This window comes from Tachypleus tridentatus, chromosome 10, assembly GCF_004210375.1.
Source record: "Tachypleus tridentatus isolate NWPU-2018 chromosome 10, ASM421037v1, whole genome shotgun sequence".
NCBI lineage: Eukaryota > Metazoa > Arthropoda > Merostomata > Xiphosura > Limulidae > Tachypleus > Tachypleus tridentatus.
The window spans coordinates 5,057,527-5,127,578 of record NC_134834.1 but is presented as its reverse complement, the minus strand read 5'-3'; the positions used below and the strand labels follow the sequence as shown (position 1 = coordinate 5,127,578).

Genomic DNA, 70,052 nt, shown 5'->3' with positions numbered 1-70,052 from the left:
ACGACCCTACCATGTAATTCTGAATACACTTACACCAGTGAACAGTTGACCACTGGAAAATAACTTATACGTTATATAAAGAAACGTTATTGTTTGTTTTTAAGATTAAATAACACTGTCCTAAAATTAAATCACAATCTCAAATTATGTAAATAAATATATAATTTTAATAACATATATAGTTTTCCACTAACAGCTTTATAAAGTGTGTGTTTTCTTATAACAAAGCCACATCGGGCTATTTGCTGAGCCTACCGAGGGGAATTGAACATACCGCTGTACTAGCGGAGAATACTTGATAAAGAATTTTAGTGTTTGGCAACATGTTAAAACCAGTTTGTCAAACTTTTACGTTACTCACAATAAATTATCACATAATTCTACATTTAAAATTATTACCATAAGTTCCTCAAATTAATCACTGGACACCTGTATTATTTATCAATACTAAACTTAAATCTCTTCATTTGTAGGAAATTTTAATCTAATTATAAAGAACACCACGAACCTAGTTATACGATAAATTTAATAAACTTACCGAAATCTTCAGCTACCAAACTCTCAACTTACAAGGACTCTTCTCTCCTTCTAATAATTATTTTTATAAACAGATAGACGGAGTAGCTATGTGCTCTCCGCTGTAACCAACACTGTTTAACCTATCCCTCGGTTACCATGAATGAAACTGAATGGTCAACTACCCTTTAAACTTCAAGTTTATCTCTACAGAAAGAATATGACACTTTCCTTGTTTTTCGGTATAAAGACAAAATCCACGTTTTCTTGACTGTCTTAAATCACGACACCCTTCTATACATTTAACTCACGAAACTGAAACTAATAGTTTCATATCTCTATACATTTAACTCACAAAACTGAAACTAATAACTTTATATCTCTACACATTTAACTCACGAAACTGAAACTAATAACTTTATATCTCTGTACATTTAACTCACGAAACTGAAACTAATGACTTCATATCTCTGTACATTTAACTCACGAAACTGAAACTAATAGTTTCATATCTCTATACATTTAACTCACAAAACTGAAACTAATAACTTTATATCTCTACACATTTAACTCACGAAACTGAAACTAATAACTTCATATCTCTATACAGTTAACTCACGAAACTGAAACTAATGACTTCATATCTCTATACAGTTAACTCACAAAACTGAAACTAATAACTTTATATCTCTACACATTTAACTCACAAAACTGAAACTAATAACTTCATATCTCTATACAGTTAACTCACGAAACTGAAACTAATGACTTCATATCTCTGTACATTTAACTCACGAAACTGAAACTAATAACTTCATATCTCTATACATTTAACTCACGAAACTGAAACTAATAACTTCATATCTCTGTACAGTTAACTCACAAAACTGAAACTAATAACTTTATATCTCTACACATTTAACTCACAAAACTGAAACTAATAACTTCATATCTCTATACAGTTAACTCACGAAACTGAAACTAATGACTTCATATCTCTGTACATTTAACTCACGAAACTGAAACTAATAACTTCATATCTCTATACATTTAACTCACGAAACTGAAACTAATAACTTCATATCTCTGTACATTTAACTCACGAAACTGAAACTAATAGTTTCATATCTCTATACATTTAACTCACAAAACTGAAACTAATAGTTTCATATGGCTATACATTTAACTCACGAAACTGAAACTAATAACTTCATGTGTCTATAAATTTAACTCACGAAACTGAAATTAATAGTTTCATATCTCTACGCATTAACTCATGAAACTGAAACTAATAACTCTACACATTTAAGTTACGAAACTGAAACTAATAACTTTATATCTCTACACATTTAACTCACGAAACTGAAATTAATAACTTCATATCTCTATACATTTAACTCACGAAACTGAAACTAACGATTCACATCTCTATTCGTTTTATTCATAAAACTGAATTGTTTGTTTGTTTTGGAATTTCGCACAAAGCTACTCGAGGGCTATCTGTGCTTGCCGTCCTTAATTTAGCAGTGTAAGACTAGAGGGAAGGCAGCTAGTCATCACCACCCACCGCCAACTCTTGGGCTACTCTTTTACCGACGAATAGTGGGATTGACCGTCGCATTATACACCCCCACGGCTGGGAGGGCGAGCATGTTCAGCCCTTATAAAACTGAAACTAATGACTTCATATCTCTATACGTTTTATTTATAAAACTGAAACTATTGACTTCATATCTCTATACGTTTTATTTATAGCACTGAAACTAATGACTTCATATATCTATACGTTTTAGTCATAAAACTGAAGCTAATAACTTCTTACCTCTATACGTTTTATTTATAACACTGAAACTAATAATTCTGTTTCTTTTTTGGATGTTGTATTGAAAATTGTGTACAACCTCCTTGTACTTTACTAATTGGATCGACAAACGTGTCTTGTCTTACCAGCCTCTTTTACAAAGAATTATTTATGTATACAAAGCATCATTTCTCGAAACTATACGTTTTATTTATAACACTGAAACTAATAATTCTGTTTCTTTTTTGGATGTTGTATTGAAAATTGTGTACAACCTCCTTGTACTTTACTAATTGGATCGACAAACGTGTCTTGTCTTACCAGCCTCTTTTACAAAGAATTATTTATGTATACAAAGCATCATTTCTCGAAATGTGTGCTCTAAGTACGTTAGAGTAAACAACTTTTTAATATGATTGCCAAGCCATCTAAATTACCTACTGTACCCAAACTGTATTTATTTATCTTATCATAGAAAACACTCAATTGTATTTATTTATCTTATCTTAGAAAACACTCAATAACTGTGATCAACTGAAGAGACTCTATCTGTTACTATCCTTAAGTAGATATGACAGTTATTGTTAAACCTAATTTCGCATTGCAATACCGAGTGTCCATTGTTCATTTCTTGTCTATTTTTGTAAGTGCGGAGTATGTTTGGCCTGTTATATTGGTAAAACTAAGCATTACCTTAAAGTAGGAGTTCTTGTATTTTTGGATAACCCAAGAAAGATTGGTACAAACGATACAACCCAACAGTACAGAACCTCCGATTTTTATCTCAAACGTTAAATGCTCTCAACTGGGCCTGGCATGGCCAAGCGCGTTAAGGCGTGCGACTCGTAATCTGAGGGTCGGGGGTTCGCATCCCCATCGAGCCAAACATGCTCGCCCTTTCAGCCGTTGGGGCGTTATAATGTGACGGTCAATCCACTATTCGTTGGTAAAAGAGTAGCCCAAGAGTTGGCGGTGGATGGTGATGACTAGCTGCCTTCCCTCTAGTCTTACACTGCTAAATTAGGGACGGCTAGCACAGATAGCCCTCGAGTAGCTTTGTGCGAAATTCAAAAACAAACAAACAAAGCTCTCAACTGCTTAGTACAAAATTAATTGAACTTCTGATAAAAAGTAACATCTCTTCCTGCCTCATGTTTAATAAATAATATTTACCTCTTATTTCCTATAGTTAAATTGTTTACCATAATTATAAGTTAAGAAACTGTCTATGTGTATCCAGTTTATGATATAAATTTAGCTCACACAAACATTGATATTAAAATGAATATATAATAGCAAATCCCTCACACTTTATATCACATTTTTGATCTCCCCCTATGCGGTAGGTCTGCAGACTTAAACAATAAAATTTGGGTTTTGATACCCGTGGTAGGCAGAGAACAGATAGCCCATTGTGTAGCTTTGTGCTTAATTCAAAACAACAACAACAATTGTAATATAATTACGACTATGTGTCTGTAACCTTCTGTAGACTGAAGATTATTAAACGCTTCATATAATTATCTTGTTAAGTTCGTGCTGTTACTCAGAATTAAATATAAACATATTTTCCAATGTCAAACTGTAGTTTGAATATTTCAGTTCAGAAAAGTGAAATCCTTTACAAATCAACAATTTGCATGTAACATTGAAAGATATAACTTTTTGTTTTTACAAAGCAGTTTAATTTGTCATCTGTACAGATATTTAAGATTCTCCAAGATGTCGAGAAAGAAACTGAGCAAATTAGTCGCGGGAAATAATAGTATTGTATAACAAATTGCTCATCTAATTTTATGGAGAAGAACACTTAGACTGGTGAACAAGAGTTTAGATTAACATAGCGTTTAGTCGTGTGTAAGAAGAACACTTAGACTGGTGAACAAGAGTCTAGATTAACATAGCGTTTAGTCGTGTGTAAGAAGAACACTTAGACTGGTGAACAAGAGTCTAGATTAACATAGCGTTTCGTCGTGTGTAAGAAGAACACTTAGACTGGTGAACAAGAGTCTAGATTAACATAGTGTTTAGTCGTGTTTAAGAAGAACACTTACACTGGTGAACAAGAGTCTAGATTAACATAGGGTTTAGTCGTGTGTAAGAAGAACACTTAGACTGGTGAACAAGAGTCTAGATTAACATAGTGTTTAGTCGTGTGTAAGAAGAACACTTAGACTGGTGAACAAGAGCCTAGATTAACATAGTGTTCGTCGTGTGTAAGAAGAACACTTAGACTGGTGAACAAGAGTCTAGATTAACATAGTGTTTAGTCGTGTGTAAGAAGAACACTTACACTGGTGAACAAGAGTTTAGATTAACATAGCGTTTAGTCGTGTGTAAGAAAAACACTTAGACTGGTGAACAAGAGTCTAGATTAACATAGCGTTTAGTCGTGTGTAAGAAGAACACTTAGACTGGTGAACAAGAGTCTAGATTAACATAGCGTTTCGTCGTGTGTAAGAAGAACACTTAGACTGGTGAACAAGAGTCTAGATTAACATAGTGTTTAGTCGTGTGTAAGAAGAACACTTACACTGGTGAACAGGAGTCTAGATTAACATAGCGTTTAGTCGTGTGTAAGAAGAACACTTAGACTGGTGAACAAGAGTCTAGATTAACATAGCGTTTAGTCGTGTGTAAGAAGAACACTTAGACTGGTGAACAAGAGTCTAGATTAACATAGCGTTTCGTCGTGTGTAACCAAAAAGAAAAATTAAGCTACAGATAGTATCAACAGCACAACATTTACTGGTATGTGTTGAAATGACTTGGTGGGTCTCGGGAGTGAAAATATGTTCATAATACTGCCTAGCACAAAAATATATTTAAAATCAATGTGTTATTGTCTTTAGAAGTTTTAGAATGATAGCCAGAGAAGGGAGTAGGGTTGGAAAAAAAGATTAATAACTTTCATATTTGTGATATGTGCAAAACACATACTGTTTGTGAGCAGTTAGAATGGTTTATAATAAATATAAACTTGTGTTGTTAAAGTATGTTTTGTCCTTTTCTACGTGAAGAACAATTTATAAACATTTAGATAAAAAATGAGGGATATTTAAAGTTAGAAATACGAAGTTTGAATTCCAAATTGTTTTATATCAGAATAGAACTAATTCAGTTTGTTTGAGTAATATAAAAACGTACCAAAAAGCCACTATTTGTTTTAGTAGGACCATAAAGACCATCAGTTATTAAATATAAGAATGTACAATACAACTTAGAATATGTTTTCATTTGTTTTACTGTAAAGCAGGAAACATGTAGCTTGAATCAAGGTGGAGAAGTTTACTGTAGAGCATGAAACATGTAGCTTGACTCAAGGTGGAGAGGTTTACTGGAGAGCAGGTAATATGTAGCTTGACTCAAGGTGGAGAAGTTTACTGTAGAGCAGTATTCGTGTAGCTTGACTCAAGGTGGAAAGATTTACTGGAGAGCAGGTAATACGTAGTTTGACTCAAGGTGGAGAGGTTTACTGGAGAGCAGGAAACATGTAGTTTGACTCAAGCTGGAGAAGATTACTGTAGAGCATGAAACATGTAGATTGACTCAAGGTGGAGAGGTTTACTGGAGAGCAGGTAACATGTAGCTTGACTCAAGGTGGAGAGGTTTACTGGAGAGCAGGTAATATGTAGCTTGATTCAAGGTGGAGAAGTTTACTGTAGACCAGTATTCGTGTAGCTTGACTCAAGGTGGAAAGATTTACTGGAGAACAGGTAATATGTAGTTTGACTCAAGATGGAGAGGTTTACTGGAGAGCAGGTAATATGTGGCTTGACTCAAGGTGGAGAAGTTTACTGTAGAGCAGGAAACATGTAGCTTGATTCAAGGTGGAGAAGTTTACTGGAGAGCAGAAAACATGTGGCTTGACTCAAGGTGGAGAAGTTTACTAGAGAGCAGGAAACATGTAGCTTGACTCATGTTGGAGATGTTTACTAGAGAGCAGGAAACATGGAGCTTGATTCAAGGTGGAGAAGTTTACTAGAGAGCAGAAAACATGTAGCTTGATTCAAGGTGGAGAAGTTTACTGGAGAGCAGAAAACATGTAGCTTGACTCAAGGTGGAGAAGTTTACTAGAGAGCAGGAAACATGTAGCTTGACTCATGTTGGAGCTGTTTACTAGAGAGCAGGAAACATGTAGCTTGATTCAAGGTGGAGAAGTTTACTGTGAAGCAGGAAACATGGAGCTTGACTCATGTTGGAGATGTTTACTAGAGAGCAGGGAACATGTAGCTTGATTCAAGGTGGAGAAGTTTACTGTGAAGCAGGAAACATGGAGCTTGACTCATGTTGAAGAGGTTTATGGGAGAGCAGAAAACATGTAGCTTGACTCATGTTGGAGATGTTTACTAGAGAGCAGGAAACATGTAGCTTGATTCAAGGTGGAGAAGTTTACTGTGAAGCAGGAAATATGTAGCTTGATTTAAGGTAAAGAGGTTTACTGGAGAGCAGAAAACATGTAGTTTGACTCAAGCTGGAGAAGTTTACTGGAGAGCAGGAAACATGTAGCTTGACTTAAGCTGGAGAAGTTTACTGTAGAGCAGGAAACATATAGCTTGATTCAAGGTGTAAAAGTTTATTGTGAAGCAGGAAACATGTAGCTTGACTGAAGGTGGAGAGGTTTACTGGAGAGCAGGAAATATGTAGCTGGACTCAAGGTGGAGAAGTTTATTGGAGAGCATGTAATATCTAGCTTGACTCAAGGTGGAGAGGTTTACTTTAGAGCAGGAAACATGGAGTTGACTCAAGGTGAAGAAGTTTACTAGAGAGCAGGAAACATGTAGCTTGATTCAAGGTGGAGAGGTTTGCCGAAGAGCAGGAAATATGTAGCTTGACTCAAGGTGGGGAGGTTTATTGTGAAGCAGGAAACATCTAGCTTGACTCAAGGTGGAGAAGTTAACTGTAGAGCAGAAACATGTAGCTTGACTCACGGTGGAGAGGTTTATGGGAGATCAGGAAACATGGAGCTTGACTCACGGTGGAAATGTTTACTGTAAAGCAGGAAACATGTAGCTTGACTCACGGTGGAAATGTTTACTGTAGAGCAGGAAACATGTAGCTTGACTCATGTTGGAGAAGTTTACTGTAGAGCAGGAAACATGTTGCTTGATTCAAGGTAGAGAAGTTTACTAGAGAGCAGGAAACTTGTAGCTTGAGTCAAGGTGAAGATGTTTACTGAAGAGCAAGAAATATGTAGCTTGAATAATCTGGATAAATCTATTGTAGAGCATGCTATAAATTGTGTATTTTTTTCAAATACTTGACACAAGGAAATATGTTTACTGTGTGTGGAACTGAACTGGTTGAAACTGTCAACTCTTGCTCCAACATTCGTCAAACAATTTAGATGAATCATCGACATTCAGTTACAACAGAAATTGTTGATTATCGTAACCTAGTACATTCTTCATAAGAAAACGCTGTGCACATAGCTATCTGTGCTTTGTTTACTACGAGAATCTAACCCTGACTTATAGTGTCATATGTGCTTAAAGTTGGCAGTAGGTGAGATAGTATGAACAAACGTAAAAGAAATATTTGTGAAAAGTAAAAAGATGTCAGTGAGACTCAGATGTTACTCTGGCACCCCAGTCATGATCTCCAACCTTTAGTTAACTCAGTGTGTAGGACTGTTGCAAACAACAGTTGATACTGTTTTCGAAGAGCAGATGAGAAGTGAAAATAAGTCAAGGTAATCACAAGGTTTCTTTGGACACTAAATAGGAATTTTGTTATTATAGAAACACATTTATCAAAGAATGAAAGGATATTTTCCCTGGTTATATAGCAGTTCGAAACCATCTAAACCAGATATTGGCCACCAGTAAAGCAAGTAAAATGTAATGAGTTCTCTGAAGGAAGAACTGGAATCAAAATAATGGAGGAAAACGCATTTAATTTAAACACAAAATTTTAAATTTAATGAAGTTATTAGTCGTGAATATATGGAACAATTTTACTTACAATTTCATGAGGTTCTAAAGAATGAAACGTTTGAAATGTTCACAACTCAGGTGGAGAGGCTCTGAAATAGCTGAATCGTTGTCCACATCTCAGGTGGAAAAGTTCCCAAATATACAAAATTATCCGTTCTAAAAAGAAAGTGGATGAGCTGGGCCCGGCATGGCCAGGTGGTTAAGGCACTCTACTCGTAATCTGAGGGCTGCTGGTTCGAATCCCTGTCATACCAAACATGCTTGCCCTTTACGCCGTGGTGGCATTATAATGTACGATCAATGCCACTATTCGTTGGTAAAAGAGTAGCCTAATAGTTGGCGGTGGGTGGTGAAGACCAGCTACTTTCCCTCTGCTGAATTAGGGACGGCTAGCGCATATATCCTTCATGTAGCTTTGCGCGAGATTCAAAACAAACATGTTTGATGCAAGTTATGAAATAATTTTAAACAAAGCAATAGAGTTATCACGAGTTAGGGCTCAGCGAATAAAGTAACTAACAAGAAATACTACAAGAAAATTCAATCAAAACAGTGGCAAGCTTTACTTTTTGATACATATCAGTTGTAAAACAGTGTATTCACTGCTCTAGCTTTGCAAACAATCAGTAACAAAAATGAAATAGACTGTCATTTGAAGTTATGATTATCTGCTTGTCTTAAACAGCAAGTATTAAATTTGTTATTTCAAACATTCTTGGATCATATGACTGAGAGTAGCTCTACCTTTATGTTTTGTGAACACAGTTAGCTGGCAAAGTAAGATTATAATTAATTACATTTGTTATATGATATGTGCACACATATGATTATTACCACATTTTAATAACATAGATATACAAAACAAAAAATCCATTTAGTCTGTCTCTGTGCAGTTTTGCCTTAAACATATTTCCAGAAACCCCATTGTAACTGTTTCTTTCTGGTTGTCTTCATGTATACATTAATTTATAGAAGATAACATTTACTTTAACTATGGAAATCATGCTACAACTTTATCCTTCGTGTGTGTCAAAACAGACTGTTGACAGCAATGCCTTTTGCTGTTTCAGGGGATGTTATGTGGATGTTATTGCTGCGGCAACAAACAGTTAGGTAGACCCGGGTGAATAAATAGAACATTATGACTTACTTTTGCGCATGCTCTCGCTAAGATTGTTTACCTTAAGGATAAAAGTAAGTGTAACATAGGGAAAAATTTGTTTACAAGATATTAACTGTGTGTGTTGAACAGAAACAACTGTTTAAAATAACTGTAAACGGATCAGATCTTTGGTGTGTGTACTCAAGTATGTATATTTCACTTTTTCATTAAATTTTAAAATGAAAATTTACAGATTGTTGTTGTTTATTTTGTCACTTCACAGCTAATATCATAGTTTTCTCAATTTTTCTTTGTTATCAAAACAAAACTAGGGGAAGCCAGTGTAATAGATTAAATGCATGAAGGCCATTTCCTTCCCGAAGTGAGTCATCCATCTTTCCTAGTATTATTAATTAAGATATATATACATACATATATAAGTAGTGTTAGGCCTATTTAGTACTAAGGCTAAAGTTTTGCAATTGCAAGTTTTTCAACTCTTCATAACTATTCCACTGATGTTTAACTTGTGAATTGTGACATGATCGTTGCGTGTGCTTAATTAGGAACTTTAAGAATTATATGATTAATTTGTTGTTTTTACATTTATATTTTTACTGGTACAGTGCAAACAATGATTCAGTAGTTTGTAATTAACTTATTAAGCCTAAGTAAGGTCACTGAAACTTAGGTAAATACTAAGATAATTTATTCTATAAGTTCCAGACTTTAATTATTATTATTATATAAGGAAGATATCTTCTGTACTACTGAAAGATGTGGTTTAACTTAAATTGAATGATCCTAAACAAGATATAGATCAAGGTCAATCCAGTTTTTCATACTCCTGAGTACTGACGTTCAATCATATTCATCACTATAGGCACAGAGTTGTATTTATTTGATGTAGCTTAAATGTATGGTATCATAATTACTTTATGATAATGTAACTGCAACATTAAAGTAATGTAGATTAATAGTTGCATAGTGATTAGGTTGCTATTCAACAGCTCAGTAAGGTGTCATGTAATATTACAGTTTTAAATGTTCAGAAAAATGAAGATTTTCCAGGAAACTATTTTGTGGGAAAGTTAATAAATTAAGTCAGTAATTTAGTAAAACTAGTGATGCTGTAATATTTGTTTTGTATATTATTAATAATGTACATTTCTAGAGAGAAATACAATTTTTACCTTGGTGAATAAGAAAATGTGCCATTTTTGGTTTTCAAGGCTAAAATTAAATGGTTAAAAAAATAGTGAAATCCTAAGAAAGGAAATACAGTTGTACTAAATAAATCTGTTTGCTTTTTTTTTCCTGGTTGATATTTGTAGTTTTAAGGAATTTTGTTTTTTCTAGTGTTACTTGAAGTATTTTGAAAGAGTTTTCTTTCTTTTATTAAACAGTACAGTTATTGAAGGTAAACAAGTTTCATAGTTTGGAAATATTACTGCTAGTTTCTGTGTTTCTTTGTGAATACTTACAGATTCAAAGATTTGTCTATCAAGAGTGTATTGCCAAACATTTTCAGGTAAAAATGGAGACAAAAGTAGCTACTTGCCGGTCACCTCCCACAGTAGCAGAAGAGCCTCTGAGCCGCAAATCTCAGCTTATTTCTTCAGTTAAAAGTGGTCTGTTTATCCTTGGGACAGCACTCATTGTATTTGTGGCATTTCGGAATACCTTGACTTGGTGAGTCTTCATTGTTTTCCCACCATCCTCTTTGTTGAGTATGAATAAGGATGTGTTGAAGGTATCATTTCACTTAAACACCTCGGTCAGATTGCTGCTAATTCTTCTTTGTACACGATTTTTAACTGTCCTTGTCTTGTATTATAACCTTTCCATCCCGAGGATGATCCCCTAGTTATCCTCTGAACCCTTTCCAATAATTCAGTATCCTTCCTAAGATAAGGATCCCAAAAGAGAACACACTATTCGAAATGTGGTCTAACCAATAACCTATACAATAACATCGTACCACACATTTTTAGACTTGAATTTAATATTTCTGTAGATAAACCTAAAATCTTATTTGACCTACCACTAGAATGCTGCTTGGATGACTTTAGAGACTATGAAAATCAAATATTCGTTTGTTCCTTAACATTCCTATTTCCATCAAAAATGTACTATATTTCAAATTATAACCCTCATGTGCTACTTTGCATTTATTGTAATTAAACGTTATCTTCCACTTATTGCCTCACTTGCTAAATCTTTTTGTAAAGCAGCAATATCCTTATAGCCAGCAACACCTGAAACCTTCAGCAAACTTAAGTAACATAATGATCATTCCTTCTTCTACCTACTGATGTAAATCAGATAGAACAAAAATCTTAACACAGTCTTGAAATACCTCGATCTGTTACATTAGTCCAGTCTGATTGGACTCCATTTATAACAACCCTCTGCTTTCTTCTGTCTAGTCAGTTTTCTAGCCAACTTATATTTCACATCTATAGAAAAAAATTTAACGGACCTTTTGTGTGACATCTTCCTAAATAATTTAGGAAAGTCCAGAAATACAGATCCATACCCTTTCTTCCATTTGTATTAGCAGTCACCTCTTTGAAGAAAGTCAAAAGATTTGTAACACAATATTTTACCATAGGGAAACATATTGGCAATCCAACAAAACTTTAAATGTGTAAAAACACTTTGCAAAGCATCTTTTAATCAGACTTTTCCCACTAATGATGTAAGACTAATAAGCCTATAATTACTGGGACAATTTTTATCAGGATATAGACAAAGATTTGCCAGATAATGTCTCATGCAAATATTTTTAATATAGTCTAACTTTTAGTTATTGTTTTATTACTTTTCTTGGAGACGTTGAAAATTTATGTCTGCAATTTTAGATTTGTTTGTTTCAAAGTGAGAATTAAATTAGGTCGGTAGTTTGTTAATTATAATCTAATTAGGTAGGTAGTTTGTTAATTGTAATCTAATTAGGTAGGTAGTTTGTTAATTATAATCTAATTAGGTAGGTAGTTTGTTAATTGTAATCTAATTAGGTAGGTATTTTGTTAATTATAATCACATTAGTAGGTAGTTTGTTAATTGTAATCTAATTAGATAGGTAGTTTGTTAATTACAGCTTGTATTTTTCAAGAAGAGAAATTACACAAAGTTGCAAAAATTTCCATACTTTGTTACATAAAACTAGTGTCTCATTAGAAAGAAATTGTTCTACATGAATAAAACAATCATCAAACATACTTTTCAGTCAAATACAAGAAACTGAAAATTGTTAAAAAATGATAAAATACAAAAGACAAAAAATGAATTTTTTGTCTGAACATAAAACAACAAATGATGATTTAATTTATATAAAGAGAAACTTAGAGTAATTGAGACATTGTTCAAAAACTTCTTGAACATTTATAAAAATTAGAGAAAAATATACATGTAAAAATAGCTTATTTGGGTTAAGAAAATTTTTATGTAGAGGAGCGAACAATATTTCTACCTTCTTCGGTCATTGTCAGGTTCACAAAGAAAGAAAGAGGTAACTGACCGATAGCTGACCACATGTTTGAAGGGGGTTGTGTAACTGAGTGTAGAAATGTAGAGGGTTTCCATAGATGTTTGATTATATTTATTAATATAGGTATAGATGTGTTCTTATGTATTGGTTTATTTTGGGCTTGAGTTGCTGTATACGTAAGGCTTATTTAATTTTGCATTTATTTACATTTGTTTCTTTATTTAGTATTTGGGTGTTTTCTATGGTTATGTTGTGTTTATTTGATTTGCAGTGTTTTAAAACATGTGAAGGTGACTTTTGTGTTGTTTAAATCTGGTTTCCATTTTTCTACCTGTTCCTCCAATATACAAGTAGTGGCAATTGTCAGATTGTATTTTATAAATAATGCTGGTGTGGTGTTTGTCAGTGTAGTTTTTACATAGTATAGACTGTAGTTTTGTGCCTGGTTTTTGAATAAATTTGGTATTAACTGGAATGTCGTATTTTGTTATTAGTTTTTGCCAAATGTTGGTTATTTTTCTACTGATGTCGGGAATATAAGTTATGCAGCAGTATATGGTTTCATGATTTTTCAATTCGTGGGATATATTTACTTTTGAAACAGAAAGAAGACAACTTCAACAATTTTATTGATATCCAACAGCCAAACTTCCCAGAAAACATTTAAAATTTGTATTTTCCATAAACACCTAAAAACATCTTAAATGATTTTTTCAAAGAATTTTCTCACAAAACCATCAACATAATTTCACAAAACAGAAATTAAAAACAATCTTACTAAAAGAGACATTAATTCCATTAAAAACCTAAAACAAAACAAAAACATAAAAATTCTAAAAGCAGATAAAGGAAACGCTATAGTCATAATGAACATGAATGAATACATCCACGAAATGACAACATCCTATCAGACACAAACAAATTTTAACCAATACACACAAATCCAACAAAGACACACAAAACACAACTAAACAAACTACTAAAAATGAAAAAAGCCAACACAATTTCATAAACACTTTATTCCTACCTACACAAGGCCAACTAATGTACACCACAAACATATGGTATTCCCAAACCTCACAAACCAGATTGTCCATTACGACCAATAATGTTCACCACATATGAATTGTTTAATTACAATCTTGGTAAATACATAGCATGGGCATTCTCCAAATGTGTAACATTAGCCAGCTCATTCATCAAAGACTCTTTTAATTTCAAGTATAATATTAATCATAAAGCCTTAATGGCCAGTTTCAATGTTATAACCCTCTTTACAGAAGTTCCAACCACTGAAGCCTCCAAGATAACCTCAGAACTCTATATCCGAGACCCTAACCCATCTATAGACATCCCCAGCAACCCTCATAGAATTCACCACGATGAAGACAAACTTCTCTGGCCCGGCATGGCCAAGCGCGTAAGGCGCGTACTCGTAATCCGAGGGTCGCGGGTTCGCACCTGCGTCGCGCTAAACATGCTCGCCCTCCCAGTCGTGGGGGCGTTATAATGTGACGGTCAATCCCACTTTTCCTTGGTAAAAGAGTAGCCCAAGAGTTGGCGGTGGGTGGTGATGACTAGCTGCCTTCCCTCTAGTCTTACACTGCTTAATTAGGGACGGCTAGCACAGATAGCCCTCGAGTAGCTTTGTGCGAAATTCCAAAAACAAACAGACAAACTTCATGTTCAACAACCACAACTATGTACAAACAAATGGCCTAAGCATGGGCAACCCAGTATCACCAGTTCTAGGCAATATTTTTATGACACAAGTTGAAAAACACAAGCAATTAACACAGCAATTACATCCACCACTATACTGGTACTGGTATGTAGACGACACTATTGCGGGATTCACGTCTACAGAACACAAACTTAACTTTTTCAATCACATTAACTCTATACATCCCAACATTAACTTCACATATGAACAGGAAGAAAGCAATCAAATATCATTTCTTAACTTCAAAATTACAAGAACCGACACACAGTTTAAAACAGAAATCCACCGAAAAATCACCCATACTGGACTATACATTCCTTGGGACTCAGCACATGAAACAAAACAAAAACTCAACATACTAAGAAACCAAATAAACACAGCCATAAAACTATGCTCACTAGATAAAATTAACGACGAATTAGTCAAAATAAAACAATACTTCATCAACATCAATAAGTAGAAAACAGTATTTGCTGTAGAAAACATTATACGCACACGCCTAGACAGAAAACAAAATCAACCAACAAAAGTAAATATATCTCACGAATCAAAAAATCATGAAACCATATACTGCTGCATTCCATATATCCCCAACATCAGCAGAAAAATAACCAAAATTTGGCAAAAACTAGTAACAAAATATGACATTCCAGTGCAAACAAGTGGAAAAATGGAAACCAGATTCAAAGAACACAAAAAGTCGCCTTCACACGTTTTCAAACACTGCAAATCAAATAAACACAACATAACCATAGAAAACACCCAAATACTAAATAAAGAAACAAACATAAACAAATGCAAAATTAAAGAAGCCTTATTGATACAACAACTCAAACATGTGGTCAGCTATCGGTCAGTTACCTCTTTCTTTCTTTGTGAACCTGACAATGACTGAAGAAGGTTGAAACATTGTTTGGTCCTCTACATAAAAGTTTTATCAACCCAAACCAGCCATTTTTACATATATATGTTTTTCTCTACAAGTGGGTTTTCTCATTATCACTGAAAAATGTTAATGGTTTACTTCATTTGATTAAACATTCAAGTCATATAATGTTTCATAAAGTATGCATCTTATGCTTTATCAAAGTAATGTCAAATTTTTGAATGCAGTTTCAAAGGTTAGTTTGTTTTAAAATAAGAGTCAGTAATTGTGAAGATAAGACATTGCCCTAGATCAATGTTTATTACCTCCCTTGAAAATAAAATAAAAAACCAGTTTTCAATCTCCTCATATACCAAATGGCTCACATATCAAATCCTTAACCTTCTTCAGAACCCTCGGTTACTATTACGTGGCCCAAGAGATTCATCATTATTTATAGTTCCTCAGTTTTTCTTAACGGTAATCTGATAATCATGTTTGATCTTAGTCCCATATAGCAACAGGTTACAGTGAGAAATACTGCTAAACTCATCATCAGTGGAAACTCTAAAATAGAATTTAATAACATCTCGTAACCATCACCCATAAGACGTCCTTTAAACATCTTCTTTCTATCCTAACAGTTTTCTTACCATTAGTGCATTAAAAATTCTTATTGTTAATTTCAGTCACTCTGTGACTGACTTTTTTGTTGTTCTATATTTGTCATAAGTCATAGCAGTCCATTTAAACTTCTATTATATTTTTTAACTTTATCGCATGTGTACCTTGTGAGCCAGTTTTTTAACTTTATCGCATGTATACCTTGTGAGCCAGTTTTTTAACTTTATCGCATGTATACCTTGTGAGCCAGTTTTTTAACTTTATCGCATGTATACCTTATGAGCCAGTTTTGTAACTTTATCGCATGTATACCTTGTGAGCCAGTTTTTTAACTTTATCGCATGTATACCTTGTGAGCCAGTTTTTTAACTTTATCGCATGTATACCTTGTGAGCCAGTTTTTTAACTTTATCGCATGTATACCTTATGAGCCAGTTTTGTAACTTTATCGCATGTATACCTTGTGAGCCAGTTTTTTAACTTTATCGCATGTATACCTTATGAGCCAGTTTTGTAACTTTATCGCAGGTATACCTTGTGAGCCAATTTTTTAACTTTATCGCAGGTATACCTTGTGAGCCAGTTTTTTAACTTTATCACGTATTCGTTGCTAGACAGTTTTTTAACTTTATCACGTATTTGTTGTGAGACAGTTTTTTAACTTTATCACGTATTTGTTGTGAGACAGTTTTTTTAACTTTATCACGTATTCGTTGTGAGACAGTTTTTTTAACTTTATCACGTATTCGTTGTGAGACAGTTTTTTAACTTTATCACGTATTCGTTGTGAGACAGTTTTTTAACTTTATCGCGTATTCGTTGTGAGACAGTTTTTTAACTTTATCGCGTGATTCGTTGTGAGACAGTTTTTTAACTTTATCGCGTGATTCGTTGTGAGACAGTTTTTTAACTTTATCGCGTATTCGTTGTGAGACAGTTTTTTAACTTTATCGCGTATTCGTTGTGAGACAGTTTTTAACTTTATCACGGATTCGTTGTGAGACAGTTTTTAACTTTATCACGTATTCGTTGTGAGACAGTTTTTAACTTTATCGCGTATTCGTTGTGAGACAGTTTTTTAACTTTATCACGTATTCGTTGTGAGACAGTTTTTAACTTTATCGCGTATTCGTTGTGAGACAGTTTTTTAACTTTATCGCGTATTCGTTGTGAGACAGTTTTTTAACTTTATCACGTATTCGTTGTGAGACAGTTTTTTAACTTTATCACGTATTCGTTGTGAGACAGTTTTTTAACTTTATCACGTATTCGTTGTGAGACAGTTTTTTAACTTTATCACGTATTCGTTGTGAGACAGTTTTTTAACTTTATCACGTATTCGTTGTGAGACAGTTTTTTAACTTTATCACGTATTCGTTGTGAGACAGTTTTTTAACTTTATCATGATTCGTTGTGAGACAGTTTTTTTAACTTTATCACGGATTCGTTGTGAGACAGTTTTTTTAACTTTATCACGGATTCGTTGTGAGACAGTTTTTTTAACTTTATCACGGATTCGTTGTGAGACAGTTTTTTTAACTTTATCACTTATTCGTTGTGAGACAGTTTTTTTAACTTTATCACTTATTCGTTGTGAGACAGTTTTTTTAACTTTATCACGGATTCGTTGTGAGACAGTTTTTTTAACTTTATCACGTATTCGTTGTGAGACAGTTTTTTAACTTTATCACGTATTCGTTGTGAGACAGTTTTTTTAACTTTATCACGTATTCGTTGTGAGACAGTTTTTTTAACTTTATCACGTATTCGTTGTGAGACAGTTTTTTTAACTTTATCACGTATTCGTTGTGAGACAGTTTTTTTAACTTTATCAATGTATTCGTTGTGAGACAGTTTTTTAACTTTATCACGTATTCGTTGTGAGACAGTTTTTTTAACTTTATCACGTATTCGTTGTGAGACAGTTTTTTTAACTTTATCACGTATTTGTTGTGAACCAGCCTGTTTCATTTTACTTGCAGTTACCTTTTTGTCTGTTTTGAATGTTTAACAATTTATTTTTAAAATTGTTTCACATTTGATCAGTATCTTGTTTGAAGTTTTACATACCCTTTATCACCTTACCAAGTACAGTCCAATGCACACTAACCCTTCTACATTTCTCAAGTTCTATCATAATGTATTACACATTCCACAGAGGTTCCCCTCTTTTGATCTTTGGATCTAAATTTCTCATTGTATCCTTTGGGGTTATTCTTTCATTTCCTCTCACTGGCTCATCTTCCTTCTCAATGTTCACTAATTTTGTGAGAAGAGGTAAGCACTACAGTGGAAGTTGTAATTTTCCTATATTGAATATGTATTTTCAATAGATACTTCCCTTCTCTTGCACTTCTCACCTTTCCTGCTCATTTCTCTGGTGTTTGCATTTACCACACTTCAAAGTGAAGATTCGGTAGAGGAATGTAGGAGTCACATACCTCACGTGAACATATTGTGCTACTATTGGTTAAAAGGTATTGCACAAGAGATGTGTTGGAACATAGTTTTATGCCCCAAGATGTAATCTGTGCCACACACGTGGTGGGGAGGGATATCCATGCCAGTTCAAGGATCACTGGCTTATGAAGTACTAAACCCCTTTCACCATTGGTCTGAGGTAACTTGGGTTCCCTCCATATTTCAAAACTAGTTGCATGAGTTGATAATTTCTTGCTATATTTATGTATTATAACCAGTGTTCTCTAGGTGGTGTTGGATTTCTCAGTCACATATAATGAACAAGAACATTCCTGTTCCTTGAAATAATATTTCATGTATAAATACTGTGTATATTTTATGCAGAAATGTAATTACAACAATAAAATAGCAAAAAAAAATCCCAATATCAGTTTTAAGGTTTTAAGTTCTAAAGAAAGTATCTATATATTTATTGTTGTAGTCAAGTTGCTGAGATGAATTATATTTCAGGTGATACTTACTTGTTTATGACAAAAGAAAATCTAGATATCAGTTTTAATAGGCTGTATGTATTAATGCTACAGTTAATGTTTGGTACTGGACTTAATTTGTATCTTGCTGTTTTTGTTGGGTTTTTTTTTTACATCTCTTATTATTAGTTTTATAATTAGTGACGTTTGTTAGTTTTGAGTGTTTTTACATAGTAATTTTTCAAATGAGATTTCTACTTTCAAACAACTTTTGGTATTGTCTTATTGTTAACATGTTTATGTGATAATTCTTTTCCTTCAGGCACCTGCAACGTTTCTGGGGAGCTTCTGGGGATTTCTGGCAGAGTCAGTGGGTGAAAGTGTATCAGTTCTTTGATGGTGATGAATACTGTATGAATGTGTGGGGTATGTTTTGGGATAATTCTACTGTAGATTTTAATGTATTTACATGATTAAAGAATCTAAATATGAACAGTTAGTTTCTAAAGTGTACATTCACTGTACAAGTTTTTATTTTTCTGTGGGTAAACAACCTTAGAGTGTGTACCCTGCTTTAAGAAATGTTTTGTTTATGAAAAATATATTTGTATATGAATAATCAGATAGTATTAAATTCTTTAGGATGCAAATAATTCATATTACCAACAGTAATTATAAAGTTGAATTTAGGTGGTGGCTGTTGATTGTAGGCATAGCTTTATTTATATGAACTTGTTTGGTAAACAGAATTTTATCATTTTATAATGACATACTTAATGCTTAAGCAGAATGAAAGAATAGGACATGCTACTTAGTTTACAGCAATATTTGAACAAAATCTACATATTTCCATGTTTATAGATTAATTATATTTGAATGTTTCTGTTATTTAAAAAATATGATAACATCATTTAGGTGTATGATACTGATAACATTAGTTTCACTTTTACTACGTGTGAACCATGATAACATCATCTAGTTGTATGATACTGGTAACATTAGTTTCACTTTACTACGTGTGAACCATGATAACATCATCTAGTTGTATGACGCTGGTAACATTAGTTTCACTTTTACTACGTGTGAACCATGATAACATCATCTAGTTGTATGACACTGGTAACATTAGTTTCACTTTTACTAGTGTGAACCATGATAACATCATCTAGTTGTATGACACTGGTAACATTAGTTTCACTTTTACTACGTGTGAACCATGATAACATCATCTAGTTGTATGACACTGGTAACATTAGTTTCACTTTTACTCGTGTGAACCATGATAACATCATCTAGTTGTATGACACTGGTAACATTAGTTTCACTTTTACTACGTGTGAACCATGATAACATCATCTAGTTGTATGACACTGGTAACATTAGTTTCACTTTTACTACGTGTGAACCATGATAACATCATCTAGTTGTATGACACTGGTAACATTAGTTTCACTTTTACTGCGTGTGAACCATGATAACATCATCTAGTTGTATGACACTGGTAACATTAGTTTCACTTTTACTACGTGTGAACCATGATAACATCATCTAGTTGTATGACACTGGTAACATTAGTTTCACTTTTACTACGTGTGAACCATGATAACATCATCTAGTTGTATGACACTGGTAACATTAGTTTCACTTTTACTCATGTGAACCATGATAACATCATCTAGTTGTATGACACTGGTAACATTAGTTTCACTTTTACTAGTGTGAACCATGATAACATCATCTAGTTGTATGACACTGGTAACATTAGTTTCACTTTACTACATGTGAACCATGATAACATCATCTAGTTGTATGACACTGGTAACATTAGTTTCACTTTACTTCGTGTGAACCATGATAACATCATATAGTTGTATGAACCATGATAACATCATCATAGTTGTATGACACTGGTAACATTAGTTTCACTTTTACTAGTGTGAACCATGATAACATCATCTAGTTGTATGACACTGGTAACATTAGTTTCACTTTTACTAGTGTGAACCATGATAACATTATCTAGTTGTATGATACTGGTAACATTAGTTTCACTTTTACTACGTGTGAACCATGATAACATCATCTAGTTGTATGACACTGGTAACATTAGTTTCACTTTACTACGTGTGAACCATGATAACATCATCTAGTTGTATGACACTGGTAACATTAGTTTCACTTTTACTACGTGTGAACCATGATAACATCATCTAGTTGTATGACACTGGTAACATTAGTTTCACTTTACTACGTGTGAACCATGATAACATCATCTAGTTGTATGACACTGGTAACATTAGTTTCACTTTTACTAGTGTGAACCATGATAACATTATCTAGTTGTATGATACTGGTAACATTAGTTTCACTTTTACTAGTGTGAACCATGATAACATCATCTAGTTGTATGATACTGGTAACATTAGTTTCACTTTTACTACGTGTGAACCATGATAACATCATCTAGTTGTATAATACTGGTAACATTAGTTTCACTTTTACTACGTGTGAACCATGATAACATCATCTAGTTGTATGACACTGGTAACATTAGTTTCACTTTTACTAGTGTGAACCATGATAACATCATCTAGTTGTATGACACTGGTAACATTAGTTTCACTTTACTACATGTGAACCATGATAACATCATCTAGTTGTATGACACTGGTAACATTAGTTTCACTTTACTACGTGTGAACCATGATAACATCATATAGTTGTATGACACTGGTAATATTAGTTTCACTTTTACTAGTGTGAACCATGATAACATCATCTAGTTGTATGACACTGGTAATATAAGTTTCACTTTTACTAGTGTGAACCATGATAACATCATCTAGTTGTATGACACTGGTAATATAAGTTTCACTTTTACTAGTGTGAACCATAATAACATCATCTAGTTGTATGACACTGGTAACATTAGTTTCACTTTTACTACGTGTGAACCATGATAACATCATCTAGTTGTATGACACTGGTAACATTAGTTTCACTTTACTACGTGTGAACCATGATAACATCATCTAGTTGTATGACACTGGTAACATTAGTTTCACTTTTACTACGTGTGAACCATGATAACATCATCTAGTTGTATGACACTGGTAACATTAGTTTCACTTTACTACGTGTGAACCATGATAACATCATCTAGTTGTATGACACTGGTAACATTAGTTTCACTTTTACTAGTGTGAACCATGATAACATTATCTAGTTGTATGATACTGGTAACATTAGTTTCACTTTTACTAGTGTGAACCATGATAACATCATCTAGTTGTATGATACTGGTAACATTAGTTTCACTTTTACTGTGTGTGAACCATGATAACATCATCTAGTTGTATGACACTGGTAACATTAGTTTCACTTTTACTAGTGTGAACCATGATAACATCATCTAGTTGTATGACACTGGTAACATTAGTTTCACTTTTACTAGTGTGAACCATGATAACATCATCTAGTTGTATGACACTGGTAACATTAGTTTCACTTTACTACGTGTGAACTATTTTTCAGTTTGAGCCATTCACCCTGTCCAATGTACGGTACTGCAGTAGAATTTAATAAAAATGTATTTCTAATTGTCTAATTAGTGAAGTAAACAACATGACAGATTTTGTAAAGGGAATCTTCATTTTGAGGAGGTTTTACTGTAGTCTAATTAGCAAAGTAACCAACGTGACAGTTGCTATAAATCAAGCCTCTGTTGTGTGGAGGTTTTACTGTAGTCTAATTAGCAAAGTAACCAACGTGACATTTGCTATAAATCAAGCCTCCGTTTTGTGGAGGTTTTACTGTAGTCTAATTAGCAAAGTAACCAACGTGACAGTTGCTATAAATCAAGCCTTTCTTTTGTGGAGGTTTTACTGTAGTCTAATTAGCAAAGTAACCAACGTGACAGTTTCTATAAACCAAGTATTTGTTTTGTGGAGGTTTTACTCTAGTCTAATTAGCAAAGTAACCAACGTGACAGTTGCTATAAATCAAGCCTTTGTTTTGTGGAGGTTTTACTGTAGTCTAATTAGCAAAGTAACCAATGTGACAGTTGCTATAAACCAAGTATTTGTTTTGTTGAAGTTCTACTGTTGTTTAATTAGCAAAGTAACCAACGTGACAGTTGCTATGAACCAAGTATTTGTTTTGTGGAGGTTTTACTGTTGTTTAATTAGGGAAGTAACCAATGTGACAGTTGCTATAAATCAAGTATTTTGTTTTGTGGAGGTTCTACTGTTGTTTAATTAGCAGAGTAACCAACGTGACAGTTGCTATAAATCAAGCCTCTGTTGTGTGGAGGTTTTACTGTAGTCTAATTAGCAAAGTAACCAACGTGACAGTTGCTATAAATCAAGCCTCCGTTTTGTGGAGGTTTTACTGTAGTCTAATTAGCAAAGTAACCAACGTGACAGTTGCTATAAATCAAGCCTCCGTTTTGTGGAGGTTTTACTGTAGTCTAATTAGCAAAGTAACCAATGTGACAGTTGCTATAAACCAAGTATTTGTTTTGTTGAAGTTCTACTGTTGTTTAATTAGGGAAGTAACCAACGTGACAGTTGCTATAAATCAAGCCTTTGTTTTGTGGAGGTTTTACTGTTGTCTAATTAGCAAAGTAACCAATGTGACAGTTGCTATAAACCAAGTATTTGTTTTGTTGAAGTTCTACTGTTGTTTAATTAGGGAAGTAACCAACGTGACAGTTGCTATAAACCAAGTATTTGTTTTGTTGAAGTTCTACTGTTGTTTAATTAGGGAAGTAACCAATGTGACAGTTGCTATAAACCAAGTATTTGTTTTGTTGAAGTTCTACTGTTGTTTAGTTAGGGAAGTAACCAACGTGACAGTTGCTATAAACCAAGTATTTGTTTTGTGGAGGTTTTACTGTTGTTTAATTAGGGAAGTAACCAATGTGACAGTTGCTATAAATCAAGTATTTGTTTTGTGGAGGTTTTACTGTTGTTTAATTAGGGAAGTAACCAACATGATGATGCTGTGAATGGATCCTTTGTTTTGTGGAGATTTTACTGTTGTCTAATTAACTAAGTAGACAATGTGACAGTTGATGTAAATTGATACTTAATAAAATAACTTTCAATCAGAATGAGTTATATAATTAGGTCAAAATTAAAACTCAATCTGTCTGTCATTATAGCTAATAAAATATATCCTTGTTTTAGTCTGTACTTATGAAGATTGAATGTGTTATCAATTCATTTCTGTTAAGAGAACTTTCAGCCTGGTCTTTCTCTAGGTGGTCCTGCTACCTAGTTTGATCCATATTTCTTTGGCTTTGTATAAGGAATATCCTTACTTTGGAATTATAAGTCCTGATTTTAACACCTTTATGATATGAATGTGTGAATATTTTTTGCGATGTCTTCCAAAGAGCAATAAATTTTTGGTATCACACCATCTACAAAATGCTGAACCATCTCTAAATATAGTACTTGTATATTCCATTCTACTATGACTTTATAACAACTGTGGTTATCATATGACTTGCCAATTTACATATTAAAATTCATTCCCACAAACATTTGTAGAAAGTTCCTTCAGTTAATACTTTATATACAATGTTGTTGATTCTTCCAAAAGACTGTAAAAGTTACTGTTTTAAATATTGTGTTTAATCTCTGACAATTCCTTTCTCTCAATTTAATAGGCACATTTTTAGTAACTTTTGCTGTTTACTGGGGTGTTGGAGGACTGTACACTGTTATGGACTTGACTGGAAAGCCTGCCTTTCTTCTGAGATATAAGATCCAGGAAAATGTGCCTTATCCTGTAAGTGTTGAGGTTTTGTTTTTCTGTTGTGTTTCCATTAAATTAAATATCCTTCTTTAGACACAGTATGTTGTTTTCCTTACAAACTGCTACTTGCATCACGTTTTCTGTTACACTGAATTGTGTTTTATAAACATGTTTAGGTGTTGTTTCTCTCTATGTGTTTTTAACTGTAAAGAAAAAGGTTACATGTATGTAAAAAATATCAAACACCTTGGAGTTCCTAATACTGTGAACCATTTTCATTGTTGCCCATAAGAAATCATAACTGAGGGTATAGTTCAGATCATTAATGCTACTATGTCTGATGGTCACTAGTAACTATAGTATAAAACCTGGAGTGATTGACACTTACTGTTTGTCTTCCAAGTAAAGCTTCTGATCAGCCATACAAACAAGCTAATTGATAATCTGATTAAAGTATTGTGATCGTAAATTGTGAAGATATGAAAACCAAACTAATAAGATGTGGTCAGTTAAATCACCTGCTTGAAATTGAAAGTTATGAGATTAAGATCTCTGTACAGAATCCATTAGCTTAGCTGTTGTTTACTTATATGAGACCAGTTTTTAATATATACTTGTATCTAAAATGTGCCTGAAGACTTTAGGTGTTTTGATGTCAACAAATCATTAACATTGTTAGGTCATTAAGATAACTGAATTTGTTTCTCATGCTTGAAATAAAGTGTGAATCATAATTCCCATGTGAATATTTCTGTGTAAACCAGGAAATCTGTGAGTACAATTCTTCTGGTTTCGTGACGCCATTTTGGATCGAAAGTGAAACAATTTGTAAGTAGGTAAAATGCATGTATGGTGCTGACATCTAGCGTTGAAGTTAGGTATTATTGAGAACGAATTAACTCAACTGTGGCACAGTGTTACCGATCGGCTTGGATGAGTTATCTCGTCTACAGCACTGAACAGGTTAACTGGAGAGCTCCATCTTCTAACATGCTTAGTTCTACACTTGATACTTTTATCTAATGTTCATGGTTTATTCTATTTAGATCATTTTGTTAGTGAGTATACCATGCTTCTTATAGCTAAACATATTCTGTTTACTTCCACAAGTACTTACTGTTTATGATTTAAAAACTGTGAACCTTTTGTTTCTCTGAACATCTGGTATGTCTACGCTGTACATACATTTAGAAACAATCAACAGATTGAAATAAGCATTCATAACTAAAATGGATCTGAAAAGGATTGTGTTCAGAAAATCTAATGTGGATTATTTAATTTATTGTACTACTTTACAAACATTTAACCTGGAGACGTATCAAGATAACTTGGACGTAGTGAAACAGAGAATGCTATCTTTGTCATATAAGTAAAATACAAAAGTAATTCTAGGATAATGAATTCAAAATGTTCTCAGAACATTATGATATAAAAAAAAATTATTTATCATAAGAAAACCAAATGAAGAACTTGGATTGTGTGAAACTAATTCTCCAAGGAGTTGAACTTCTGTGTAAATATATATATATATAAAATAGCCATCAGATATATAGGTAAACCACTATATTTAATATTTTAGGTAATATTACATCCAGTGAGTAAACTAGGTTCTGTGTAACCAACATGTTTACATTTTTTGTTAGGTTAAACACACAAAGGTTTTAATAGGTAATATTACATCGAGTGAGTAAACTAGGTTCTTTATAGCTAACGTGTACGTTTTTTGTTGGGTTAAACACACGAAGGTTCTAATAGGTAATATTACATTCATTGAGTGAGTAAACTAGGTTCTGTGTAGCTAATCTGTTTGTTTTTTGTTAGGTTAAACACACACAGGTCTTAAGAGTCATCAAGCAGGTCTTAGTAAATCAGATCATAATGGGGATACCTTTTTTGATCATCGGCCATTATTTCATGAATCTAAGAGGATACTCAACTGGCAAGGAGCTTCCTACTTTTCAGTGGGTTCTGCTAGAGCTTAGTGTCTTTATATTAGTGGAAGAAGTGGCCTTTTATTATTCACACAGGTAAAGAATGTTATAAATGTTTATGTGGAATACTTGTTTATAGTTATTGACATGAAGATAATAAATCAGCCAGTAAGATGTATCATAAAGGTTAGGAAATGGGTGTTGGGATATGTCATAAGAAAACTGTCTACTGATATGTAGTGCATTATGTGTTTTTTTATGTTCCTTCTGAAAAATCAGTTATTAGAAAATATATTATTCCTATCAGTATCTAAAACAGAGATTCATTACTGTCTTTCTGCAAGTCAAAACAACTTAGTGTAATGAGTTGCAAGTTATTGTAGTTGTTTAAAAAAGCCAAATGCTAAAGTATAATTTTTATAAATAACTTTCCTGTTTTATCACAGATCACCTCTCAATATGTGTTATTTCTAGAATTATTACTTGGTTGTCATAAGTACAACACATCTATTTATCCAGAACATAGTGAAAGAGTAACTTTTTGTAATACTATGAGATTAACCCATTGTACAGTTTAATAAATTACATGTGAAAACAAACTACTGAATAAAACCTTTACAATTATTAGATATCTTCTACAAATAACATATTAACATTAAAGATTATATGAATCAGTAATGTGTGATTTTAAACTACTGATTCTTGTGTTTTCCTACATTATTTTGTAACTTACCTATAAAGTTTCTTTTATAAAACTAACTTCATCCTTTTATATTTCAAAAGAATGTGTTAATACCTGCATTTTGCTTGTTGTCACTACCATTATAATAAACAACTTTTTACCCAAATTATAAAAAAAACTTTATTTGATTTTTGTTAATTGTTGACAAGAAGGCTTTGTTTATTGTTTAAAATAAGTTTTCACACCTTATAAAGAAAACAAATCTACTATACACTTTATCTACAAGTTCAAAGATACATTTTGACCACTTGGGACACAACATAAACCTTATCATCAAAGAACATAACAATTCCCTATTATACATTTATGAACATCCAATTACCATTAACAACTTTAAAATATTATCCAGTGAGAACAACATTAATAGAAGAAATATAAAATGAGTATTAATTTTTCATAACTAAGTTAGTTTAAATCAAAACACAGGTGTTACCCTGTATATTTTCTAAATTCAAACAAAATTCTCATGTAGTATTTTGCACAATAGAAACAATTAGCTAGTGACTTTAACCCTTAAACAGTGGGAATGTTGTAGGTAGCAGCATCAGTTGATGATGGCTGTTATTTAAAGGTTACTAACTAAAAGTTTCAAACCAGTTTTACACCCAGTTACATATATTTTTTTCTTTTTACATTTCAGTGATTTCTGTGCCCATTTGAACAATTTCTTAAGCTGTAAGAAAAATGGAAGATTTGTACATTAAGAATGTTAAGTTATTTATATTAGTTTTTTTTCATTATTCCACAAGAATGTTTTTCTGTTGTCACAGTTGAAATAAATTATAAAACAATGAAGTTCGTTTCAACAATAATGATGTGGTTATTGTACAGGAAATGGTTAATGAACACCTTTTCTTTTAGCAACATATGGCCAAACTGAGCTTGTCACTTTGATTTCTGAATTCCTTCTGTACTGAAAGCCTTTTTGGATTTTACAGTGAAGCAACATTCGAACTTTCATGGTGTGTTTTGACCGCCAGCCGATACTGAGGTTGAGAAACAGTGATTGGTTAAAAACACTAAGAGAACGTTTTTATTGAGAAACAGTGATTGGTTAAAAACACTGAGAGAACAATTTTATTGAGGTTAGAAGGTCAAGTTATTGTTATTTTTCTCCAATCTATTATGACGACTTGCATCATATACAGGTGCCATATTGAGCTCAGAAAATATTCTGGAAGTTATCAAACTCTTTGATTTTGTTGAGGGCACATTAAAGTCAACTGAAAATCACAAATTGTGATTTTATTACTTATTACACACAAAACTTTTTGATATAAATTACAACTCTGAAGTATTTGTCTAAAGGGGTAAAACTAAGTTGGTTTCCAGAATGTTTTTTCATTGAATGATTCAGTCTTGCCCTTGAAGTGGACTATACGCATCTAGTTTGGAAAGAGCTGTAACTGGTGGTTAGTTATGGTCACAGTGTGTTTCATGAACAGGTACAGGTTCAACTTTTATTAAAACAAGTATAATAGTGTTGTACAGATCAGAGAAAATAGAAATAAAGAGAGCTGATTTAATGAACCTGACTAAGTAAGATTTTGAAAAGTTTATTAAATAACAAAAAGGTATGAAGATTATTAAACATTTGTGTATACTGATATTTACCATAGATGTACAGTTAAAATTGTGTATTCTGATATTTACCAAAGATGTACAGTTAAAATTGTGTATTCTGATATTTACCATAGATGTACAGTTAAAATTGTGTATACCGATATTTGCCGTAGATGTACAGTTAAAATTGTGTATACCGATATTTAACATAGATGTACAGTTAAAATTGTGTATACCGATATTTACCATAGATGTACTGTTAAAATTGTGTATATTGATATTTGCCGTAGATGTACTGTTAAAATTGTGTATATTGATATTTGCCGTAGATGTACTGTTAAAATTGTGTATACAGATATTTGTATACCCGCAGATGTACTGTTAAAATTGTGTATACCGATATTTACCATAGATGTACTGTTAAAGTTGTGTATACCGATATTTGCCGTAGATGTACGGTCGAAATTGCGTATACCGATATTTGCCGTAGATGTACGGTCGAAATTGTGTATACCGATATTTGCCGTAGATGTACGGTCGAAATTGTGTATACCGATATTTGCAGTAGATGTACGGTCAAAGTATCATAACATTTAATTTATCCCTACGAACACTGTTTGTGTATTTAATAAAGGGTGCTTCACCATCCTCGCTTCTACAAATACATTCATAAACAACATCATGAGTGGGCAGCTCCAATTGCAATAACTGCAATCTATTGTCACCCACTGGAACATATCTTTTCGAATGTTTTGCCACCATTCCTTGGAGTTCTCTTCATGGGAAGTCACACTGCCACCTGCTGGTTGTGGTTTACAATCGCCATTCTTTCAACACTGAACGCCCATTCAGGTTATCATTTTCCTTTTTTCCCATCACCTGAAGCTCATGATTTCCACCATTTAAAGTAAGTTGTAGATCTGTATGCTTTCAGTTTCAACTATTAAATTATAAAGATAAATAACCTTCAAAATAGATATGAAGAACAAACGTAGTTTGATAAAAAATTGTTTGATATCAAGAATATTGTAGCTAACACTGGAACTAACAACTTCTGACCGTCTTCGGAGTTTATCCAGAAAGTATCAATATTTTCTTCCGTGTTGTTGTTTTTTGTGTGCATTTGAACTTCCTTACGCTATACAAATTTACCACAATCTTTATTATGTTGCTGTACAACCAATATACTTTTCAGGTTTCAGAAACTACTTTTCAGAGGTTTGATATTATATAATGTTGACCACTACTGCTGGTGTGTACAACTTTTATTATGTAACATTGTTCAGTATTGTTAACACTGTCTATACATAATTATATAATGCTGTCTAGTATCCTTGAGGCTCTTTGTACATTATTGTGTAATATTTGTCAGTATTTTAAATATGTTGGAAGCTCTCTGTAAAAGATTGTGGTGTGTTAATTACGGTAGATGTATTGTAGATTGTTGGTGTGTTATGGTAGAAATGCCATTAGATATTTGAGATGTCATTAAATAATCTGTTTTGCTTTTTCTTGTGCTTATACATAATTTTGATGTAGAATTTCAATCACATTTCTGTGTTGAACGTGAATCTTCTGTATAATCTAATGAAAACCTAAGTTTATTTGTTTCCACTATACACACTATACTAGTTTGAAATAGGTACTAATTACACTATGTAACACACATTTTTTTCCTGTATAGTATGTGTTATTTCTTATTTGTTTTTGTTGGCCATTATTTCATTCAAACTTTGCTTTTGTGACCTGGATAATGAAATTTAGAAATTAACCTATTTTCTGCGTAAAAATGGGCAAATTTGCACATTTTCATTTACATTACAGTCGCAAATCTTGAAAAACTACTCACTTCTAAACATGTTTTTGTTATACGCTCCTTGGTAGCGGCATTCAAAGTCCAGTATATCTTGATGGAAGCACTCACCTTGCTCCTCTGAGTATGCTCCCATGTTCTCCTTGAATTTATCAAGATGAGCGTCAAGGATATGGGCTTTCAGGGACATCCTGCAGTCCATTTTGACATAGTTCTTCACCAGAGCCTCAACCAGTTCCACATAATTTTCAGCCTTATGATTGTCCAAGAAGCCCCAAACCACTGTGACAAAGCTGTCTCAAGTTTTTTTTTTCTTCCTTCCCACTGATCTTCTTGAGGATCTTCTTTATTTGTGGTCCAACGAAGACACCAGTTTTGACCTTTACCTCAGACAGCTTAGGACAGAAGTCTCAAAGGTTCTTGAAGGCTGCAAACTCCTTTTCAAGAGCTGTGACAAATTGTTTCATGAGACCCAGTTCTATGTACCATGCTGGGAACAACACCTTCTAGAGGTCTACTAATGGCTTACACTTAACATTGTGCCTCCCCACAGGGAACTTGGACCGTTGTGGCCAGTGCTTCCTGTTGTAGTGCACTGCTGTGTTCCTGCTGTCTCAAAGGCAAAGATAACAGTGAAACTTGGTAAAGCCTCCTTGGAAACCCATCAGGAATGCCACCATTTTGAAGTCTTCGATAACCTCCCAGCCATACTCATCATACTTCAAGACTTCTAGCAAGGTCTTGATGTTGTTGTATTCCTCTTTGAGATGCACCTATGAACCAGGGGAAAAGATGGATACTTATTCCCATTATGGAGCAGCACAGCTCTGAGGCTTCTACAACATAGAAAGTTCTTGTAAGTTCGAGAAAATTCTCTATCAGCTACTCAGCACTGAATCTACCATTGAATATTATGGAAAATAGGTGAATTTGAAAATTTCTTTACCCAGGTTACAAAAGCAAAGTTTGAAGAGAAAAGTAGGTGTTTTCCATTTACTTTAGGCATAAGCAATTGGGAAATAACACTTTCTGTCCAGGAACGAGAAAAAGTAAAAACATTTTTACATAGTGTTATAATTCCACTGTTTTACTCAAATATTGTCTTGAGTGCTTTAAAAATAACATTAATATTAGAATTAATGTAGAAATAGTGAAAATTTAGTCTTTGTTTTCCCACAGGTTCAACCAGAATTACGGAGTTTTAGGTGTGTTGGACCGGTTTCATGGAACAGATACACTGTTCCGTAACAGTGTGATCTATGATCGACACATCATGCTTCTGAGCTTGGTTCCTCTCAAACAGCTGTACCCTGATAATCCAAAACAGAAATCAATGTAGAAACACTTAGTTGTACTGTCAGATCTAACTGACTATAAGTGTTCTTTTGCACACTTGGTTGATGAAGTCATATAAAGACTTAAGATATATCTAAGTATGTTATTACAAATCATTAGAGGAATGTTAATTACTAAACATTTGTTGTGATGCTTACGTAGATGTTTATTATTACTAATATAATGAAGCCAATATTTCATTTTCTTTAATTTTATATCAACAAAACTGCTTACAGCATGGTGTAAGTTATGCTTCTAGCCTTTTAAAAATAATGAATTGTATTTCTGAGGTTTGTAATTGGTTATGTTTCTAGTTTTGATTTTTAAATTCTTTTATTGTGTCATGCAGAATGATTTAACTACATCACTTTTAGTAAGGATTAAATTGGCTAAACTTGTATAGTTTTTAAATTTCTATAAATGTTTCTTGGAGGTGAAATTATTACAAATCATTAGAGGAATGTTAATTACTAAACATTTGTTGTGATGCTTACGTAGATGTTTATTATTACTAATATAATGAAGCCAATATTTCATTTTCTTTAATTTTATATCAACAAAACTGCTTACAGCATGGTGTAAGTTATGCTTCTAGCCTTTTAAAAATAATGAATTGTATTTCTGAGGTTTGTAATTGGTTATGTTTCTAGTTTTGATTTTTAAATTCTTTTATTGTGTCATGCAGAATGATTTAACTACATCACTTTTAGTAAGGATTAAATTGGCTAAACTTGTATAGTTTTTAAATTTCTATAAATGTTTCTTGGAGGTGAAATTATTACAAATCATTAGAGGAATGTTAATTACTAAACATTTGTTGTGATGCTTACTTAGATGTTTATTATTACTAATGTAATGAAGCCAATATTTCATTTTCTTTAATTTTATATCAACAAAACTGCTTACAGCATGGTGTAAGTTATGCTTCTAGCCTTTTAAAAATAATGAATTGTATTTCTGAGGTTTGTAATTGCTTATGTTTCTAGTTTTGATTTTTAAATTCTTTTATTGTGTCATGCAGAATGATTTAACTACATCACTTTTAGTAAGGATTAAATTGGCTAAACTTGTATAGTTTTTAAATTTCTATAAATGTTTCTTGGAGGTGAGTAAATAACTATTAAACTTTATATATACAAGAACTGCTTTTACATGTTTACATTAGAAAACTGATATTTACAATAGTCTCTCTTACAAGTAGCACTATATTACCTGAAAATATTAAACATTATTTTTCTGAATACACCAATAGTAAATTTATATTTGGTTTCACAAATATATGGAAACATCAGAGGTGTGTTTCAAACACTAAATTAATATGGACATTGGGTAGCAGCTAGTTATATTCTGTTGTTAAGAACACTTCCTTTCAAGTATGTTGGCTGTTTTAAGCAGCACTAGAAGGATCTGGACTTATCCAGTTGTAATATGTTATAAAACACCTTAGTTTACTTGCTCTCAAACTGTAGAATTCCACATGACAAACACAACGGTAATCTGGACTTTATACATTGTTACTTGTTATACTGCTTTGTTATTTTTCTTAAGCTTGTCAATACCATAAGCATTATACTTTGTTTTGACTTCTCTAAATCCATCACACACTGTTAACTTTGCTATGAATATTTAAAAACTCCATTATTACATTTTAATACAATATACAAACAATCTTATAAAATGTGTTAGTTTTCATTAATTGAGTGCTCAGTGTTTCACTTTACAGGTTAACAACTGTTCTACTGTGAAGTGAAAGTTTTATAAGTTTGTTTGTTTATACTATTAAAGTGTCTTCTTTACATCAATATCCACTACAGAAATTAAATATTGACTCTTAACATATCTGATGACATGTAACAATACCTAGAAACTCTGTAATGTTATGGGCCTAAGATTCACAAAAACATCTGAATAAAATTAAAATCCAACATATGATTTGATTGTAAGTAGTAGTATTTCATATATGTTTTAAAAATTATGAAACAGTTTCCTCATCTTAGTTGTTAATTTGGTAATAATGTGTTGTTTGGGTTGACATTGTATGGTGCTGGTGATAACAGTTGTGGTGAAGGTTTGTGTCCTGTCATTAATCTAAGCTGTTTGTTCAGTAGAAGTATGCAACACAGTCTAACACTATTTGGTGTCAGTAACAAACATGTTCTATTGATTACTTTGTAATGAAATCTCATGTTTCATGCTATTTACCTGCATGAGTTTGACATCAAAATTCATATGTCTTTTATTTTATGGTGTGATGTAGAAATGTGACCTTCATATATTCCAAGGGAATGCATATAATTAAGCAGTGAAGCACTTGGTACTGTTAATAAATAAGTAAAATTACTTACTTTGTTGAATTGCATAGCTAGAATTGTGTAAAGAAAGAGAAACAGCGAGTTCCCACTACATAACATGGAAACTAGAAATATTTAGTAAAACTACTTACTATGTTGAATTGTGTAAAGAAAGAGTAACACCAAGTTACCACTACATAACGTAGAAACTAGAAATATTTAGTAAAACTACTTACTATGTTGAATTGTGTAAAGAAAGAGAAACACCAAGTTCCCACTACATAACATGGAAACTAGAAATATTTAGTAAAACTACTTACTATGTTGAATTGTGTAAAGAAAGAGAAACACCAAGTTCCCACTACATAACGTGGAAACTAGAAATATTTAGTAAAACTACTTACTATGTTGAATTGTGTAAAGAAAGAGAAACACCAAGTTCCCACTACATAACATGGAAACTAGAAATATTTAGTAAAACTACTTACTATGTTGAATTGTGTAAAGAAAGAGTAACACCAAGTTCCCACTACATAACATGGAAACTAGAAATATTTAGTAAAACTACTTACTATGTTGAATTGTGTAAAGAAAGAGTAACATCAAGTTCCCACTACATAACGTGGAAACTAGAAATATTTAGTAAAACTACTTACTATGTTGAATTGTGTAAAGAAAGAGAAACACCAAGTTCCCACTACATAACATGGAAACTAGAAATATTTAGTAAAACTACTTACTATGTTGAATTGTGTAAAGAAAGAGTAACACCAAGTTCCCACTACATAACATGGAAACTAGAAATATTTAGTAAAACTACTTACTATGTTGAATTGTGTAAAGAAAGAGAAACACCAAGTTCCCACTACATAACATGGAAACTAGAAATATTTAGTAAAACTACTTACTATGTTGAATTGTGTAAAGAAAGAGTAACACCAAGTTCCCACTACATAACGTGGAAACTAGAAATATTTAGTAAAACTACTTACTATGTTGAATTGTGTAAAGAAAGAGTAACACGAAGTTCCCACTACATAACATTGAAACTAGAAATATTTAGTAAAACTACTTACTATGTTGAATTGTGTAAAGAAAGAGTAACAGCGAGTTCCCACAACATAACATGGAAACTAGAAATATTTAGTAAAACTACTTACTATGTTGAATTGTGTAAAGAAAGAGAAACAGCGAGTTCCCACTACATAACGTGGAAACTAGAAATATTTAGTAAAACTACTTACTATGTTGAATTGTGTAAAGAAAGAGTAACACCAAGTTCCCACTACATAACGTGGAAACTAGAAATATTTAGTAAAACTACTTACTATGTTGAATTGTGTAAAGAAAGAGTAACACCAAGTTCCCACTACATAACATGGAAACTAGAAATATTTAGTAAAACTACTTACTATGTTGAATTGTGTAAAGAAAGAGTAACACCAAGTTCCCACTACATAACATTGAAACTAGAAATATTTAGTAAAACTACTTACTATGCTGAATTGTGTAAAGAAAGAGTAACACCAAGTTCCCACTACATAACATGGAAACTAGAAATATTTAGTAAAACTACTTACTATGTTGAATTGTGTAAAGAAAGAGTAACAGCGAGTTCCCACTACATAACGTGGAAACTAGAAATATTTAGTAAAACTACTTACTATGTTGAATTGTGTAAAGAAAGAGTAACACCAAGTTCCCACAACATAACATGGAAACTAGAAATATTTAGTAAAACTACTTACTATGTTGAATTGTGTAAAGAAAGAGAAACAGCAAGTTCCCACTACATAACGTGGAAACTAGAAATATTTAGTAAAACTACTTACTATGTTGAATTGTGTAAAGAAAGAGTAACACCAAGTTCCCACTACATAACGTGGAAACTAGAAATATTTAGTAAAACTACTTACTATGTTGAATTGTGTAAAGAAAGAGTAACACCAAGTTCCCACTACATAACATGGAAACTAGAAATATTTGGTAAAACTACTTACTATGTTGAATTGTGTAAAGAAAGAGTAACACCAAGTTCCCACTACATAACATGGAAACTAGAAATATTTAGTAAAACTACTTACTATGTTGAATTGTGTAAAGAAAGAGTAACACCAAGTTCCCGCTACATAACGTGGAAACTAGAAATATTAAGTAAAACTACTTACTATGTCGAATTGTGTAAAGAAAGAGAAACAGCAAGTTCCCACAACATAACATGGAAACTAGAAATATTTAGACAAATGAATTATTGTCATTCCTACCTGTATTTTTTATTTTTGAAATAAGTAGATATAATAAATAAATATTTCTTATGTTGAAGTACTTTCATAACTGTCTTCTTATATTCTTCGCCACATCTTTTGTTTATTAACAACAAAATACAAAGTATCTTATATTCTTCACCACATCTTTTGTTTGTTAACAATAAAATAAATATTTTCTTTTGGCTGTATCTTATGTGCATTAACAATAAAATACAAGTTTTGTGAACTATACATTGTGTCTTTTCTTTGTTAACAGTAACATAATTACAAAAATGTGTTTTTCAACTGTGTTCTTGTTCAAAGAATCATATCAGTGTCTTTTGTTGGCTGTATCTTTTTATGTATGAACAATAAGCTTCAAAAATGTCTTATTTTGGCAAGCTTTTGTGTTTGAACAGTAAAGTACTTACTGCAATGTTTTCTGTTGGCTATACCTTTTGTGTTTGAACAATAAAATACTTACAACAATGTTTTCTGTTGGTTCTACCTTTTGTGTTTGAACGGTGAGGTACTTACAACAATGTTTTCTGTTGGCTGTATCTTTTATGTTTGAACGGTGAGGTACTTACAACAATGTTTTCTGTTGGCTGTATCTTTTGTGTTTGAATAGTAAGGTACTTGCAATAATGTTTTCTGTTGGCTGTACCTTTTGTGTTTGAACAGTAAAGTACTTACAGTAAAGTGCCACAGTTATTATTAAAAATACAGATATTTTACAGTGAAGTGCTACAGTTACTGTTAGAAGTATAGATATTTTACAGTGAAGTGCTACAGTTATTATTAGAAGTATAGATATTTTACAGTGAAGTGCTACAGTTACTATTAGAAGTATAGATATTTTACAGTGAAGTGCTACAGTTACTGTTAGAAGTATACATATTTTACAGTGAAGTGCTACAGTTACTGTTAGAAGTACAAATATTTTACTGTGAAGTGCTACAGTTACTGTTAGAAGTACAGATATTTTACAGTGAAGTGCTACAGTTACTGTTAGAAGTACAGATATTTTACTGTGAAGTGCTACAGTTACTGTTAGAAGTATAGATATTTTACTGTGAAGTGCTACAGTTACTGTTAGAAGTATAGATATTTTACAGTTAAGTGCTACAGTTACTGTTAGAAGTATAGATATTTTACTGTGAAATGCTACAGTTACTGTTAGAAGTATAGATATTTTACTGTGAAGTGCTACAGTTACTGTTAGAAGTATAGATATTTTACAGTTAAGTGCTACAGTTACTGTTAGAAGTATAGATATTTTACTGTGAAGTGCTACAGTTACTGTTAGAAGTATAGATATTTTACTGTGAGTGCTACAGTTACTGTTAGAAGTATAGATATTTTACTGTGAAGTGCTACAGTTACTGTTAGAAGTACAGATATTTTACAGTGAAGTGTTACAGTTACTGTTAGAAGTATAGATATTTTACTGTGAAGTGCTACAGTTATTATTAGAAGTATAGATATTTTACAGTGAAGTGCTACAGTTACTATTAGAAGTATAGATATTTTACAGTGAAGTGCTACAGTTACTGTTAGAAGTATAGATATTTTACAGTGAAGTGCTACAGTTACTGTTAGAAGTACAGATATTTTACTGTGAAGTGCTACAGTTATTCTTAGAAGTATAGATATTTTACAGTGAAGTGCTACAGTTACTATTAGAAGTATAGATATTTTACAGTGAAGTGCTACAGTTACTGTTACAAGTATAGATATTTTACAGTTAAGTGCTACAGTTACTGTTAGAAGTACAGATATTTTACTGTGAAGTGCTACAGTTACTGTTAGAAGCACAGATATTTTACTGTGAAGTGCTACAGTTACTGTTAGAAGTACAGATATTTTACTGTGAAGTGCTACAGTTACTGTTAGAAGTATAGATATTTTACTGTGAAGTGCTACAGTTACTGTTAGAAGTATAGATATTTTACAGTTAAGTGCTACAGTTACTGTTAGAAGTATAGATATTTTACTGTGAAGTGCTACAGTTACTGTTAGAAGTATAGATATTTTACTGTGAAGTGCTACAGTTACTGTTAGAAGTACAGATATTTTACAGTGAAGTGTTACAGTTACTGTTAGAAGTATAGATATTTTACTGTGAAGTGCTACAGTTATTATTAGAAGTATAGATATTTTACAGTGAAGTGCTACAGTTACTATTAGAAGTATAGATATTTTACAGTGAAGTGCTACAGTTACTGTTAGAAGTATAGATATTTTACAGTGAAGTGCTACAGTTACTGTTAGAAGTACAGATATTTTACTGTGAAGTGCTACAGTTATTCTTAGAAGTATAGATATTTTACAGTGAAGTGCTACAGTTACTATTAGAAGTATAGATATTTTACAGTGAAGTGCTACAGTTACTGTTAGAAGTATAGATATTTTACAGTGAAGTGCAACAGTTACTGTTAGAAGTACAGATATTTTACTGTGAAGTGCTACAGTTACTGTTAGAAGTACAGATATTTTACTGTGAAGTGCTACAGTTACTGTTAGAAGTACAGATATTTTACAGTGAAGTGCTACAGTTACTGTTAGAAGTATAGATATTTTACTGTGAAGTGTTACAGTTACTGTTAGAAGTATAGATATTTTACTGTGAAGTGTTACAGTTACTGTTAGAAGTATAGATATTTTACTGTGAAGTGCTACAGTTACTGTTAGAAGTATAGATATTTTACAGTTAAGTGCTACAGTTACTGTTAGAAGTATAGATATTTTACTGTGAAGTGCTACAGTTACTGTTAGAAGTATAGATATTTTACTGTGAAGTGCTACAGTTACTGTTAGAAGTATAGATATTTTACAGTTAAGTGCTACAGTTACTGTTAGAAGTATAGATATTTTACTGTGAAGTGCTACAGTTACTGTTAGAAGTATAGATATTTTACTGTGAAGTGCTACAGTTACTGTTAGAAGTACAGATATTTTACAGTGAAGTGCTACAGTTACTCTTAGAAGTATAGATATTTTACTGTGAAGTGCTACAGTTACTGTTAGAAGTATAGATATTTTACAGTGAAGTGTTACAGTTACTGTTAGAAGTATAGATATTTTACAGTTAAGTGCTGCAGTTACTATTAGAAATATAGATAATTTAGAGTGAAGGAAAACGATTTCTACCGAACTGTATTTATGAACCCCAGACAAATTGTGTTACAACTGAACATAATTCGAACAACGTAAAGTTAATGAATTCCGACTGCCTTGTTCAGAAGTAATGTTACAAATACTTAATGTTATCGTCAAAGTTTGTAAAGTGTTTATTTGAAGAAATAAAATATTCCTAAATCTAAACAAAAGGTGTACAATATTTTAATGCACTGTGAACGAATACTTTATAGAGTCGTAATTTAAGTTTGTTTTTTTTTATTTTGCGCAATGCTACATGAGGGCTATCTGCGCTAGCCATCCGTAATTTAGCCATATAAGACCAGAAGAAAAGCGGCTAGTCAACATCTTCCACTGTCATCTCTTGTGCTACTCTTTTACCAATAAATAGCGGGATTGAACGTTACATTATAACGACTTCATGGCTGAGCAGGCGAGCATGTTTGGTGTGACGAGGATTCGAACCCTCAGATCGAGCGACCTAACCACCTTGTCACTCTGGGCCTAAAAGTTTGGTATTTTACGTAATTCCAACGATTTACTGATGTTTAAACCTCAAAGAATAGATCGTAGAATCAAGAAATGTATCTGTTAATTTAGCTGAAAGATATTCGCTCAAGGAATCCCCTACACACACACACTGAAGATGGATGCGCAACGTTTTTCTCTTGGTGTGGTAGAGATGCCAAAGCAATTTCTTATCTTTTTTTTTATTCACTAGCATTTATTCTAAATGTACCTCATATCGAAGATTCTTTATTAACTTCGAAAGTTATACTCTCAGATATATAGGGCGGCAACGTTTTCAAATCGTAAACGTGGGTCACACACAATCTCAAAAGCGGCCCCCTATTTTCTGAGGGGGGTATTATAAAGAAACAAATGTTCAACAAATAATTATCATCAAGTTAACCAATAACAATATGTAACACAAATTTTGTTCCTAGATAGTATGTGTTATTTCTTAATTGCTTATGTTATAAAAGTACAGAAAATGGCCATTATTCCTAACAAACTTTGCTTTTGCGACCTGGATAACGAAATTTAGAAATTAACCTATTTTCTATGTAAAAACGGACAAAATTTGCACATTTTTGTTTACATAAGATCTGAATAAAACAACATACACTGCTGGCCAACATCGTAAGGTCAACTAAGTGGAATAAGTCAAATAAAGAAAAAAATATGCACTTTGCGTTGTTAGTCTCAACCACTTATTTGAATAAAGCTTCGAAAGATGAAAATAAAAATCTTTTTAGCATTTAATAGGAAAAATTTGAACACTTTGAAATTAGCCTAAATACTAGCTGGTCAAAAGTTTAAGACCATACCAAAAATAAGTCCCAAACAGGCTAAGAAATGCCCAACAAGAGGTCTCAGTAGTGAGTGGCACGGCCGTCATTGCGAATAACGTCAAACATTCGCTTTGGCATGTTCGATATATAGGTGTTTGCAGAAGGCTGACTGAAATGTTATTCCAAGTGGTGAAGATGGCGTCACGAAGATCATGCACTGTTTGGAATTGACGTCCATTTCTATAGACTTCCCTTGCCATCTACTCCCAAACATTTTCAATGGGGTTCAATTCGGGCGAACACGTTGGATGGTCCAAAAAATCACGTTATTCGCCATGAAAAAGTTTTTTGTGCTGCGGGCATTGTGGATTGCTGCGTTGTCCTGCTGAAAAATCCAGTCATTTCCACACAGGCGAGGACCTTCAGTCAATAAGAGTTCTCTTACCAACATGCCAATATAGCTAGCTGCTCTTTGAAACCCCTGTATAACTTGAAGCTCCATTGTTCCATGCAAATAGAAAGCACCCCAGATCATGATGGAACCTCTTCAACTGTCGTGAAGAAAATGTCTCCGGTGGGATATCCTTATCATGCCAGTAACGTTGGAAGCCATCTGGACCATCCAGGTTAAATTTTTTCTCATCAGCGAACAAAACCTTCGTCCACTTTTCTACGTCCCATGTTTGGTGCTTCTCAGCAAAGTTTAACCGGGCTGTTTTGTGGTGTGGAAGGAGGCGTGGCCTTTTAAGACGTTTACGGTTTTTAAAGCCTTTCTCTTGTAGATGCCATCTTATTGTTCTTGAGCTGAATTCTGCGTCCGTCAGGGCCTTTTTCTGTTTCTGCGAAATTTTCTTGGGCCGACCACTTGAAATTCTCGTTCCGTATCCCTCAGGGTCTTTTAAGAAATTTGCAACAGCAGTTTTACTACGCCAAATCTCACCAACGAGGGCACGTTTAGAGAGATCTTGCTTTTGCAGCTCGACAATTCTGCTACGTTCAAACTCTGTCAACTTTTTAGCCTTTGCCATGTTTTAACCCAATGTAACACAGGAGATGTCAGTAGAAGATGTTGACAACGCTAATGCTTGAACACAAATGACAAATTTCGTTACGTGTTTATCGATTAACGCTTCGTTTCAGTATGGTCTTAGACTTTTGTAAGTTCGAGAACATTCTCTATCAGCTACGTAGCACTGAATCTACCTTGAATGTTCTGGAAAATGGGTAAATTTGAAAATTTCATTCCCAAGCAATTGGGAAATAACACTTTATGCCAAGGAACAAGAAAAGGTAAAAATTTTGTTATATTATGTTATAGATGCCATTAAGATGAATGACTTTTTCGAGCAAATTGTTGAGTTAGGGCTTCTCAAAAAATGCTTATCTACTGTCCTTCACGTTCACCCTTGAGCTACTTTATGTAAATGTTTCACAACTTGAAACTTGAACATCAGCCATAAATTATACCTACAATTTGCATTCAACTCTCTCTCCTCTCTTTTTATTTTTCTGTTGTTACTGTTATAGAACAGTGCAAAAACACGTACTCTCGGTGACAGTGTGCTGTGGTGACGTCATATCGCCTGATTCAACCAACTTTAGAGTAAGGAGCTAAGGTTATGCTGTTATTTTCATCTCTGTGGTAATTTACCTCTGTAGTTATCACAGATATTACTGTTGATTCTCAGCTGTCAGAAACTTAAAGTATTCACGTGTATACCAGTGTAGAAAAGTTACAGATTGTCGACAGGAATTAGAAATGGAACATTTAAGTATCCAGAAGAATAAACTGGGAGAATATTAGAATAACTAGAAGTATTCACCCGAAACTGGTATGAGTGGTCTATTTACGTGCGTATCACATTCGTGTGTATAATTAGATGTATACAAAGTGATTTAAATACATAATGGAAACATACTTGTACTGTCACACTTAAGTATCCATTGTCACTCATTAACGAATACGTTTGGATAAACGAGAGATGGCTTTTAATTATAACACCTACAATATAACGCATATGGAATATTACAGTTTTAATTATGAATATAGTTTTGATGGAAATAACATCAACAGTATTCCGGAAAATATATTAGTGATTTGGTTGATGAATCTTGTAGGTCATCCAAGCAGTGTGTTGTTGCTAGTGACAGGGCAAATAGGACTATAGGTTATATCTACATATATATGCAGTACAAGCCTAAAGAAGCTACATTGTTATTGTAAAAGCTGTTGGTTAGGCTATATTTAGATCACTATGTTCTATCTTGGACTACATACCTTTCAAAAGACATCGAATTGTAGGAAATGGTTCAGAGAATGGGTACTGGGATGGTAAGGTGGTTAAGGCACTCGACTCGTAATCCGAAGATCGCGAGTTCGAATACCCGTCACACCAAACATACTCGCTCTTTCAGCCGTGGGTGCATTACCATGTTACGGTCAATCCTACTATTCCTTGGTAAAAGAGAAGCCCAAGAGTTGGCGGTGGGTGGTGACCTTCCTTCTAGTCTTACACTGCTAAATTAGGGACGGCTAGCGCCGATAGCCCTCGTGTAGCTTTGCTCGTAATTCAAACCAAATCAAGATCCCTGAACTTGTTTTGTTTTGGTAAAAAAAAGAAAGGATCTTATTGAGATGTTCAAGATTGTTAAAAGAAATAATAGTGTTGACGCATCATCAATTTTTTATATTTAATAGTGAGAAAGATAAAACTGTAGGACACGACGGATATTCATTTTGGCAGAGTAAAAATTATCTTCAACTAAAACATCTTTTCGAATGGGGTAGTTGACCTTTGGAACAGTCTGTCCTCAAATGTGGAATGTGTCGTTGATTTAAGGGAATCTGTTTATTCAATGTTTAGCATTAAACTACACCTTATTTTAAATTACTTTTGATAACATCGTGTTTAGTTCGACTCATGTTACTCTATATATATAGAGAGAGATAAAGTGGTGAGATAACGCACGGCCGACCTGAAATTCGTGTGAGGAATTACTTACGGTTTGTTTGTTTTTTGTTAGTATTATAATAAAGATTGATTCCATATTTATTAATTTTGTTCAGTTTCGTTAAAATAAGGTATATATACATTGGGGAGATTCACTCCCCTTATTTCCTGAACAAATTTATAAATCATTTGTGGATCTTCCTACCTAATACTTGTCGGAAAATCGGCAGCTTTTACACGAAATTATCTCATTAGTTTGCTTGTTTCCATGTGTAATTGTTTTCTCCATTTAATCTAAAATGCAAAATTAAAAAAATATTCGCTTTATTTTTACGAAAACAAAAATAAATGCTCTAATAAAGATGGCACTGTCAAAATGGATCATTTAATATGACGTACTCCCACAATGCAGTACGCTTATCTTGTTTGGTGCATCGCCATATTTATTTATATGGATAATATTTGAAGTGTAAAGTGAGAGATGAAATTAAATAGACAGGCTGTTTAAAGAATGCAACTGTGTGACCCGTGTGGCTTCTTTTAGAGTGTAGTAGGAACGATGCCTTCTACTAAGAGTAAGATTAATGTGAATATAATCAGATCGCCTATAGGCCACTACGATTGGTTTCAACTTTTTTTGTGACCCAAGTCTGGACTGCACAGCGTCAGTGTCATTGACTGTAATTGACGGACCAATTGTGGTTAAGCCTAAGTTATATTTGATTTGAGCTACATTAAGCCTAAATTTCAGGTTGGTGTAAAATTGATTCCTGTTTGAAACAGTTATAACTGAACACCCAGATTTCTGCAACATTCTAATGAGATAAAAATTCATAATCAAAGTAAAAACATCGTCTATTAGTGTAGTGTCACTCATAATGATAATTTGTTATTGATATTATTATTATATTGATATATTGTTATAGTAATTGACGAAGACCTTACGTTACCTAACGAGATAATTACAGAACTCCTAGTCATGTTCATTGTTTGTATAAATTAAATTTAAGGTGGAGTGCTTACATTATTTTTTATGGAAGGAATCTGAAAGTTGATTATAACTTTATACGTATTACAACAGTTACATAAAACTTCGGGCAAACTTTTTGTGGAATTGGTAAATTCATTCTATCATAATGATTAAGGTTTTGTAAATATTTTTATTAACATTTTATTTTGAATTAATAACAACATTTAAAAAGTTCCTATTGTCGATAAGTTTGTGTCACGTAACCATTGAAAAGAGTAAGAAATTTTAGTAAATCTTTGTAAAGAATAATTTTTCATAATATGAAATAGTTCATTAAAAATGTTTTAATTTTGGTTCCTCATTTGGTTACTATTTAAATTGGTGTAATGGAAAATGTATTATAAATTGTTTGTGTCATTTTGGATGGCAGGTGGACTTTTCCCATTGATAAAAATTCCAGAATATGTACATGGATTTGACAAGTGTAGCAGTAATATTTTCTCTAACACTGAACCCCTGTGGTGACTCACCCTTCATCTATGTTCAGAGAAGGATACTGAATAAAAGTATCCCTGAATCACACTGGATCATCCCACTGGATGATTTCCACTACTATTTAATTCTGCTATAAAACAGTCATTATGTAATGTATTTGTTATGATATAGTATTATTTCAACCTGTCATAAAAAAAAAAAAAAATAAATAAATGAAGATTTTTAAAGTGATTAAAGTTTATGGAAAAAGGTAAGTGATAAGGTTTAATGACATATTTCCTGGTATGAGTTTGAAACTGATGTTATTATTAGAATTTCTATTTATTTATATCTGTTCATAATGCCATTTTGTATTCAAAGATGAAATTATACTGTGGATCTAATATGACATGAGTATTGTGTTGCCTTCCTCATTCACAGGAGTTTTATTCTTATGTTTCGTGCTTATTACTTCATATTCTGGTATAACTTTTTATATGGGTAATTACTATCAGAGTAGGACTTGTCATGCCTTTTGTACTCGTGAGATAGGTCTGGGTGGGCTTAGCCTATTTTACTCCATGGGGTTTTTTGATAAACAATGAACACAAAAAATGAACTTAAATGGGATTTTTATTAAATTATATTACTAGGACTTGGTCACTATAGTGACTCTTTTCAAAATATAATGTTACAACTATTATTTATCAATATCTTTAGTTTACATGCTTTTCTGTCAAGTAAGTTGACACATTATATAGCTCTAATAATCCTGTAAGCTGATGATTATCACTTTATGTAAATCAAACTTGTAATCTACTAGAAACCAAGAAATTGCATTAGTACACTAATGAACTACTTAATATAAAAAATCTGTTTACTTTCAAAGTATTCTTATCAATTTTAAACAAATTAACAAGCCCTCTGAATCCTAAATAAAATGTCTAACATTGAGTCATCAACAGACGTAGGTGCTCATTATTTTTAAGCCTTTACACTTAGAAGTTCTTTACAATTTTACATGAACATAATATATTGTAAATTTTGATGTATTATGAGAAGAAAACCTGCTGGTTAGTAAACTAGTTTAAACAGTTTGAATTTTTGTGAACATGTTACTTGTAGAAGGTGTTGAAAACCAATTCCACAGCTCAAAAACGACAGTACATTGTCTATTCAGTGGCTTGTTTCCTTCCCATACAGTGTGTCGTTTATCTAGCAGTCATAGTAGAGCATTATACAGGGTGTTCGGAAAGTCACTGTGCAGTTTTGAAAGCAGCGATAACAGCATTCATTCAGTTTATTTCAAGCCACAACTGATAGCGATGGTTAGAAACAAAATAAGAAGGATCCAAGCCTGTATTGATGCCAACAGAGGTCACTTTCAACACTGTTTATAATTGTCATTCATATTTACCTCCCTTATTCTATATTGAAACATGTCTGTTAATAAATATACAAGTGCACAGTGACTTTCTGAACACCCTGTATTATTTCCAATGCATAATTAAACTCTTACTTTTCAGGAGTGAAAACAAGTTAATACACAAGTGTAAGCACACTTGTAATTATGGGTAGTTACACATGTAGAATCAGTCTAATAAGTACTCTGAAGAGTAAAGTAGAACTGATGTCTTGATGCAGCAGTTATGTAAGATGAAGAAGTAATATTTACTTGTGTATACAAATTTGGAAAGTGGTGTAATATGTAACTTTCATATAAGAATAATATTTACTTGTGTATACACATTTGGAAAGTGGTGTAATATGTAACTTTCATATAAGAATAATATTTACTTGTGTATACAAATTTGGAAAGTGGTGTAATATAAAACTTTCATATAAGAATAATATTTACTTGTGTATACAAATTTGGAAAGTGGTGTAATATAAAACTTTCATATAAGAATAATATTTACTTGTGTATACAAATTTGGAAAGTGGTGTAATATAAAACTTTCATATAAGAATAATATTTACTTGTGTATATAAATTTGGAAAGTGGTGTAATATAAAACTTTCATATAAAAATAATATTTACTTGTGTATACAAATTTGGAAAGTGGTGTAATATAAAACTTTCATATAAAAATAATATTTACTTGTGTATACAAATTTGGAAAGTGGTGTAATATAAAACTTTCATATAAAAATAATATTTACTTGTGTATACAAATTTGGAAAGTGGTGTAATATAAAACTTTCATATAAAAATAATATTTACTTGTGTATACAAATTTGGAAAGTGGTGTAATATGTAACTTTCACAGAAGAATTTGTACTTGTTCTACGTAAGTGAATGTTTTATTTTTGTGTGAAATAAGTTGGATTTTCTTATGAAAACCCAATAAAATGCCAATTGTCTGGGTTTTTGCTTCTTTTGAAACTGTTTACTGATTTTTCTTTCAGTGAAACCTTGAATTACAATAGAATTAACAATTGTGATGAAACTTGAACCTAAATTAGTACTGTAGTAAGTAATCCATATTAATACCATGTGTTACCTACCCCTCTTTTGTAAGTTATGCCTCAGATAATACAAGATTTTGTGTGAATGGTGACCCCAAACTTATCCTTTATGAAAAGTATACAAGCAAAGAAAATATAAGCAAACCAACATATCTTCATATATTATAATAAAATGGAGTTACCCATCATGAAAAAAACCACAAAATGATTCATACAAAGTTGTATGTATAATTTAAGATCTGGCAACACAAAAAGATAAAAGAAATTTCAACAAGAAGTTTCTACAGTAAGCTGCTAGGAAGTAATTGTTCTATTGTTCACATCTCAAAATGTTACACAACTTAAATAATACAAATATATATTTATCATATGTTATTGATGAGTGATTCTTAGCATGAGTGAAATGCTCAACAGTTACATTTTGCAGTGAGCAGTATAAGTAGTTCAGAGCTTTAGCTTTGAGTTTAACACAACCTTTTTAAAGTTTTTATAATTTAAATTTGTGGATTAACTTAGACCCTTCCCTTTGCTGGGGCTGGATACTTTTGATTGTCAGTTATAATGGGTACAAGGTCACTGTGCATATGGAAAGGCTAAACAACATTTTATAATCAAGGCTTCATGGTTATTGTGTATATAGTCATTTTGAAAATCAGGTATAGAATAATTGTATTCTCAGCACTTGTGCTTTAGCTTGGGTTGAATAAGTGGGCTTGTATGAAGGTAAGACAGCATAGGGTTGTTGTAAATAAGTGGGTTTGTATGAAGGTAAGACAGCATAGGGTTGTTGTAAATAAGTGGGTTTGTATGAAGGTAAGACAGCATAGGGTTGTTGTAAATAAGTGGGTTTGTATGAAGGTAAGACAGCATAGGGTTGTAAATAAGTGGGTTTGTATGAAGGTAAGACAGCATAGGGTTGTAAATAAGTGGGTTTGTATGAAGGTAAGACAGCATAGGATTGTTGTAAATAAGTGGGCTTGTATGAAGGTAAGACAGCATAGGGTTGTTGTAAATAAGTGGGTTTGTATGAAGGTAAAACGGCATAGGGTTGTTGTAAATAAGATTTTATTTCTGTGTTACTTTCACAACTGGAGCCCCTTAGCGCTTTGTGTTGTTACTTTCACAACTGGAGCTCCTTAGCGCTTTGTGTTGTTACTTTCACAACTGAAGCCCCTTAGCGCTTTGTGTTGTTACTTTCACAACTGGAGCCCCTTAGCGCTTTGTGTTGTTACTTTCACCCCTTTTGACATCAGTGACAAAAATAAATAAATGATCAGTAAATATCCTGTTGGTATTAAGTGTTGCTAGCTGTGAGGGAGAATACTGCAGCTTTGTGAAAGGATTTATATAATTTGTTGATTTGGGCAAATAACTGGTAAGTGGCTTTTAATTATGATAAATGTGTGTTATCATAAATTATAAGTTTGTTTTTAGACGGGACAGACAAACAGCATTATGGAAGAAAAGGAATTTTGGTGGTTTGTTAATCAGTTTCTTAAACCATTCGAGTAATGTGCTGCTGGAATTGGAAAAGTAAATAGAATTTTGAGTTGTGTTTACAGAAATATTGAAGAATAGTCTAAGGAGGTTATAATTTCATAGCTTGGGTCACTGATTATGCCTCATTTGGAATATTCTGTTAATTTTTGGGCTTCTTACCTTAAGAAGGATATTGAATTGTAGGAAAGGGTTTAGAGGATGGCTTATAGAATGATACCTGGGATGTTTACCTTAATAAGGACATTGAATTGTTGGAGATGGTTCAGAAGAGGGCAACTAGATTAATACATCTTCGATGGATAGATTAACCCTATCCAAATGGGCTAAAAGGTCATGTCGTTGAATTTGTTGACTTGCATTCAGAATTGTATTGAACTACTATTTCATGAATTGATGTGAAGTACACTTGCTATCAAATTATAATTTAGATTTTAGTATTAATATTAAATTTCTTAATTTAAAAGTAAATATTAAAAGCACAGACCTGAAGAGCCATTTTTGTCTGTAATGTGGTATTTTGAATGCAGCTTCGATTGAAATTGTTTGTAATGTTGAAATACAAGTTTAACATTTTAATATAAATTAGAACTCAAATTACTGATACTGACAAGCTAAAATGTAAAATAAGAATCCTCCATCTTCTCTCTATTCTGAGATACTGCACATGTACCAAAACACAGTGGTACCAACCTCCACTTTTGATTTTTCTAAACAATTCCTTATGTGCACTTCTATCTGTGACATGTGAATAACCAATAATAAGATCATAATGTCCCCCTCTAGTGGTTATCTCAGCCATTATTACATGTCATAGTGTCATCTTTCTTTAGAAATAAGACTTCAAGAAGTTAGGTTGAGTCTTTAGTCTGCTTGAATTTTTTTTTTTTTTAAAGAATAAAATGCAGTTTAATTTCTGAGTTTGGTAAATTATAATGAAATTCTATGGTATCAGTATAGTTATTTATGATTTTTTGGATATTTCTATTGTATATATAAAACATAAACCAATTTTGTTTACATTCTCCATGTGCAAAATTTTAAAAGGCTTAGCAACCTCTAGTAAACAACAAATGAGTACAGTTGTTTTTGTGACTAGAAGATAGAATTGTTTGCTGTACATATTTATTGACTGTTCAGTGTTTTAAGAAGAGGAAGGAAAGAACTTGATAATTATTATAATGTATGTATAGACATAACTAAAATGTGTTGTACAGAAAAGTGTATAATATTTAGTTCCTAATTTTTTATGGTAGTTACAAGATCAGTCAAATCTACTGAACAAGTATAGAATCCCAATTTGTTAGTTAAAATAACAAGAGTTTAAGAGTTATTTCTTAAACATTTGATATCTATCTGGAGGCTATAAAGATTTCACATGTGAAATTTGAAAATTTTCTGATATATAAAATTATTTTTAATCTTAAAATGTAAATTACATGTTGGATTGTTAACATTTTGTGAGAAAATCTAATTAAAAAATACTAATTCAATAACCTGATATTATATATACAAAAGCATTTCTTTACATATTTACCAATAACCTGCAAATATCTGTAAACATTATCAAAACTCATTATATAATTACTTATAGGTATGATCTGGATAGATTTCATCTAACCTGTAATCAAAGGGTTAAGATCTCTGAAATAGTCTTCCCTGAAAAGAAATAACACTTGATCTGACTGAAATGTCCAAGATTATTAAGGGAATTGATAATATTGAAATGTGTCATATGATCCAAGGGAAGACTTTTCACTATGAAATTTCTTGGTGTAAGATACGTATCTAAATAATGTATTCAGACATATCATGGTTCAAGATGCATCTAAGTCATATGTAGATGTATCTTGATCCAAAAATTCTTGCAACTTTTATTACAAAATTTATGCTATTTTGTTTTCAATTGGATGTGCATAGTAAGGCACATAGACATGGTAATACAGTTACTATGGGATGGTAGCTCTTTGTCTCTCCTTTATTTCCTCTGACCTTATGTAAGAAACTGACAACTTCAGTTGAGGAAATTGTCTTATGAATGTCTTTGTGCTGCATCTAGGACTCTCAGACTACATTTTTAGATGTAATGTTGGAGTTTGAGACAACCAATTCACTGTGTGTGTCTAAGATTTCTGTATTCCTCTGGAAGAAGTAATATGTGTTTTTTATTTTGTTGTAAGGGGTGTGATACATTAATGAACTCAATGTTGGATGGTATGTCAAATTGATTAGGACATTTAAATTCTTCAAGCATTTTTGTGGATTCCATTTTATTCCACTTATCTTCAAGATCTTTATTGAATATGTCAACAATATTGTCCTTGAATCAATCTAACTACTGTTTGACATGTGGTGGACATAATGCTTGACCAAGAGTAAATTCCTCTATAAAATAGCTGCAATTTGATACACTTCTCATATCCATTTCTTAACACAAGAATCTTTGGCTGCTTCTCACCATGTTTTTCTTGACCTAGCTTCCAACTGAATCAAGAATTTTTTAAAGTAGTGCCAAAAGGTCAAATCTCAGCCAGTGAGAATTATTAAAAAGTTCTAGCATAAACAAAAAAAACCACAGTGAGTTCACATTTCTTGATCAAAAATGATGTTCCCTTGGCTCGTACGATGTGTTAATGAAACTTAAGATGACAGTACACGTTTTGGCAGTGCAGGAGTCATCTTCAGCAAAGACAGTTTTACTTTTCTAACAGTGTGATTGACCTTTGAAATGGGCTGCCTTCAGATGTGCTTGTATTAAATGTAAGGATGACTTGATAAGTGTTTAAATACTTTTTTTCTTAAGTGGATGGGATGAACCAGTTGTTTGTCTTAATGTTATTTTGTCACATTTAACTGCATTTATTGTTTTTGTATATTTTTGTGAAAATGATTTTATGAAAAAAGTATTGACATTTATAATGTATATGCTAGAAAATAAAAAGTATAGTTTTTGGTTTTTCCAGTTCTCTTTTGAAAAGAGAAAATGGGATCGAGGTTCCCGACTGATAAGGTAAGGTTTAGTGAGTCAGCAAACTATGCTGTATATTTTTCTATACAAAAAGTGGTATGTGATAAGCATGTTGTTTTGTTGGGTAACACTACATGATTTAAATTTTATCTAAGTAGATAAATATTTTCTGATTTTATTAGAAGATTTTCTGCAGATCGATAAGTTGATTTTTGTCCACTTCTTTTTAATCAGGTTATGGCTTTAAGCTATTAGATTAGACAGATATGAGGCATGTGGAGAGGATGTTTCCTTAGTTTAGCTGGAGGTTTAGATAACTAATATAACTGTCTAACCAATGCTACTATAGCATGTGTTTTACACAGATTATATCATCACCATTTTAATGATTCATTAAAAGATAATTTCTTTCTAAATGATTTATATCTATTCATGTTTTTGTTCAGCAAATAAGTTGTTCTAAAATAGTACCTCACATTTAAGTTATAATTGTGCTATTTTTTAACTTACTCTCATTATATTTTACCATTGAATATTACATAATGGATATTTTGTACTTTATTAACTTAGTGTTATTTATAAAACTAGTGCAAATTGTAAATAAACCAAAGTTAAAACACTGATGTAGACTGTACTCTATAGCATAAATATTTGTATACCACACACTATAGAAGCACCATTTAACATCTGCACAAGTAATTATGAACTTTCTGATAAACCTAGGTGTGTGTTAATGATATAAAGAGCTTTCTCTAGGCTTAGGACTTGATGTCTTTATTTTAGCATTGTTTGAGGGTTGCAAAAAAAAAGAGGCATTGTGATTTGATATTTTTTCTGTGGTTGCCATGTCAAGAGCAAACAGTAGAAAAAGTAACCAATTATCTTTTTTTGCCCCTGGAGGTTAAAGTGCACGTGCCACGACGTTTGGAGTGTTATTTTTAAAATTTGCATTAAATAACATTTTTACTACATACGTTAGTGAGATTGGCATCAAAACATAGTTTATAATTTAAATTTTAAAATTATATATTTTAATTTAAAAGGAAATGTAAATACATAAATGTTAAGTATCAGTTTTTGTGTGCCACACAACACGTCCAGTTGTCTTATTGCTCGGTTTCTATTTTGTTATGCCCACCATACAACATGAAAGAATTTTGCCGAAGCTGTAGATGTGTAATCTGAATAGGAACGAGATATGTTTCAACCCACACATATATACTTTACTATGAGACCATGGTAAATTACAGGGATTTTGAGGATAGTAATACTGTAATTTAATGTTTTTTTTTATTTTCAAAAGTTAATATTTGAAGCCTACAAAAATTCTCTCTTCACACTCCACCTACATGTTTAAACAAGGCTTAGTACTTATGCACAAGTGCAGGACTTCATGACATGGGTACATACTCAAAATCAGTGTTTTTCTTAATCACTTTCTGTGTTTCAAGAAATTAACTAAAATGTAAAAGTTAATGAATAAATAGTAATATGTATTATGTGTACACGTATCTAACGTATGATAGCTGAAATAGTATACTTTTGCAAGTCAATACATAGTTAGGCTTACTGCATTTGTGTTATTGTTTAAACTGAGGTAAATTTAAAACCACATTTAAAATGTGACAACTTTAAAACAAGAGGACAGTAAATTATATAAGTGGTTTCCAAATAACACCTTCATACACATGCTGTGAAACTTGACAGACATGAAATGGATGACCAGTGGTACTGAAACACCTGCAACATAAATTAATCGGTGAGGCTCAGGTCCTACAGTGTTTATTGGACAAGTACAACATTGAATTATATAATAGGTGCATTTACACTTTTTAATTGCAATTTTATTACCCTTAGAAATTTCTTTTGTAAGTGCTGTAAGAAACAGAGCCACTTAGTCCAATATTGTGTTTAACAGTGGTACGTACTTTGAAACCTTTTGATTAATAATGAAGAAAAAAGAACATAGCTGCTCATTTTATTTCTGTTTTTACTATTTTTCTTTTCATTATAGTTGATGAGTTTTCTACTGGCTGAAAACCAAGTAATAAATGTAATAACAGAAAAAATATAAAGTTTGACTGAAAATGTTGTATATTAATTTAATAGGTTCTAATGGTTATACAAGAAAAATGAGAGTTTAAACCTCAAAATGAAAATCACTTGTACTATTTAAAAATAATTGACAATTTCACAAACAAATATTAATAAAAAATATTTCATTAAGTCATTGTAACTTTGCAACTGACAGGTTGTAAAGAGCAAGTCATTAAGCATGGGTTTCTGTGCTGTGAAGAGTCGTGTAATTAACTCTGTACATCGTACAGTCGTAACTTTGCAACTGACAGGTTGTAAAGAGCAAGTCATTAAGCATGGGGTTTTGTGCTGTGAAGAGTCGTGTAATTAACTCTGTACATCGTACAGTCATTGTTACTTTGCAACTGACAGATTGTAAAGAGCAAGTCATTAAGCATGGGTTTCTGTGCTGTGAAGAATTGTGTAATTAACTCTGTACATTGTACAGTCATTGTAACTTTGCAACTGACAGGTTGTAAAGAGCAAGTCATTAAGCATGGGTTTTTGTGCTGTGAAGAGTTGTGTAATTAACTCTGTACATTGTACAGTCATTGTAACTTTGCAACTGACAGGTTGTAAAGAGCAAGTCATTAAGCATGGGTTTCTGTGCTGTGAAGAGTTGTGTAATTAACTCTGTACATTGTACAGTCATTGTAACTTTGCGACTGACAGGTTGTAAAGAGCAAGTCATTAAGCATGGGTTTTTGTGCTGTGAAGAGTTGTGTAATTAACTCTGTACATTGTACAGTCATTGTAACTTTGCAACTGACAGGTTGTAAAGAGCAAGTCATTAAGCATGGGTTTCTGTGCTGTGAAGAGTTGTGTAATTAACTCTGTACATTGTACAGTCATTGTAACTTTGCAACTGACAGGTTGTAAAGAGCAAGTCATTAAGCATGGGTTTTTGTGCTGTGAAGAGTTGTGTAATTAACTCTGTACATTGTACAGTCATTGTAACTTTGCAACTGACAGATTGTAAAGAGCAAGTCATTAAGCATGGGTTTCTGTGCTGTGAAGAGTTGTGTAATTAACTCTGTACATCGTACAGTCGTAACATTGCAACTGACAGGTTGTAAAGAGCAAGTCATTAAGCATGGGTTTTTGTGCTGTGAAGAGTTGTGTAATTAACTCTGTACATTGTACAGTCATTGTAACTTTGCAACTGACAGATTGTAAAGAGCAAGTCATTAAGCATGGGGTTTTGTGCTGTGAAGAGTCGTGTACTTAACTCTGTACATCGTACAGTCATTGTAACTTTGCAACTGACAGGTAACCACTAATGTTTACATGCTATATTTTTAAAATAGTAAGTGTATTTTCAGGTAATCTAAAGATTTGTCAGTAAATCCATGCTGTATGAGTGTGATGTTATTGGCATAGAAAAGTATGCATCTACTGTTTGGTTTTACTGATTCTGATGAGACATCTAGGTAATTTTATTAGAATGTTGAGATGTGTATGGGTATTTGTGTATAATTTACTCCGGTGTAATGATGAATATCTGTAGATTGTGTGTTTTATCACGTGTGTTGTGTTTCTGTATAGTATTGGATAATGTGTTCCTGTATGTTTTGGTGCATCATCTTTTACTATATTTAATGGTGTTAATGGAAAAACTATGGGACATATGTAATAATTTGGCAGAAAAGTCATTTTTCAGTTAAGGTTATTTTTTAACTATGTGGTTTGTGTTTGGAGCAAGTTATGTTCATATATGAGGGATGCAGTTAATTAACAGGTTTGTGTTTGGAGCAGCTTATGTTCATATATGAGAGATGCAGTTAATTAACAGGTTTGTGTTTGAAGCAGCTTATGTTCATATATGAGGGATGCAGTTAATTAACAGGTTTGTGTTTGGAGCAGCTTATGTTCATATATGAGAGATGCAGTTAATTAACAGGTTTGTGTTTGAAGCAGCTTATGTTCATATATGAGGGATGCAGTTAATTAACAGGTTTGTGTTTGGAGCAGCTTATGTTCATATATGAGGGATGCAGTTAATTAACAGGTTTGTGTTTGGAGCAGGTTATGTTCATATATGAGGGATGCAGTTAATTAACAGGTTTGTGTTTGGAGCAGCTTATGTTCATATATGAGGGATGCAGTTAATTAACAGGTTTGTGTTTGGAGCAGGTTATGTTCATATATGAGGGATGCAGTTAATTAACAGGTTTGTGTTTGGAGCAGGTTATATTCATATGTGGTGGATGCAGTTAATGAACAGGAATTTTAGATAAAGTTTGATAAATATTTGATATATTATTACCAGATTTAAGGAAGTGTCTCTACTTCTATATTGTATTTATATTACAGACTATATTAATTCATGTATAAAATGTTTATTTTGTTAAACTGAGAGTATACATAGTTATAACTTTACATAATGGTTAAATATGTTGTTAGTTGTCACTGTGAATGTAACAGTTCTTTGTTTGTTTTGTAGATCAATTTGAGACTTATCTTAGTAACTGGAAAGACAAAGGAATTTATCTTTAGTCCAAATGATTCAGCAGCAGACATTGCCCAATATGTGTTTGATAATTGGCCTCAAGGTATTGTAAATGCATTGTTTTATGTCAAGAATAATACAACAATCAGTACCTTGTTACCAGTTGGTTAAATGGCAGGAAATTATCTTAAATACATTTATCCTGATTTTTTTGATAGGCTTTCAGTATCTAAATTACAAACTTCATTATTATAAAGCTAGTTTTTGTAATTTAGTTTGTTACGGTTCTGTCTAGAAATGTCTTCTTTATTCATTGTTGTGAGCAGAGGTTTAAACAAATTTATTAAACGTTTTAAATAGATTCTCAATTAACTTGAAAATATAAGAGCAGTTTTTGTCATATAAACTATTACATATATTAAATTTGTTTAGTTTTTTTATAGTATTAAATTTATATGTATAATTTAAATTACTTGAGCATTACGTTTATGTTATGATTTTTAATGTAAGGACTATTGAATATTTAAAAGATTATCTCGTGTCAGTTCCAAAATAAACTTTATTACATTGTACTGTCCTAGGTGAAAATAAGCTCTTATAATTTAGACCAACATTATAAACATTTTGTAAGAAAATAGCATAAAGAATTGATTGAGCTATTTACAGGTCTTAATGATCCAAATATCTTTTATTTAGCCTTCTTCTCATGTGAGTATAAGAAACACATTTTGTTGGTCCTTCATTTATTTATATAAAATCATACCCTGCTAATGATGTTATTTACTGTACCAATGGGCATTAGAAATGATGTAATTACATTATTGTAAGGTTCTCTTAGAAATATGCCTATTTATATAAAGCTTTCTGCTTAAGTTTGTGATGAGTGGAAAACGAAACTAACGTTCTCGAAACAGTAACTAAACCACAAGAATGTTTGTAACTGTTGGTTGGTTATTGGAAGTAGCCCATGGTCATTGTTGACTATATTTACTTTTTTACAGTGATTTTGATGGAGAGATGTTTTTAAATATGTTTACATGTATAGTGATGATAGTTTGACCACTAGTCAGTACATGATGTTACTCAAAAGATATTAAGTAACAGATGTGTAGAAAGCTGCATTATAAGGAATGGCTATCATAAAATTCATAGCTTTATTTTTCTCTGGTAACTGTTACTGAAAATATCGGAAGAATTCTCAGTACTACATATACATCTAGGAACAGAAAGATGATTCCTAAACATATGCCTTCTGACACTATAGCTAGCTGCTTCTCAATCTCCAGGGTTTCTACTCTTTACCCACCTAAGCATTGGAAATGCCACTCAAATGCCTTAGGTAAATTCTAAGTTAAAGTTGTTCATCACTGTCATAGTGCCCTGTATTCAGGTACTGTATGTAACCATCTCATTACATTAATCCAATCACTTATTCTCAACAAATCATTTGGCACAGGTTCCTATCAAACAGTGTTGTGGGTTTTAGTGTTTACATTGTAATTTTGAATGCAGTTGGCATTTTCTTTATTATTTCATTTATATTTATAAATTACTTAACAAAAAACTTTGATAGGTATAAATTAATAAGTTAATGCTTCTACCACAGAGGGTAACAACACCTCTTCCACCTCTGCTTTCTGATGTTTGTCAGCAGCCAGGGGAGTGGTCATTCTCAGTTGAAGCAGTCTGTGGTATGACTTGTTGTGAGATGGAGACATGTATACAAACTGAAGGTGTCTCCCAAGGGGATTCTACCACAGAGGGTAACAACACCTCTTCCACCTCTGCTTTCTGATGTTTGTCAGCAGCCAGGGGAGTGGTCATTCTCAGTTGAAGCAGTCTGTGGTATGACTTGTTGTGAGATGGAGACATGTATACAAACTGAAGGTGTCTCCCAAGGGGATTCTGAGGAAGCTCAAGTAAATGACCCAGTAATGCCTGGAGAGAATTCAGGCTTGCTTTTTCTTTTACTAGCTCAACCTCAACAAAGAATCATTTTGATCAGTCACCTCCAGCCTCAGTTGGGTTTGTACATGATTTACACAGAAAGCTGGCACACAAATACAAATACTTGGTTTTCATCATCCTCCTGATATTGCTGTTCGTGCTTGAAGATTTACCACTTATTTAAACAACAGAATAGTTGTGACTTGTACACCACATTTGCTGTATCAGCATACTATGGCTTATCACCACCAGGAGGGGACATATTTAGATTCTCAAAGGGTGAACCTCTCTCACCCTGAAGGGTTTAGATTGGACCTGTGATCACTTTAAACAGATCAGTGTTCTCAGATCTGTTTCACTCTCATGACTGTCCTGAGGTACTTACCTTCGATCCAACTTTTGTCTGAAGCTTATCAGTGTTCCCGTTGAGGATTTTACTGATGCTACATCAGTCATATTGTGTTTTTCCATTCTTTCTTTGATTTCCTGGCTGGTTTGTTATTGAAATTTTCTGGTAGAGATACTTTGATATATAGAGTTTGTTAATCGTGTTCTGTCCTCTGGGAGGTTTGGGAAGCTCCTTTTCTCCATCCCATGTTATTTATTGGAGTTCCAGAGGTGTTAGAATCAAAACTGATAAATCACATAAAATTATTCTTTATTGTTACTGGCTTCTCAGTATTTTCTCATGGAGGTTTCTGATTGACTCCCTCCTTTGGTTCCCAGGTCTGTTGGTTTTCATAATATGTTTCATCTTTAATCTTAAGATCATCATCTCTGGCATACTGATAACAACAGCATTGGTGACTACCCTGGGATTGTGGGAACACAATTACCTCACTTTCTGGACATCAGAGTTCTTTTACCAGCAGTTCCTAGATACTCCATGTTCTTGTTTTAGGGCTGATCATTCGGTGTACATCACCTTCACCACTGTCTGCTCATCCTTTTGCCTTTTTACTTTCAAGAAATCCATGGTGAGTGGAGCTTCATTCTGAGGCCATAAGAGAGTTGTGAATCAGAAAGGCAATAGAGGGGGTTGATCCAATTCTTCTGGGATGTTATTTCTGTTTATTTGTGGTACCTAAGAAGGCAGGAGATTGGTACCCAATCATCTGTCTGTCTTGACACAACCAATTTTTAGATCCTCCTTTCTTTACAGTGGAATCTCTTCTCAACCTAAGATGGCACTTGGCACCAGGACTTTCAATGTTACCAAAATTATCTCCATATTCCCATAGCAGAATCTTACTGAAGGTTTCTCAGGTTTGTGCACAAGGGTCAGGTGTTTTTGGGCTTGCATCAGCATCTTATGTCTTCTGCAGAGTTAAGATTTTTGTGATCACCTTTATTCCTTGTGCTTTTGCACACATAACTGGATAGATGACTGCCTCCTTATTGCTTTATCCCATCAATTAGCAGAACAACACTGAGATTCTCCTATCAGAATCCACAAAAGTGGGCTTCCTTATCAGATTGGAGAAATGTTTCCTTGCCAACACACAATCTCATCCATTTGGGTGTATTTATCAACACACAATTTGTGCTTAACCATATATTCTTGGGCTTCAAGACCTGGAAAGAGCCATCATGTTTAAATTTTTGCTTCCTTCTATTATCTTCTCAAGACTCTAGCAACCAGAAGTGTGCAAGATCTTTCTCACCAGTCCATTTGCCAGCCATTTCTTAACTCTGTTTTTGCTCTGATGCTGATTGTTTTGTTATGTCCTGTCAGATCCCTCAAGTGTTATGTGTCTTATACTCATTTTAAGGTACTGGGAACCAATTTTTCAACCATTGGGATTCTTCTATTTTCCATGACTCTCTCTCATATCTCCCATTACATTTATAGGGTGGTTTCACCCATTGATTCACACAGCCTATAATGGATTATCGTCACAGGAGAGGTATCTTTTATGTCACATCTTACCATATTCATCATATTTGTATGTCATTAGCCACTCAAATGACTTGTCCTCTGGAAGACTGTGTGTGCTTGTCTGTGGACAACTACTAATATTTTCCTACCTCATTATTTACATGATCTGGCAGTTTCCTCTTTTGAGGGTTTTTGACTACCCTCTGAAGCTATTTTAACTACATATGTTAGACTTTAACTAGAGGTGAGTGTTTTTCTTAAATCATGTAATCTTTTATTTCCAGGGTCCTTTTATTTTTCACTAGATCCCACTATGTGGTGAGTGTTGACCAGGTAGGTATGCTTTCTTTTCATAATTGCACACTAGCAACCACTTTTGCTATAATTACTACACGTTATAACATACTCTATGGAAATGGGGTGTTCCACAAGACTATCTAGGTGCCTATCAGATGGTATTACCTAATTATAGATCACCACTCTCAGAGAGTTACGACTAAAGTTAAAGGGAATTCTGCTAATTTTCAGGTTGAATAAATTGAGATGGACTTTTTAAAAATGTAGTGAACTTGGTTTAGCTATTTTATAGTTATTGGAGCACTGTTTCTCAGGATTCTTCAATGCATTTACCCCATTCCCTCCAGACTACTAGTGAAGCTCCAGTTTCCAGTTGCTGAGGTGGCAAATGGAGGATTTTCCTCCAATTTTCGAGCATGTTCCTCCTCTCTTCGAGAAGTATGTAGCTCTCCTACTAGGGTTCCTGGATGTTTTTTCACAGGTGGCAGCAGGAGTGGTACCAGTACTCCATGGGAGCCTACTTGTAATTCTGATTCAGATTTGACACAAAGCTACCTGGTTGGGGAGTGCATGACCCTTATCTTTGATCAATGTCAATTTCATATATTGTTCGTGGAAGGTGGTTCACTGTCTCTTAATAATTCCAAACAAGATATGGCCCCATTCTATGTCCTTGGCTGAGCACAAGTTACAGATTGTCTTCATAATTTCAGGGGCAAGTGTAATCCTTTTCCACTTGGTTAAGGAGTGGGGTGAAATATATCACTGTGGCTTCATGTGAGATCCAATCAAAAGTGTTGTGTGTGCACACATGCACCCCATCGTGATCCAGTAGCTCCAGCTTCCAATATGGATTATAAGTGTAATATGACACTTTAATTCCAATCCCAAAGTATGGAACCTCAGTTATCTGGTTGGAGCTGACCTCTATTGAATGAGTACCTTTAATATGGGAACTAAGTTCCAGGTGAATAGCATGCCTGTTTTGGATGTAGTGTGGTTAACCTGCTTTTCTCTTGTAACACTCTTGTTCTGTAGAGATCACGCCTGCACCAGTTCTCAATATGTGATTGTGGCTATAGTATCAGCAGATGGTATGTTTGATATTAATTGAAAATGTACTTCCAATAATAATTACCTCTGCTGAAACTCTCCTGTCTTACATCTCCACTAAAAGTCGGGTGTTTATATACAGTACCAGCATAGAGGGTCTAATTTGTAAATTAGAATTATTATAAGGCATTCAAGAGAGGTGTAAGAGACTGGAGCAAGTATTCTCAATGCTCAGATAGGCAAAGAGTGGAATCCCTGGAGATAAAGATATAGCAAGATATAGTGTCAGTGGAGGTGTTGTTGGAAATACGTTATCATAAGGAAAATGTTAACTTTTAAAACATTCCTATTTTACACAGAGTATATTCATCATTGTTTTGTCTCTAACATTGGTTAAAAAAATTGCTGCCAGCAAAGGAATACTAGAGTGATCCAGCTGTGCCAGTGTGAATGGTGCAATACCAGAGTGATCCAGCTGTGCCAGTATGAATGGTGCAATACCAGAGTGATCCAGCTGTGCCAGTGTGAATGGTGCAATACCAGAGTGATCCAGCTGTGCCAGTGTGAATGGTGCAATACCAGAGTGATCCAGCTGTGCCAGTGTGAATGGTGCAATACCAGAGTGATCCAGCTGTGCCAGTGTGAATGGTGCAATACCAGAGTGATCCAGCTGTGCCAGTGTGAATGGTGCAATACCAGAGTGATCCAGCTGTGCCAGTTTGAATGGTGCAATACTATTGATGGGAATTGGAACCTTGTAATGTGTGGTTTTTTGTTATATCTTTTAGAGGTGTTCTAGAACTTTATTCATTACCCTTTCGGTGTGTGATCACATTTGAATTTCTAATAAAAGGTTCTGGTATTTAGTTACTAATATCCAAAGGATTTATTATTATTTTTATCTCCTAAGTTTTCAACAGATGGCAGTAGTATAGATCTTCTTACAAATGTTACTTTAAAATGTGTTATCTGAACATCACTGGTGTTGTAATACCGTTCAAAATATTGATGTGGTAACTTCAGTTGATTGAGAGTTGTTATATTCTTTATTTACTGACTTACAGAACCACTTGAATATTTCTGTTAATTTGAACTAAATTTTCAAATTAAGTTGTGTAATACAAAGCTATATATATTATTTTACCATTGTTCAATTTTGCCTTGCAGCAAAGTGTAACATTAAATTATCTGTTCACTGAATATTGTTAAGAAATTAGTTTTGTGTTTCTTTAACCAGAATGGGCTGAAGAAGGTGTTTCTAAGGCAGAAATCTTGCGTCTTATATATCAAGGCCGTTTTTTGCATGGAAATGTTACTCTAGGAGGTAAGTGTCTGACAGAAATAAACATTGAGCTCTAAGTATTTGAACATTATAAACAGTTAACGTTGAAATATTCCTCTCGTGTTTTTTCTTTGTGTGTAGTAGAAGTTAAAAATAGCATGCAGTATTTGTCACAAGTTTGATAAATATTGTGTTCTTGGTTAAATATTTGTATGATTTGAGAATCTTCTTAACAGTTACATTAAGTTGCTGTTCATATTGGTGCTACTTTCAGAGGTAAAGAACCATTATTTGTTAAGAGTTTAAATATCCTTTTCAGCACTTCAACTCCCATTAGGAAGGACTACAGTGATGCATCTTGTTCCAAGAGAAAACTTACCTGAACCAAATTCTCAAGGTACAGTTACGTGTTCTAAAGTAACATTAGTGAAAACTTCGGTTTAATTTTATTGACAAAATTTACTACATGAAAGATAAAGTATATTTGATGATGAAAACCATATTTAACCTCTTGATAAATGTTGAACTAAAATGAATTAGTCTTCTATTTAACCTACTGTAGTATACTTTTTCCATATATGGGTTCTTAGGGGATCTTTACAGACTAAAGTATAGGAGTGAAAGTGATGGGTACCTTTGAAAATCCCTCACAATAACTGTAGTAGTAGGGTAAAATGACCAGAGACAAAACAGAGTCCATACTTGTTATATTTCAAGGTTTAAATCTTTCTCTTATTATGGGGCTTCAGGTTTTTGATTCAGTCCCATAAAAAGCATGCTGCACGTGATGGAAACCCAGCAGCAGTCTGCCCTGTCATTGGTGTCAGTCAGGACCTCACATGCCTCCTGTCCTATATCCTCTCAACCTTTACCATTCCTTCAGTTAAGGGTCCTTCTTTTCTAAAGTTTAGACTTGTATCATGTGACAACAAAGCCTGCAGTTTCAGTTTCTGTTTTTAATAAAACTTAGATAATATAAGTTATAATGCTCTTGATAATGGTAAGATACACTCGTGGTTTAATTAAATTTTAAATGTGACTTAGTAAACATTATACAGAAGAGGTTTAAAAATAGTGACATTGATATAGGGTTAAGGTTGACGTGGTACTCTGTTACCTCTTCAAATTGATTTGTTGGACATGCATTTCATCTTTTTTGATTGAGCGCCCTCATCGTACACCTGTGAGGATGTTGGATTCAAGTGGACCAATCAATAAACAAGTCCTAATCCTTTCTCTTTGTGTTAGATGTCCAGTTCCTAAAGTTTTAGAGTTGGAGATAAGACAGTATGATTGTCATCCTACCCTCGCATGGATGTTGGAACCACATAGAGGAGGTGTTGGATGTAGTTGACTTACCAGGAGCAGTCCAACAAGCCTTATCCACAAAACACCTCATGGTTTCTCCTCTTGCAAAGAACATACCTGGGTTATAATTGGTGTGGTGGTTCACATACTCTGATCTCTGGATGTCTTTCTCCCTTGATCAGGGGTATCCTTCGGATGCATCTGGGGGTGCTTCTTTGCCAGTTTCTCATTTTTTTCAATGTGGGATTCTAGCTAATTTTGTGAGAGGAAGTAAGTACCATATCATAAGTTATAATTTTCCTGTACTGAAAATGTATTTCCAGAAGGTACTTCCCTCCTTACACGTTCCTCTTCCCTTTTTCTGTGCTTGCATCTTTTGCATCTTTAAATTGATGGTTCAGCAGAGGATTGTATAGAGAGTCATGTGTGCATACGTTGCCACTGTTGGTTAATATATGAAACGTGACGATTTATTTGAGAGTCTTGGAACGTGTTTCAGCAAGAATTGTGACATCAGTAAAGAAAACATTGCATGTAGAGGGCAGCACTGAACAAGAATAAGTAATCTTGTGAGAGGTATCTATTGTAAACAGAATTTACTTAAAATTTATAAATATTTATCCAAAATCACTGTAATTATGTTAATCTGAATCAAAGCTTGATTTTTGTAGCATTAAAACTTTGTTACTATCTATCTTGGTTAAGTATCTATAGATCTCCACTTGTCTTTTTAAAGTACCAGATACAAGGCATGCATATACCCAGTTTGATTTTATTACCCATTAGGATTGATACAGCCTACCCTCGAATCTAATTACATGCCCCAGTATTACATCATGTGTTTCATACACATGCATGTAATAAACCATATGACCCACATTATTTAACAGAAGTCTTGAATATGGTGTTCTAATGATTCCTCCTCAGCACATAAAGTGATACTGGTGTGTATCCATATTACTTAAGCAGATACTCATTGAAAATTTGATTTACTCCATAAACATGTATATAGAGATTTAGGTGGCTTTAGTTTTGTTCAGTCATTACTAAGAAATAGTCATTGTTAATATTCATACATTTTAAAGATGGTTTTAAACAAGTGATTTCATAGTTACTGTTTTGTTTCATAAAAAGTCCCTTCTGTTAAGTATTATAGAGCTAATAATGATAATACAGTATTAGTTTTAGACTGGTTGGTTAGAGTGCGTGGTGTATCTGCTAATAACATTAAGGGTTTCTCATAGATCAAAGACAGAAGAGTAAGGAAAGGAGCAGTGGATGCTGCAGTGCCAGTTGCTCAATATTATGAGAACAAAGACACCGAGTGTTATATGTTAGCAGTATCCATGTGAATGGTGGCTCCATCTAGTGTTTTGAAATGTTATTAGAGCAAGCAGCTAACATATCAAGACTGGTGCTGGTTGAGAATCCCCCCCCCCCCCCCCTGCAAGAAAGTAAGATCTGTTCCCCAATGTTCAACCTCACTGTTGGAAGTCACTCATCTTATTGTACACGTAGAAAAGTTTTGTCTTCAGACCGCTTCATGTCATGTTCTGTTTCTTGGCTTCTATTTTATTAGAAGTAATAATATTTTAATTTTAATAATATTTGTAATTTCCTAACTTAATGGACTTTGATTTGTAACATCTGTCTTGATTCACTGACTTTTGTTGGTGTTTCAAGTTCTGCAGAGGTTGTAACAAGTAGCAGAAATCAATCATGAAAATAGTGTAGTTTCAGTAAGCATTTCAGAGCTTGTTTGAGCTGTCTAATACTCCATTGGTGTACTACTGATGATGCAGTAAGCTTTCAAAATGTTGATTCTTCAATTGAAAATATTTTTAGTTGGTGTGTTCTTTTCCGATTTTATATTTCAGAGTTACTTCTAAACTGATACAGGTGGTGATGATATGTAAAAAGTGTGAGAAAACAATTCATTCCATTTTTTAGTAGTAAAAGTAAAGTCCACATGTATGAATTTTCTTGTATAACACAGATTGAAGTCTTCAGAGGGAACAATTCTAGAAAAGTTAAAGACATTATAACATGTGAGATTTGTTCTTGCTTTCTTTAGATTATTTGTTTCAACCATTTAGATCTGCTATATAGAAGTTTAATCTCCTGTAAATATTGTTGTTATATAAGAACAAATGTAATAAACTCAGCTGTCTGTGAAGACTTTAGTTTCTTCGTAAAAATCATTTTAAATTTGTAAAAAAAAATTCTATTGTATAAAATAATATACCAGGTAACAAACCTAATCTGTGACTTGTAGTTAAGTTTTAATAGTGGTTTTAAACCTGGTGTTTTCAATTACTGTACATTTTTAGTTAAATAAACAATTTTTCTCATTTCAAAAGATTTCAGTTTCAGCATTTGAGTGTCTCTGACAATGTTATACATTTAAATTTACCCTACATGAAGCTATAGCAATGTTAACTTATGGTCATCTTAAACAAAAACACTTACTTCATAATTAACAAACTTGTTAATCATCCAACATGTACATCTAATACAAACAGGGAATTGTAACACACGTGTACAGAGAACAGTACTGCATGTAAAGCAGTTAGAGCTGTGCAATACACGTAATTAAGAAATGTACCAGTTGTTGTAAAACATACATGTATGTAGTTTCATACCACACGTAAAACAGTCAGTTGTAAAATACAGATGAAGGAGAAATGTTGCAGATGTAAAACATGTACTTAGTATCATACCACATGTAAAACATAGTTGTAAAATACTCATGATGAAGAATTGCACCAGATATTGTAAAACAGAGGTGTATGTAGTTTCATACCACATGTAAAACAGTTGTAAACTACACGTGACGAAGAATTGTACCAGACATTGTAAAACATACGTGTATGTAGTATCATTCCACATATAAAATAGTTAGGGTTGTAAAATATACATGGAGAATTGTTTCAGATGTAAAACATGCATGTATCTACTAATACAGTAGCGTCTGTAAAACAGTTTTAAATTACACATTATTATCTAGAATTGTAAAACATACGTGTATGTAGTATCATACCACATGTAAAAAAGTTAGAGTTGTAAAATACATATGACCAAGAATTGTAGAACATGTACAGTTACGACAGAAAGTGTTCGTACCCCTGCGTTCCGAGTGGGTTTTTGCTCATAACTTAAGTATCATGAGTAGGCTAATAGACGTATAGAATATTATAAATATTATACTAACATAACATCTACATAAATTTTTATGTAAATTAAACGACAAATAAAATGTTTAAACAAATAACCAAAAATAGGAGCAGAAAGTGTTCGTACAGTTCAGAACGTGTGAAAAAATCTGATATTCCCAGAAAAATTGTTTAGTTTGGCAAATAAACTACATTATACCATTCCAGAACTAGACACTGGGTTCATAATTATTGGAATTTAGCCAGCAAAAAATGTACTTTCGACAATTTAGCGCCGTCATTTTCATTATCTGCTTGGTCATCATGGCGAACAGGAAACAACTGTCCAGTGATTTAGAAAAAAACGTTTTATTGTAAAATACAAATCTCGTGTGTCTACGGTATTGCTACATAACTTGATCTGCCAAAATCTACTGTTCAAAGCATAATTGCCAAGTTTAACTTTACAGGATCAACTGCTAACCTCCCTCATTTCGGACGCCCCACCAAAATTCGAGAGAGAACCAAGAGGAAGGTTCTCAGAGAAATTAGTAGGAACCCTCGTTCAACACGTAATGACATACAGAAACTGGGGTTGAAGCAAGCACCTCTACAGTTACGAACATGTTACGCTCTTGTGGATTCAAAGCATACCGTCCTCGTAAAATTCCGGCCCAGCATGGCCAAGTGGGTTATGGCGTTCGATTCGTAATCTCAGGGTCGCGGGTTTGAATCCCAGTTACACCAAACATGCTCACCCTTTCAGCCGTGGGGACGTTACAATGTTATAGTCAATCCCACTACTAGTCGGTAAAAGAGTAGCCTAAGAGTTGGCGGTTGGTGGTGATGACTAGCTGCCTTCCCTCTAGTCTTTACACTACTAAATTAGGAACGGCTAGCGCAGATAGCCCTAGAGTAGCTTTGCGCGAAATTCAACATAACTAACTAACTAATCGTAGAACTCCATATTTAAAGCCTGTTCATTTAGAAGCACTATATGCAAGAAAGCATATAGATAAACCCTTTACCTATTGGAAGAGTATTCTTTAGTCAGACGAGACTAAAATCGAGCTTTTCGGTCACAATAATGTTCGCTATATTTTCCCTAAGAAGGGAGAACGAAATCTTCCAAAGAACACGTCCCTACAGTTAAACACGGAGGTGGCTCGATCATGCTATGGGGTTCCTTCAGCTCTTCTGGTGTAGGCAGCCATCAGTCTGAAAAAAGAAGAGTACGTTGATATATTAGGCACTTATATCAAGAATGATGCTTAGGAACTTGCGGCTTAGGCGTCGTTGGATCTTCCAGCACGACAATGACCCTAAGCACACATCGAAATAAGTGCAATCCTGGTTGTAGAGGAACCATATAAGCGTTCTGGAGTGGCCATCGCAATCACTCGATCTCAACCCAATTGAAATCGTTTGGCATGAGTTGAAGACCAGGGTTTATCAGCGTCATCCGAAAAACTTGCAAGAGTTGTAGGCCTTCTGTAAAGAATAATGAGAGGAAATACCAGTCGAGTACTGTCAAATGATCATGGAGAGAGCTATGAGGAGAGATTGCGCCAAGTAATTCATCTGAAAGGCTACACAACTGACCATTAAAGTAGATGCACCAACACTTTCTGCCTCTCCTATGTTTGGTTATTTGTTTATAAACAGCTTATTTGTCGTTCATAAAAATTTATGTAGATGTGTGTTAATATAATATTTATAATATACTGTACTTTCATTATCCTAATCTTGATACTTTTTAAGTTATGAGGAAAAAATACGACACAGGGGTACGAACACTTTCTGTCGTAACTGTAAAACATTCATGTGTGTAGTATCGTAGTACATGTAAAAGAGTTAGCGTTGTAATATACACGTGATGGAGAATTGTACCACATGTTGTGAAACACACATATATGTAGTATCATACAACATGTAAAACCGTTAGATATGTAAAATATATACACTACTGGCTTAAATCTTAAGGCCAATGAACACACAAAAAAAATATGCATTTTGACGTTATTAGACTCAACCACTTATTTGAGTAGAGCTTTGAAAGATAAAAATAAGAAAAGGGAAAATAAAAATAAAAAACGTAGCATTTAACAGGGAAAATGTGAATACTATGAAATTAGCCTAAATACCAGCTGGTCAAAAGTTTAAGACCATACTGAAACGAAGCGATAATTGGTAAACACGTGACGAAATT

At 33.1% G+C, this 70,052-nt stretch overlaps 2 protein-coding genes across 9 annotated transcripts; both read left to right on the top strand.

The window, feature by feature from the left end:
- The first annotated feature begins 9,389 nt into the window (after positions 1-9,389).
- On the top strand, positions 9,390-34,442 carry LOC143228674 (fatty acid hydroxylase domain-containing protein 2-like). 8 transcript variants are annotated; one of them, XM_076459926.1, is made up of 8 exons: positions 9,397-9,560; positions 9,688-9,737; positions 10,887-11,047; positions 19,274-19,377; positions 24,626-24,747; positions 26,536-26,741; positions 29,585-29,857; positions 31,943-34,442. In XM_076459926.1, the coding sequence occupies exons 2-8, from the start codon at positions 9,711-9,713 to the stop codon at positions 32,100-32,102; spliced, it is 1,053 nt and encodes a 350-aa protein (XP_076316041.1). In that variant the 5' UTR covers positions 9,397-9,560; positions 9,688-9,710; the 3' UTR covers positions 32,103-34,442. The 8 variants fall into 8 exon arrangements, with proteins under 8 accessions (XP_076316042.1, XP_076316041.1, XP_076316040.1 ...); XM_076459925.1 differs by having other exon boundaries at positions 10,842-11,047; XM_076459927.1 differs by lacking the exon at positions 9,688-9,737 and having other exon boundaries at positions 9,390-9,560; positions 10,842-11,047.
- Positions 34,443-44,429: 9,987 nt separating this feature from the next.
- On the top strand, positions 44,430-67,050 carry LOC143228673 (ubiquitin-like protein 3). Its single transcript, XM_076459924.1, has 6 exons — positions 44,430-44,773; positions 52,396-52,442; positions 56,920-57,028; positions 63,339-63,425; positions 63,703-63,780; positions 65,936-67,050. Exons 2-6 carry the CDS (start codon positions 52,416-52,418, stop codon positions 65,998-66,000), a joined length of 366 nt encoding a protein of 121 aa, XP_076316039.1. The 5' UTR covers positions 44,430-44,773; positions 52,396-52,415; the 3' UTR covers positions 66,001-67,050.
- Positions 67,051-70,052: the final 3,002 nt, after the last annotated feature.

Bases quoted from the DNA above. Each gene is read 5' to 3' on its own strand.
- LOC143228674 (XM_076459925.1), top strand. From the start codon at position 9,711: ATGCATGAAGGCCATTTCCTTCCCGAA. The intron at 11,048-19,273 runs GTGAGTCTTCAT...CTTTTCCTTCAG, and splicing joins TTTCGGAATACCTTGACTTG to GCACCTGCAACGTTTCTGGG. The intron at 29,858-31,942 runs GTAAGTTGTAGA...GTTTTCCCACAG, and splicing joins CATGATTTCCACCATTTAAA to GTTCAACCAGAATTACGGAG.
- LOC143228673 (XM_076459924.1), top strand. From the start codon at position 52,416: ATGGGATCGAGGTTCCCGACTGATAAG. The intron at 52,443-56,919 runs GTAAGGTTTAGT...TTTGTTTTGTAG, and splicing joins CGAGGTTCCCGACTGATAAG to ATCAATTTGAGACTTATCTT. The intron at 63,426-63,702 runs GTAAGTGTCTGA...TATCCTTTTCAG, and splicing joins TGGAAATGTTACTCTAGGAG to CACTTCAACTCCCATTAGGA.